This window comes from Bufo gargarizans, chromosome 2 (assembly GCF_014858855.1).
Source record: "Bufo gargarizans isolate SCDJY-AF-19 chromosome 2, ASM1485885v1, whole genome shotgun sequence".
NCBI classification, from domain to species: Eukaryota; Metazoa; Chordata; class Amphibia; order Anura; family Bufonidae; genus Bufo; species Bufo gargarizans.
In genome coordinates this window covers 568,317,652-568,389,740 of record NC_058081.1, presented here as the reverse complement: position 1 = coordinate 568,389,740, position 72,089 = coordinate 568,317,652, and the positions used below count along the sequence as shown (strand labels likewise).

The 72,089-nt window shown below is 43.5% G+C and overlaps 1 protein-coding gene across 1 annotated transcript; it reads right to left on the bottom strand.

Moving 5' to 3' along the window:
• Positions 1 to 15,160: 15,160 nt before the first annotated feature.
• SOCS3 (suppressor of cytokine signaling 3) lies at positions 15,161 to 57,034 on the bottom strand. The gene is made up of 2 exons (XM_044281683.1): positions 56,686 to 57,034; positions 15,161 to 16,393 (listed from the first exon to the last, which is right to left on the bottom strand). The coding sequence occupies exon 2, from the start codon at positions 16,294 to 16,296 to the stop codon at positions 15,643 to 15,645; it is 654 nt and encodes a 217-aa protein (XP_044137618.1). The 5' UTR covers positions 16,297 to 16,393; positions 56,686 to 57,034; the 3' UTR covers positions 15,161 to 15,642.
• Between the last annotated feature and the right edge of the window lie 15,055 nt (positions 57,035 to 72,089).

The following is a 72,089-nucleotide window of genomic DNA, read 5'->3' as shown; positions in this document are numbered from 1 at the left end:
CCCCCAAAGACACCACCACCTGTGTGCACCCCCAAAGACACCACCACCACCACCATAGCCCCTCCACTCAAGTCACAGGATTTTTTTCCCCATCTATTCCCAAGCCATTCTTGGCATCGGATGAGGAAGAGGAGGTAGCAACGGCCGCCACCCAGTGGTCTGACGACAGTACCCAGATCAGCCCAAGGAGGGTGGTCCCCACTGTTGCTGCCTACTCCGAGATCTCTAATGTCAGTGGTGGTGAAGGTGACGATGATGCACAGAACCAGGGCCGATCCTACACGGGGTGCAGTGGGTGCCCCGCACCCCAGCGTTGTCACCCGAAAGGCGCCGAGCGCAGGGCCGGACTGGCCTGCCGGGATAGCGGAAAATTTCCCGGTGGGCCGGCAAGCCTGAGTGCCGCAAGGCCGCGGCTCTGGTGACAAGTGGGGGCGGCCGCGGCCGGCGGCAGGGCAGAGCAGGAGATGAGCGCCTCCATTGCAGAAGCGCTCATCTCCATAGTCATCTGTATTGCCGCCCTCAGGACGGCAATACAGATGCCTGTGCTGCGGCAGAGGAGGGAGAGGTGTGTCCCCTCCTGTTCCTCTGATAGGCTGCCGGCTTAGTGCTGGCAGCCTATCAGAGCTCAGGCCGGTGCAGGCGGCGCGATGACGTCATCGCGACGCGTCGCCTGAGCCGTATAGCGAGGGACACAGACGGAAGAGGCGGCCTGCATCGCATCGCATTGCTGGAGGTAAGTATAAGTGTATTATTTTTTTTTATTTTTTTATATAGGTACAATACTGGGCTGGCACATGATAAGGGGGGCTACTGGGCTGGCACATAAGGGGGGCTACTGGGCTGGCACATAAGGGGGGACTACTGGGCTGGGCTGGCACATGATAAGGGGGGCTACTGGGCTGGCACATGATAAGGGGTGACTACTGGGCTGGCACATGATAAGGGGGGACTACTGGGCTGGCACATGATAAGGGGGGCTACTGGCACATGATATGGGGGGCTACTGGCACATGATATGGGGGCACTCTGGCTACTGGCACATGATATGGGGGCACTCTGGCTACTGGCACATGATATGGGGGCACTCTGGCTACTGGCACATGATAATGGGGGGCTCTGGCTACTGGCACATGATAAGGGGGGGGGGCTCTGGCTACTGGCACATGATATGGGGGGCTACTGGCACATGATAAGGGGGGCTACTGGCACATGATAAGGGGGCTACTGGCACATGATAAGGGGGGCTACTGGCACATGATATGGGGGGGCTCTGGCTACTGGCATATGATATGGGGGGCTCTGGCTACTGGCACATGATGGTGGGGGGGCTCTTATTTCTGGCACATGATTGGGGGCACTCTGGCTACTGGCACATGATATGGGGGGCTCTGGCTAATGACACATGATATGGGGGGGCTCTGGCTACTGACATGATATGGGGGGGCTTTGGCTACTGGCACATGATGGTGGGGGGGCTCTTATTACTGGCACATGATTGGGGGCATCTATGGGGGCACATCTTACTGCAGATTATTGGGGGGCACTATAGGGGCATCTACTGAGGCTAAAAAAGAAGATATTTTATATGGGGGCTCTGTATAGGGGCATTTTATACTGGGACACATTATGGTGGGTACTATGGGGAAGGGGGGCACTATGGGGGTCATCTACGGGGGCACTGAGAAGGGGTATTTTATATTGGCACATTATGGGAACATTAGCTCAACTGGGGGCATTACAAATGTTTTGCATATTATAAGGAGAATTATTACTACTGGGGGGGCATTATGGTGGGCTTTATTACTCCCCCATGGTATGACCCCCTAGTAGCAGCACCAGCCTCTCCCTGCTCTGCTATCCCTCTGCCCCTTCTCCAAATCCTTATTATGAAATCTTTCTCATTAGGTTAAAGCACAACATCAGCTCCGCCGAGCCCCCGGCCAAAGTGTTGAAGTGGCGTCCGAGATCCCCAAGGGCCAAGTCAAGTAACTGTAAGTTTTTATGGGGGTTCTACAAAAGAGCTATCGTGGGGCAAAGTTCATATTCGTGTTTACACACGTGTTTTAAAATGAATGCTTTCTCCTATTATAAACAAGTAAATAATGACGCAATGCTGTGGGGTTGGTGTGCAACTTTTTCCAGGGCTGGTTTTTATCCCCAGTCCGGCCCTGGCCGAGCGAGCCACCGGGACTTTTTTTTTTTTTTTTAAGCCGAGCCGCCGATTCGTGGGGCTGAATTTGGGGGCTGAAGTTGTTGCCATAGAAACATTGTAAAGGGGAGGAGTTAGTAAGATAACCACGCCCATGTGGGGGCGCCAGAAATATTTCTGCACCCAGGCGCCTGTGACCCTAGGATCGGCCCTGCACAGAACTCACAGTGCACAGGAGGCAAAAAGCAGACTGCAAATATATCTGGAGCGAGCCATCCACCATGCACGGTCACATCTTGCGCTCCCAGGACACTGGCAAATGGCTCCGCAGTGTGGGCTTTTTTTAATGTTACAGCTGCTGACAATAGTGTTGCCATCTGCAGCCTGTGCTGTCAATGCATAAGTTGCGGTAAGCCCAACACTCACCTAGGGACGACCGCCTTAAAAAGGCACCTGGCCTCCCATCACCGAGCCCAGTGGGAGCAACGCCGTCAGAACCCACAAAGCCACACTCCCGGTGCTCCACGTCCTGCCTCTTCTTCTTCTCTTTCTCTCTCCTCCCATTTGTCCTCCAGGCTTCCGTGGCCCAAATGTTTGAGTGTAAAAAAATGATGACGTCGGATAATCCTCTTGCCCAACAGCTGACAGCTGGCTTGTCAGAACTGCTAGCCCGGCAACTACTGCCATATAAATTGGTGGACTCAAAGGCCTTTAGAAAAATTTGTGGCCATTGGCACACTGCAATGGAAGGTCCCCGGAAGGAAATATTTCTCCCAGAAGGGCATCCCTGAACTACGTATATGGCCACGTTCAGCAGCAAGTTAATATATCTCTGGCACACAGCGTCGGTGCCAAGATACATCTGACCACAGACACGTGGTCTAGCAAACACGGGCAGGGAAGGTACATAACTTTTACTGCCCACTGGGTGAACCTGCTGATGGCCATTAAGCATGTAACCAGTGGCACCCGTGTGGATTTCGTGTTACCACCACGGATTGCATGCAGGCCGGCCTCTTCTTCCTCCTCCTACTCCATCCTCCGTCTCCTCCTCGGCTGACTCCTCCTTTCCCACTGCTACCGCCTCTTCCACTACACCCCCCAAGCTCCCCAGAACCTATTCTACATGCCAGGTGAGAGGTTGCCATGCTGTGCTGCAGCTGTTGTGCCTGGAAGCCAAGAGCCACAACGGTCCTGCACTGCTTTCAGCTCTGCGGTCACAGGCTGATCAGTAGCTAACCCCGCTCAATTTTACAGTTGGTAAATTGGTGTGCGACAATGGTGGCAATCTGCTTAGCGCGCTGAAACAGGGCAAAATTACACATGTGCCACCCTGAACTTAGCTGTGCAGCGATTCGTTGCCAAATACCACGAGGTTCAGGACGTCTTGCGGCAGGCCAGGGAAATCTCTGGCTATTTTAGAAGATCTTACACTGCCATGGCTTGCCTTGCTGACGTTCAGCAGCGACACCACTTGCCCGTCAGACGTCTGATTTGTGACTGCCCAAAGCACTGAAACGCCACCTTGTATATGCTTGATAAGCTGATCCAGCAGAAACGTGCCGTTAACGACTACCTGTACGAATTCTACATCAGGACAGGTTCTGGGGAGCTTGGTATCTTTTCACCGCGCCAGTGGCTGCACGTGCGCGACACATGCAGACTTCTGTGGCCATTTGATGAGATCACCAAACTAGTCAGTTGCAGCCAGTGACATCATACCTTACGCCTTCTTTCTGGAGCGTGCATTGCGTCGTGTCATTGATCAAGCTGTCGAGGAGCAGGAAGATGATGAAGTCGCAATGCTGAATGAATTCCTAGGGAATGTTACTCCATCTGAGAGAAGTCAGCAGAAGTCTGAAGAGGAGTCAGAGGAGGATGCTGGCGGGGGGGGGGGGGGGGGGGGGAGCAAGAAGAGCAGGCTTTAAACTTTTGGGGATCCCTGGTGTTGTCCGTGGCTGGGGGGAGGAGACCGAGGATGACATTCTCCTGGGCGATGAGCAGGAGCCAGGGCACTCCACTGCTTTCAATTTAGTGCAAATGGGGGCCTTCATGCTCCAGTGTTTGAAAAGGGGCCCAGTATAAAAAGCATAAAGGTCAAGGACCTGTACTTGGTGGCAACGTACTTAGACCCCTGGTACAAACACAAAATGGCAGACATGTTGCCAGCATCACAGAGGGCTGTCAAAATGCGGCATTTTCAGGCCTTGCTACAAGAGATGCTGCATTCTGCTGTTGCGGGCACTGGCAGAGGAATTTCCACCCATAGCGAAACAGGGTACCAATCCTACCGCGCCTGCAAAGAGAGGGTGGTTTGAAGATGTGCTGGTCACTTCGGATATGAGATCATTCTTGCAGCTAACCCATCAACAGCCGCCCCCCGGATCCAGCCTCAGGGAATGCCTAGACCGACAGGTGTCCGACTACATCGGGTTAATGGCCAATGTGGACACTCTGAGAAGCGAAGAAACCCTTGACTACTGGGTGTGCAGGCTTGACCTGTGGCTAGAACTGGCACAATTTGCTATGGAACTCTACGAGTGTCCTGTCCGAAAGGGCGTTCAGCGCAGCAGGGGGGATCGTGACCGATAAGCGCTCTCGCCTAGCTCACGACAGTGTGGACTACCTCAAATTTTTTAAAATGAATGAGGCATGGATCTCGGAGGAACTCAACACCTGTGATGACCATGTGTAATGGAATTTCCTCATGCCAGCCCACACATATCCGCCACAACTCAGAAGAATGGTCCTTGCCTTATGTATATACAGTGGCATAAAAGGCCTTTTATGTCAGGTGAATGCCAAATTTTTTGGCCTGTACTGGCCGACACTTACGTTTTTATCCCGTGGCCGCGTAATATACCTCCAGCCACAGAATCCAAAGTTCTTTGCTGTCATGTGAATGCCTATTGCCTAATTTTTGGGGCCTGTACTGGCCGACAGTTGCATATTTATCCTTTGACCGCCTAAAGTAAATGAAAAATATGCAAATTGCGGTGCTAAGGACCTTTGCTCCACAATCTGTGTCAGAAATACGCCTAACAAAGACGTATTTCTATATAATAAATGACCACCTAATTGTAATATTATTCGGGGTTAGGGCTAATATCTTTATATTATATAGATTCTAGTGTATTATACTGTGCCCTGTATTTCCCAGTAGAAAATGATCCTTGAAAAACTCAGTCCTCATCACTGACCACCAGGACCAGGTAGCGCTCTGTCAGTACATGGCGGCCTTCCCTCTTCACCATGCTGCGCCGCTGTGTACTGGTGCTTATTCTGACACTAGGGCTGGGTTCACATCCTATTTTTGCCTTCCATTTAATGCATACCAAAAATGTATGCGTTAACAGATGCCTCAGACTGACGCCGTACAGTGGCGTTCGTTCACCATACAGTTCCATGGTAGAAAAATAATTTACGTTAACGTATGCATTTTTTTAATAGACTCTGCAGGATACATAAACGTGGAGTGCTGCACATTTGCATACATCAAACTTATAAGAAATAATATTTTTCTAGGCTCTAACAGGGCACATTTTTGAGAGTTTCCCTTTAAGACGCATAAAAAATGGACCCTGATTAAAATACATATTTTTTGTGGGAATTTTGCCAATGATCCCCCGCTGGTATATCACTGTCCATGTTGTGGGACTATATGTGTACTTCTAGTAAGTGTTTGCTGGCTGCAAATATGGCCTTTTCAGGTTCGCCTGCCATTACAGTGAATGGGGCGCGCCGCGAACGCACAGTTCGTCCATCACTACCGGCCGTATGCGTTCCGCATTTTGCGGAACGCACATGGCTGACACTATATAGAAAATGCCTATTCTTGTCTGCTCGATATTTTTTGCGGGGCCACAGAATGGAACAACGGATGCAGACAGCACACGGTTAGGGCCCCAGTCTTTCACAAGTAACAAGGCACAATAGATTGACTGCCGAACATACAGATAAGCAGTGTACAGCATTTCAACCAGCCCGTGCATCTATTTAAAAACTGGGTAGATTATTTAACAAACTACCCATAAAGTGGCTGAGATGACTTCGAAACAGAACCAGGCCCGACAGTATCCAGGGACCCACCTTCTTGGAAACAATCATCTTGCGTGTCTTGCTGCTGACTGCCACTATATGGTAGTATTTGCATGTAGCTATACAGTCAGTGGTGTATCTTGGTTTTGTGCTGCCCTAGGCGAGACTAAACTCGGGCACCCCCCTAATATAAATTGACCCACCCCTTCCTGTCAAGGCCAAACCCCTTTCTCATAACCCCACCCCTTCCTATGTGCCATCCACAGATCCCTCTCCCCTAAACAGTGCCATCCACAGATCCCCCTCCCCTAAACAGTGCCATCCACAGATCCCCCTCCCCTAAACAGTGCCATACACAGATCCCCCTCCCCTAAACAGTGCCATCCACAAATCCCCCTCCGCGACGCTCACAGGAGTACATGTAAAAACGTATCAGTAACTTTAACTTTAATCATTGCTGATCTCTTTACTGGATACCTTAGGCTGGTTTCAGACGGGCGTTGTGGGAAAAGGTGCGGGTGCATTGCAGGAACAGGCGCAATTTTGAACAGGCTTGGGATCGGTGTTCTGTAGATTGTATTATTTTCACATGGTTATAAGGTAAAATAATAGCATTCTGAATACAGAATGCATAGTACAATAGCGCTGGAGGGGTTAAAAAAATAAATACAATAATTTAACTCGCATTAATCCACTTGCTCGCACAGCCGGCATCTTTTCTGTCTCTTTCTTTGCTGATTGCAGTCAAAGGACCTGTGGTGACATCACTCCGGTCATCACATGGTCCGTCACATGATCTTTTACCATGGTGATGGATCATGTGTTGACCAGAGTGACCACAGGTCCTTTGACTGTAATCAGCAAAGAAAGAGTCAGAAAAGATGCCGGCTGCGCGAGCAAGTGGATTAGGCGAGTTAAATATTTATTATTATTTTTTTAACCCCTCCAGCGCTATTGTACTATGCATTCTATATTCAGAATGCTATTATTTTCCCTTATAACCATGTTATAAGGGAAAATAATAAAATGATTGGGTCTCCATCCCAATTGTCTCCTAGCAACCGTGCAGTGAAAATCGCGCCGCATCCACACTTGCTTGCGGATGCTTGCAATTTTCACGCAGCCCCATTCACTTCTATGGGGCCTGCGTTGCGTGGAAAACGGACAATATAGAACATGCTGCGATTTTCACACAACGCACAAGTGATGCCTGAAAATCACCGCTCACGTGAACAGCCCCGTAGAAGTGAATGGGTCAGGATTCAGTGCGGGTGCAATGCGTTACAACTCACGCATTGCACCCGCACGGAATACTCGCCCATGTGAATGGGGCCTTACTCTGTCTTAGCTCCGGTAATAGCAGGCAGTGCGGGCGGCTCTTACTCACTGACGTCACGCGCCTGCGCCGCCTAGTGGGAGGAGCAGGCGCGTGACCGTCAGTGAGTGAGCGCCGCCCGCCCGCACTGCCTGCTGTTACCGGAGCTAAGACAGAGTAAGGTATCCAGTAAAGAGATCAGCAATGATTAAAGTTAAAGTTACTGATTAGTTTATAAATGTACTCCTGTGAGCGGCGTGGCCCTGTATATTCGAACCCCCAGGCAAGCGTCCCTGTCACCATGGGAACGCCTGGGGGTTAGAAAATACCAGTCCATCTGATCTTCTGAGTATACCAACATATAAGACGGATGGGACAAGGGGCAAACAAGGCATTTTGCTGCCCCATTGGCAAGTGCCGCCCTAGGCAAATGCCTTGTTTGCCTCGTGATAGATACGCCACTGTATACAGTGGGCCCCCAGAATAAAATTTACTGCTACCATTAGCCGTTTTCAAAATTTATCAAAACAGGTAAAAATGTACAAATGTCCTAATAATTAGAAGGCCACACAAGAAGCGATTCCAGGGGGGAAAGAGGTAGCAGTCACACCTACTGGTACTGGTATTATATATGTCAGATGGCAGCTGAGCTTCATGTTACAGGTTTGCAGTGGGGTGCGGTACACCTCTGACGACAGCTGATATTTCTAGGTACTTTTTGATTGTAGCGGGAAATACACCGTAGACAAATTACAAAATGACACCATTAATTTCAAATGAAAGAATATGCACAGATTTTAATGTGTGTCTTTATCCCATTTAGCCTATCAGTAGATTAAATATAATTTATTATGTGAGCAAAATTCATAACATTCCTGTAATATAAATGTTCAGAATTTATTGAGCTTCTAGATACTAGTGCATAAAACATATCTACAAATGATGTTAAATGGCTTGTTTTTTAAGTATTTGAATTAAAATATAGCCAGTGTGATCATCTGATGTACAATCCAGAGAGTGATAAATTACTTGTACCGAGACTGGCCACTTGTACAGATCCTGGGGCGATGTTATGTGGCATTGGGGTACCTGTGAGTACAGAATTACCCTATTACTTAGAGAGTCCTTTCTGTGCATGCAACAGGAATTTCATAATGTTTGCTATGCTGACTGTACCATCCTCTTACATAAATCCTAAAAATGAAAATTAGTATTGCACATCAATGAAAATGAAAGGGGTATTTCCATCTTAGACAGTTATGGCATATCAAGAGGAACCATTTTGACTTTGGGCTAGTCCTGAGGGCATTACCCTGGTGGTCCAATAGTCTTCATCTTTTAATCCTATACAAGGATCTGGCCTTCATTGCAGGGGAGACACCAGGCACCTCTTCAAAAAGCCCTGGGCGATTGGCTGTTAACCGACTGGGGTTAGGCAATACACGTAGTCAAGCCAAGGTCAAGGTGGGCAGAGTTTGTGCGAATCTGTGAAACAGTACAAAGGTCATGGCAGGCGGCAGAGGATCAGGATCCAGGAAACAGGCAGAAGTCAGTACACTGGCAGACAAATGGATTATAGCTCTTTACAAGATCTTGCAAGCTATAGAGACCTAGCAAGATCTGTATAGACCAATTGCTCAGGCAAGGAAGTGAGGTCAGCATCACAGCTATATAACAGAGTTGATAAGCTCATTAGACAAGCAGGTGAGCACAGGATGAGAAACGGCATTAACTCCTGCAGTGCTGCAGGAAAAAGTCTTCTAATACACAGAAACAGGCCTTGCATTCAGACTGCGGCCTGCAGAGTGGGACATAGGAATCTTGGTGAGTGATGCGACGCCCTTGCCCACCTCAGATAGTTGGATGGTACGGGGCTTGGAGCACCACCATGACATCCTGACATGTCCGTTTTAGTACATAGTATTCCACATTAAGGGTGCATTCAAAAGATTGTATGAATGGGTCTGTATCCATTCCGCAATTTTACGGAACGGGTGCGGACCCATTTATTTCAATGAGGCAGCAAAAGATGCTGACAGCTGTCCACATCTGTTTTTCCGTGGCTCCGCGAAAAATACAGAGCAGGTCCTATTCTTGTCCGCAATAGGCATTCTCTATATAGCGCCGGCCATGTGCAGTCCACAAAATGTGGGATGCACACGGCCGGTATATGTTTTGTGGATCCGCAATTTGTGGATCAAAAAACACTTGCGGTCGTGTGAATGCACCCTTAATGACATTTCTGGAGCATTTATTTTTTTGACTCTCTGTTGTATCATTAGGCTTTTATTGCTACTAGAAGTTTTTGAATAAATATACAATTCTGTGTTATCAGTGGGTGGTATCACCTTTAGTGAAATTCTTGGATCTGTGAAAAAAGGGGTATATGAATAGCACTACTGACTTGTAAAGGTCAGTGTGCTATCCCTTTTAAAAACAGATATCACCCTGACCAAAAACACTGTCCGATGCATGGGTCCTTAAAGCGGTTATCCAAGTAAAGATGATGATGACCTATTCTCAGGATAAATCATCATTATCACATTAGCGGGAGTCCGAGTCCTGGCACCCCCAACGATAAACAGTTTTAGGGAGCCGCCGTGCTCACCGCGGCTCTGCTTTTCAAGCACAGCTCTGTACATTGTATAGTGGCTGTGCTTGGTATTGCAGCTCAGCACCATTGTCTTGAATGGGGCTAAGCCGCAACTAGGCAATGTGCCCAATGTACAGTGATGTCACAGGCCTTGGAAGAGGCCATGGTGCTCATGGAGCGCAGGCTCTTCTTATATCTGATCGGCGAGGGTCCTGGCTGTCTGACCACTGCCAATCTACGATTAATGACTAAAGATGAGCGAATTTATGAAAATTTAGTTTCGGCTGATTCGCCGAATAAAAAAAAAAATTGCTTCGTGATTTGCGGGTGCAATGACAGGGAGCTGAGATAGCACCTCCCCCATCATTGTACCCCTCAGATGCCGCGTTCATACATGGTCGCTACATCTGAGTGTAAAAACAGTGTGAAATTAACATTAAACTAAAATATTTAATGAAACTTACTGCCTCCATTTGCTCATGACGGATCGGCCGCCGCCATGTTGCTTAAAGATCTGGAGCGAAATCTCGCCGAGATCTTCAATCAAGATGGCGGCTGGTAAGCATTATTTTTTATGTTTTTTACACTTTTTCGGGTTAAATCGATTTTCCAACACGAAGCACAAGGGAATTCGGCTTCAAGGCAAATTTAATTTATCCTGAAAATCGGATCGAATTTCACTTTGTGGGATTCGATTCGCTCATCTCTATTAATGACCCCTACAGAGAATAGGTCAGCAATATAAATTACCGAATAACCCCTTTAAGGAGGATATACACACTAAGATCAATCTTGCAAAAAGTTTGTAAAGCTGCCTCTAATCACCCTAATAGCAGGACTTGAACTCTTATTTTTGCATCTGAATAATATGTGGGTGCAGCCACACTTATGTATGTGGTATAGATGCACACCAAAAACAGCAGCTATGTGCAGTTCTATTGATTTTGACCAGGATGATGTGGCATTCTGGGTCGCTAAATATTTAGAAGGTAGATTTAAATTGGTACTGTACTGGGTCGTTATGTGACATTAACCCCTTCAGGAACTGGCAATTTTCCATATTTCTGCTTTTATTTTTAACTCCCAGCCTTACCAGAGCTACCACTTTTTTTTATTTTTCCATTCACCTAGCCATACGAGGGCTTGTTTTTTTCCAGGCAAGTTGTATTGGTACTGGCACCATTTACTGTTGCATACAATGTATTGGGAAGCTGGAATATTTTTTTTTTTATGGGGTAGAATTATAAAAGAAAATACAATTCTGCCACAATTCTAAGGGTTTTATTTTCACAATGTTTTCTTTGTGGTAAAACTGACCTGTTACCTTCATTCTTCTTTGCATTTTCATATTAAGACCCCCATAACTTTTTCAATTTTTGTGTGTACAGAGCTGTGCGAGCGCTCATTTTTTGTGGGACAATCTGTAGTTTTATTGATACTATTTTGGAGTGTGTATCACTTTTTTCAAATACGCTATACAAGCAGCAGAACACTACTTGCGATGATTGCCTTGTGAGAGTACTGTCTTTTTCCTGCTCCAGATTACATGGTACAATTATTATCTAATGATCTGTAGGGAAATTTACTAGGGTTATATTTGCAGCTGCCAGAAGGGGCAGTAGACTGACTGGGGAAATTACTGGGGACTTGGGGACTAAATGTACAGCTTCCGGGGGGGGGGGCGACTTACAGTGGAGCAGGGGGAGGGAAAGATATGTAGGGTGCATGCAAGGAACTTTGGAAATTGTAGGCAGAAAAAAGAGAAATGGGTCATGTGACACTGCACAGTAGTACTGATTAGAATTGGTGCTGAGTGGGGTACAGATAAGCGAAAAATAGATGGCAAATGTATAATTTTGAGTAGTGACAGTGCAAAGTAGTCTAAATAATGTTTAATAGTATCTTGGGACTTTGTTTGTGAGATAACAATTTTAATGTTTGGGAAAGTGTATGGCATTAAATAAAAAGGTCTGTATGGCATTACTGACACTAATGCTGAGACTCTATATGGTATAAAGTGACAGGATGGTACCCAGAGATACTGATTGGTACACTGTATTTAAATGAAGGGGCACTGAATAGCACATTTGGTCAATATATGCCATTATGGTGCATTGTGTGTCACCAAAGAGGCAATGTACAACTACAGTATAAAAGGACATTGTTTGTGGCACAAGGACAATGAATGCCACTTGTGTCACTGAATGGTGCTTTGAGGAACTTAATTGCACTAACATGGCACTATATGACCCTAAGAGACACTGTCTGGCAATAATAAGCTGTGAATGACACTATAGGAACATGGCACTAAGGGGCACTGTATGGCACAACTGGGCAATATTTGCCACCTAAGGACACTGAATGGCAACAAAGGAAAAACTGTATGGCTCAATGAGAAAAATTTGGAGCAATCTGTCTAAAAAAACAGGGCTCTGTGTCCTCTTAAAGGGAATGTTATCAGAAAATGACCTATTGTTTATCCAGTGTTCTTCAACTCCAGTCCCCAGGGCCCAACTGCCTGTATTGATTTGACAATATCCCACAGAATTAATACCTGTGGTAAGTCCTGATGCATTCACAATAACAATAGGACCTACTCAAAATAAAATAAAAATCCTGAAAACATGACATGCTGGGGGCCTTAAGGATTACAGTTGAGAAACACTGGTTTACACCAATTTTTATGCAAAACTTTTTTTAAAGAATTTTTATAATCCTGCAGTTTTTGCACTGGCGACTAAGCCTAATAATATGCAGAAATGCAATGACAGATATTACCTATATATAGATAACACAGGATCCACCATTCACAATAAATGATTGTCAAAGCTTAGCTATTCTTTCCTTGTACAATGACCTTTTTATGCCATTAATCTGTGCCCACCGGCATCTAACTCTGCTCTTGGTTGGCTTGGCGTTGGATTACTCAACATCCTGCTGTCTCTCCTTTGGTGGTTCATGCCCTACAAGGTCCTTCTATAGATGCCGGAGCACTGTTCCACCATAGACCAGGGACCCTGCTGGTCTTGTGTGGCCTGTTCCTTCTTCCTACAGCTTCTCTGCTCCTCAGGGCCTGGGCCCCTTAAAGGGCCAGTGTGCACACTCCAATAGCTGCTCCCAGCATATGGCAGCCTTCCATTGGGTAGATAAGGCAGGCAGTACTTTTTCACCAGTAAAAGAAAACTGAAATATTATGAAGAGGAGTCAAACTGAGCATAACTGATGCTAGTATTAAAACATGAAATGAACACACCTAGATCCTATTGACTGTAATGGGATCTGGTTTTCCATTAGAAAACTCTACATTTTATCTGACAAAAACCACCGCATGCTGCTCTATTTTGCTCCATATTTTTTTTTTTAACCAAATTTGAAAAAGATCTTTGATACAGATGTGAATGATCCCTCTTCTGCGGTCCTGTACAGATATACTGGGACAGGATTAGCTGCAATACACCTCCCCCCCAGTCCATGCAGCCTGGTTTTGTGTCCCTAAATATGCATCCCTCTTCTCCTCCACACTGGTCAGATGGTGGTGGTGTGGTGTGTGTGGGGGGGGCTACTTCAATCTGGAATGTTTCAGGCTGTATAGCACCTAGAAGAATCTAAGCTTTAAAACAAGACCAGGTTTGCTCTGAGATATAGCTCTTGGAAATTGGATCAGTGAGAGGTATTACACACAGATTTTACCCCAACCAGATTTCTGAAAGCTATGTGGCTAGCTTAGATTCTTAGCTTCAAAACCTGGCTTATATATCTATGTGCTATAGACCCTGAGTTATAGCCATTGTTAGCAAAATGACTGGTTACTGAAAATGACTGTGTTTTTTGTATGTGCCAGTAAAAATAGAATAAGGTACTGGCCTCATACTGGAAATACCAGCTTGACCAGTGGTTTACCGGTCAGGTGGAAAACCTAACAGGATTAGAAAATTCAGCTGATTTCTTCCAGGAACTGTGTGCATAGGGTCTGGTATTGCAGCTTAGATCTTTTCCAATGAGTGGGAATGAGCTGCACTACCACACACAACCTGTGGGCATGTGTTCGCACTGTGTTAGAAGGATAGGGTATATGTATGCATTAAGGCATTAGTCCCCAACTAGTCACCCAAGAACCACAAATGGCTCTATAGCCCACTGCATTTGTATAGTAGCACAATGGATAGTATGATATTTCTTGAACTATGATCTAGGGTCAAATCTATTTCATGTGCAATAAAAACTGAGAAATACTCATGTAACTGAGTAATATTGTAATTGGCTCAATATTACCATATTGATTGCCAATGTTGTACTGGATGTCCTATGGCTATACTCACCTTATGTAATAACTTTTTGATGCTATATGCTAGTTCTGGTCCCTATTGCCTGAAGACCCACAGACTTGTGAAAACCAGAGAGAAGTGAGAGTTTTGAAACCCAGTTTTGAAGACTCTAATTGGATGCTAGAGGTGCCACTCAAAGCCTAGGGAAGTGGTCAGTAAGCATTCAGTGCAGAGAGTCTAGGGAACTGAAAATGAAGTGACCACCTCCAGAATACTTGCGGGCAGTTGTGGCAATGGGAGAATTACAATTTCAACTTCTCGTTCATTCTACCGGCATGGTCATCATGTGAGGTAGGGCTTGCTCTCCCTGTCACCTATTAAGTGCTATTAGCAGTTTAGATGGGTTGAAACTGCTGATAATACAATTCACATTTGAACGTCATCAGGGTTTCGAACGGTAGAGCATGTAGCATTGTTTCAGACATTTGTCGTCCTTCTTAAGAGAATGGTAAAGTTTTGAGTAGCATGGTGTAGAAACCCTTGGATTTCTACTCTACAGCTTCTACATCATGCTGCTCCTAGGTTCACCATTAGCTATACCATCTGTAAACCTGATGATGTAAATATAAGCTCAGCTGTGAATTGTATTGTCTGGGGTGAGGTTCCTTATCTCTAGTTTTACAAGCTAGAAAAGGTTGGGGACCTCTGCATTAAGGCAATAGGATTAATTGCACCCAAAACATATTATACCTACTGTATACAGTACAAGCACAACGAATAACAACAATGGACAAGTTCAGAACTGTCAAGAGAATCATTACCTTTAATATCTGAAAGTATCAAGGGTATAGTTTCTCTGTTGCCTTTTAACTTGTTATTTTGTCTAATGTCACATATTGTTCCATTACAGACGTCATGCTCCTTATCTCACTGTGTCTGCAAGATGCTGATAAATTAATACAGTAAGGAAATAAATGTGAGAAACATAAAATGCAAGGCAGTTGAATAACAGCCAAGTGTTTCCTCTAGGTAAAAGCCAACTCTCTATATATAAAGAAATAATCTACTGTTCTCTGCACCAGGATTTTTTTCTTCTTTGGAAAGATATTTTCTGTGGTGTCTAAATAAGTTCAACTATTTTTCATTTTACTCTTCTGTATGACCTCATACTGGACATTACAAAACATGGAAACAAGGGTCCTTTAGGCATTTATTTAAGAGAGTGCCATGAGGTCGCTTTAATAGTTTCTCCTGAAATGTTTTCCAGCTTAACTATACATATCTAGTTTTGAAAGGCATTCCGAAGCATCTTAGACACAGGAAGTTCCTCCAGGTTCTCATCAGATCCAGACGCTTCTTCAGGCATGTTGGCCACCACTGTCCTTTTGCATAAATACTGTAGAGACACCACTTTGCAATTTAGTGGTTGTGTAAGCATAAGAGGGACTGGATGCTCTTTCCCTTCAATGTAGCACAGATTAGAGTCAGACTCTCCTGCTGCTGTCAAGCGCATATAATGTTCAACCAGCTTCACCACACAAGGAAATGTTGGAGCACTTTCTGCTCCTGCTACTGTCTCCAGGTAGAAAGAAGTTCCCTCCAGTTTAATACGTAGATTGGTAATGCCAGCAGATGTGCGAAGGCTAAGGGTAAACAGATGGTGATGATCTGAAGAGTCACGGATAAGAAAGGATCCAACAGGCTGATCAGATAATAGCTTTTTGGCTTCAGTGCCAGAGAGGGTGCTCCAGTAGTAGCCACTGGCCTCCAGCCTCTCGAGTGCAGTCTCCACCCTTTCATAGTCTCCACAGAAAGATTTGTAGTGGTAAGACAGTTGGGCAGCCTGTGAGCTCATGGCTGCAAGGATGGATGATGGACGGAAGCAGTGATGGAAGCAATTCCAGCGAAGTGTGACCATCGTCAAACTAATGAACATGGACTGTTGTATGTTTTGAGATGGAAGGTCCAGGCTGGTTGTGCTTAATTGTGTGCACCACTGTTAGTGCTCACCTGTGTCCTCCTTCCCAGTTCATCTGTAAGAAAAAACAAAAGTCATTATAAAGAATAACAAGGACTAGGTTCTGTGACTAAAAGAGTTTCTCCATTTTCATGACTAAACGAACATAGTATCTCAATCTAACACAGTTTAGGCAAGGACAGTAGAGTAATGGCATCACTTTACTGCTTTTATATTCTAGTATTCTCAAACCTTGAATAGTATTTAAGATATTTTCTATAAAGGAAAGACTTTTCATGCTGAATGGAAGTATAATATACACTGCTGTGCAAATGTTTTAGGCAGGTGATAGGAAAAATGCTGCAAAGTAAGGATGCTTTAAAAAATGTGTTAATAGTTTATTTTTGTGAATGAACCAGAGGAAAAACCTAAATCTAATCAATATTTGGTGTGACCATCCTTTGCCTTCAAAGCAGCATTAATTCTTCTAGGAAAACTTGCATACCGTTTTTGAAGGACCTCAGCAGGAAGATTGTTCCAAACATCTTGGAGAACTAACCACAGATCTGTGGATGTAGGCTTGCGCAGATAATTTTGTCTCTTCATGTAGTCCCAGACAGTCTCAATGATGTTGAGATCAGAGCTCTGTGGGGACCATATTATCACTTCCAAGACTCTTCTTTAGTTCTTACTGACGTTGACTGTATGTTTGGGGCATTGGGGATACACTGCAGAGCATCTGTCAGTGCTTGCTATTGACAGTAAGTATAGAAGGCAGAGAGAAACAGTTATACAATATATAGGGACAGATCTGTTGGTTAGTGCGCTGGGAATACGGAACACACATACAGTACAATGTCAAGTGCTGACCATTGACAGTGTAGCCTGACAGGGAGACGAGGAAGAAGTGTTTCTATAACATACAAGGTCAATTATGTTGATGTTTAGGAGGGAGACAGTAAGGGCAGCAGGACAACTCTGTAAGAGTGATTCATCTTCAGTGTTCATTACAGCACTGAGCACTGAACACCAATTAGAGACAACTTCAGAGTCCGTTTTTTTTTTAAATAGTCCAAAATTACTCAATAAAGTATATTGAAAAGGTAATCATTATCACTTCCCCTATAGTTCAAAAAAGTCAGTTACTCTTTAAATTTAAACGATTAACTCTTCTATATTTAAAAAAACCTTCTTACTTTGCAGCATTTTTTCACACTTGCCTAATGCTTTTGCATAGTACTGTATGTAGACTATTTATGGAGACTGTTAATTCAAAACAGTGTTCCCCAGTGTCTTGGGAGCCACATGCAACTCTTAGGCCCCTACACGTGACTCCACAGCTGTGGCAGCTCTAAAATGTACTATGAAGGTAAAATGCGCCCCATTGGCAATTAATGATAAGGTAACAACCATGTGTCCTACAGCCATTACTGACCTCCTGTGTTGCTCCTTGTGACTAGTAGCAAAGGAATGTACATTGAGTGCGGCTTATCACAGGGCTGAGCTGCCTCTGCCCTTTATTGGCTGGGGTATGCTCATTCACGCTTTCTAGCATTTGATACTGTTATGTTTTTTATTGGGTGACTCATGTACATGTTGTACCTAATATATTTAAGGTCAGTGATTCATTCTTTAATATTCCTTCTCAAAATATTCATCTTCATTCAAGGTTATAACTAACACATGACTTCTACGGTGCATTCGGGAAAGTCTTCAGACCCTTTCACTTTTTTCACATTTAGCTAAAAATCAAGTTTCCCCCCCATCACTCTGCACTTAATAACCCATAATGAAAAAGTAAATGCAGAGTTTTAGAAATGTTTGCAAATGTATTAAAAAGTTTTTCCTTTTTGCCTGGACATAAGTATTCAGACCCTTTGCTGTGACATTTGAAATTTAGCTCTCAAGGACTCCCATTACTCTTGTTCATCTTTGACATGTTTCTACACTTTGATTGGAGTCCATCTGTGGTAAATTAAATTGCTTTGAAATGATTTGGAAAGTCACAGCCTTGTCTACATATGGTCTTACAGCTGGCAATGCATATCAGAAAAACCAAACCATGAGAAGGAAAGCACTGCCTGCAGAGCTCCGAGACAGGATTGTGTGGAGGCACAGATCTGCAGAAGGGTACCAAAATTTTTTGCTGCACTGAAAGTTCTCATTAGTCACATGGCCTAGTTGCAGCTCAGCTTGACTTTAATGGGGCTGAGCTGCAATACCAAGCGCTGCCACTATACAATGTATGATACTGTCCTTGGAAAGCTGCTGGGAGCCTGCATTGTTTACCAAAGCTCGGGTGAGCACAGCGGCTCCCTGAAATAGCTTATCAGTGGTGATGCCAGGATTTGGACTTCCGCTGAAGGGATAATTGTTACCGATCCTGAGGGTAAGTCATTGTTATCATTTGCTGGATAATCCCTTTAAATAGAAGAAGTTTGGAGCAACCAAGACTATACATTGCGCTGGCTGCCCCTCCAAACAAAGTCATCAGGGGAAAAGGACTGGCTGAGCTCAAAAGACCCTGTGTGCAGATGGGAGAAACTTCCAGAAGTTCCTCTATCACTGCAGCATTCCTCCAATCTGGGCTTTATGGCAAAGAGGCCAGAAAGAAGCCTCTCCTCAGTAAAACACATATAAAAGCCCACCTAGGTTGATAAAAGCACCTCAAAGACTCTCAGACTGTGGGAAACAGGATTCTCTGGTCCGATGAAACGAGGATTGATCTTTTTGTCCTCAATTCCCATGTGAGGGAAACCAGGCACTGCCCAATATCCTCCCTACAATGAAGCACGATGGTGGCACCATCCGTCTGTTGGGGTGTTCTCAGTGGTTGGGACAGGGAAACTGATCAGAGGTAAAACTGAATGGAGCAAAGTACAGAGATATTTTTAATGAAAACCTTATCAGGTGTGCCCTGGACCTAAGAATGGGTTCACAACACAAGAGTGGCTTAGACACAACTCTATGAATGACTTTGAGGGGCCATCCAGAGCCCTGACTTGAACCCTGGAACAGCTCTGAGAGACCTGAAAATGACAATCCACTGATGGTCCCCATCTAACTGGACAGAGCTGGAGAGGATCTAGAGAAAAGAGTGGCAGAAAGTCCACAAATCCAGGTGTGATGGTGTGGCATTATACCCAAGAAGACTGGAGGCTGTAATCACTGCCAAAGGTGCTTAAACTATAAAGGGTTGGGATACTTATATCAATGAAAGATTTTAGTTTTTCCTTTTCAATAAGTTATCAAATGGGGCATTGAATGCGGAATGATGGTGAAAAATTAAAACTTTTTTCTTTTATTGTAGCATAAGGCTGCAACATAAGAAAATCTGAAAACGTTAGAAAGGGTCTGAAAACTTTCTGAATGTATTGTATATTCTCACTTTGGATAGATATTTTAAGGGTTCCCCAAAAAAGGACTGTCACTTTTATACTATAAGTGGCAAACTGATTTTTCTGAAAGCCTAGAAACTGGAAGCAGACTAAGTAGAATACAGAATTATACTATGCTTTATAAGCCTCTCTGAGGTTGTAATGGAAGGGAAGAGAAAAATATTTCAGGGATTCCTCTACAGTTATATGGTAGAAAATCACTTATCTTGAACTTGAGTTAGAAAATAGATGCTTGACTTAAATAAACTGAGACAAGGATGCAGAAGTGAACTGTTCTAGATCCAGACATAGACTGGCCATATCTACTACAGCACTTACTATTTTCCAGTATCTTTACATAATATTGTAAACTGTACATATACTATAACCCCTCAATGAGGACCTGTCCCACATGGAGCCCAAAATATGATTTCCCCTTACCAGTAGCCCACACTAGGGCAATGTCACGGTCCCTCAGGTACTGATGTCAGGAAATCAAGGATATTGGCTGAGTGTGGAGGAATCTAACAGCCTCCTTGATTTTTCTTGATTCAGTGTTGATAGGGTTAATGACCACTTCTCTTTTCTCAGCTGTTGCTCAGTGGTCATCACTTCTACCCTTTATAGTCTCACCCCACCCTTCTGACCTTGCGGTTGATAGCGTCATTTGGGTTTGGCTGAGCTGGTGTGAGATCCTCTCTGGTGTTCCTGTTCTTCCATCTCTACAGAAGTTACGTGTCGCGTTTGTTTGTATTTTTTATATTCCCTGTTGTTGTATCTGGGCCTGAGACAGAGATATCCATTCAGGGCCTTATAGGGAAATCAGGGCCTAGGTATCCTGCTTATGAATATTCCTATTCATATTGATAGGTAGTCAGGGCCTGGATTAGGGTTGTCTAGGAGGTGACCTGTTTCTTCCCTAGTTTCCAGGCCCAGTTACTGTTCCCCTTCCCTCATGTGTTCAGTGTGGGGTCCCCCCCCCCCACTGATCGTGACAGGCAAGGCCACTGTAGTACTCATCCTCCCTGCTGCTGCATGCTGTGTTCTGTTGCAGGCTGTCCCACCTGCCTCCTGCTGCTCCTTTAGAGAATACGTGGGCACTCTCCCTAGCTTGTAAAGGGCTAATCTGTCCCCAGCCAATAGTAGAGTTCCCAAGGTTATATAGGGTTCTTTCCCCATGGGAAGGTGCCTGATTGGACTATAGGCTGCCAGCTTGTCTAGTCTTGCGAAGATTCTCTATTATATTGTTCTGACCTCCCGTGCCAAACCTCAGTCTGTTTACTGGATTCACCCTGTGCTGCCTGTCCTGAGCCATGCCTGATCTCCGTATTGACCCTGTGCCACTCGCCCTGACCTGCTGCCTGACTAGTCTATTGCATGAATTCTACTTGTCCTAACCTCTGCTTTTCCCCTTAACATGATTTTGCCTATCACCTTGGTGCCACGCACCAGTATCTCTTGACCAGCCTGGGTCAGCAGCCTGTGAACAGAAACTGCTCTTTGATGTAGTGGTCTGGTGGCTCATGCAGCAAAGTCCAGTTCCCCATATGGAGGAGTGAAAACAGGTGTCCACCTTGGAAATGCCCTCACCACTAGAAGGGAGCAGCGTTCAATAGGTCAGTGCATTTTTTGTGCATTAGAACACTTTTTTTATCCTAATTTTTGGGGGGTTTGAACAACCCCTTTAAATTCTGCCCATTGACTAGTGTATATATGACTTTTAGTTGTCTTAGTAGTCTTTAGTAGTCATACTTTCTGACTAATTGGTTTCTATACTTTGAGATCCTCTGTCAAATGTGTCCTCCTCAGTTGCCCAGGAGAACAAAAGAATTAAAGAGGACCTTTCACTAGAATAAAAAATTTAAACTAACTATACAGACATGGAGAGCGGTGCCCAGGGATCTCCCTGCACTTACTGTTATACCTGGGTGCCGCTCCGTTCTCCCGGTATAGCCTCCGGTATCTTCATAGTTAGGCTCCACCCAGTGGAACCTGCCGGCGTCTCCTTCTCCCATGCTGTAGCGCTGGCCAAACGCAGCGCTCAGCTCATAGCCTGAGAGGCCTTTTTTTTCTCTCAGGCTATGAGCTGAGCGCTGCGATTGGCCAGCGCTACAGCATGGGAGAATGAGACGCTGGCAGGTTCAACTGGGTGGAGCCTAACATATGAAGATACCGGAGGCAATACTGGGAGAACGGAGCGGCACCCAGGTATAACAGTAAGTGCAGGGAGATCCCTGGGCGCCGCTCTACATGTCTGTATAGTTAGTTTAGATTTTTTATTCTAGTGAAAGGTCCTCTTTAAGGAAGCACTATTCTGCATTTCCAGGATTGTTGCAACTATTGAACAATCTAATTTGGAATGCAGCAGAAATGTACCCAAAATTGATATTACTTTCATCCATCATCCAGAAGCATCTGGATATGTCCATGAATGTCCCTCACCAATAAGTGATAGGTGTAGCACTTACAAAAGGAATGAATAAGTCAATCTGATATTGCAGGAATTCTGTAATTGAATAAGAGATAACTAATTTCATCCCCAAGTCAGACATGATATGATGTATTGTATCATAAAAGCAGAGTTAGAGATGCTTATTCCCAGAAAGTAACATTACTTATCTTTATTCTGATTTGTTACCGTCTTACTGGGAAGTGCTCTTCAATTAGCATGTAACAATCATCTACATTTTTAAATACCTGAGCTGCCCAGCCGTTTTTACAGCAGGAAGAGCAGAAATGCCAGATATTAATGATATTGGTGACATAGAAAAGAGCCTTTCCATTGATTCATGTTTATCGTCTCATTGTGTTCTAAGCGATTGCCGTTGTGCATTATTCATTCGTTGTAATACTGATGTAAACTTCACAGTGTGACTGTATATTCTAGGTGATTAATAGCTGCTAACACTTTAATGAGTGCCGGCCAACGCTGGAACCCCAGAGCAGCATATTACGAGCAGTTCAGCCTCGGCTCATTGCTTGCAAGGAAATGACTGTACCTTCCAAAAAAGAGAGATATTTCTTAACGTCTGACCAGAACACATAATTAAATGGGATTTCCCTGTTAAAATGATGACATATTGTGCCTATGGTCACTAATTTTGGTAATGGTGACTTCCAGCTATTTAAATACGTAACCGAGACTGGATCAGCATTAGTTACAAAGAGCTCTTGGCACCTTATGTTTTTTGCAGACTGGCTCATTAAAAAGGGTGTCCTCTTTAGACAAGTCCCACTTGTTAGACCGGCTCTTGAAAAATGAGAGAATATTAGGGATTTCTGCTGCTACAACCATCATCAACCACTTGTAACCTTCAGGGAAGCTGAGGCCAACACTTTTAATTTCTCTGCAGTGCCTCTCCAGAGAGGGAGGGACAGAAAGAGAGAGAAAGATAGACAAATACACACTGATCATAGCTATGGTCTATTTGAGCTAATTTATGGTAGTCCCAAAAGAGAGTCCCCCTCCATGAATTCTGAATCATTTATTTAGTATTTAAATGTTACGAAGTGGATTTGGATGTGTTGTGTCTATTGAACAGATTTAACTTGGGGCTGCTGCTCAGGGAGTTATCTGAGCAGCCACCTTCCTGGGCTTCCCCCTTTGACTACTATACAGAGATCTGCAACCCATTTCAGGGGAAACACCAGGCTGCTACCTCTTGGAGTAGTCTCTATTCAGTAGATTGCTGACCCATGGGGGGTCAAGAGACATCAATGAAAAACATCAAGGAATCAAAAACCGTAGTCAGAAACAAGCCGAGGTCGGGGCATACAGAGTTTGTACAATCCAAAGTCAGTCTGAGGGCAGGCAGTTCAGGGTAAGTATAAAGGTCATGCAGAGGTAAGGTCAGGTAGTGAGAGGTCAAATCTGGAGACAAACAAAAGTCGGTACATGGGAGGGCAAGCATCTTTGTAGGAGAATAGACGACTAGAACCTATTGCTCAGGCATCCTCCCACATGGAAAGGTGCCTTAGATACTGTGTGGTGGACAGCTAAAGGCTCAGGAAGAAGGCACAGAGGTTCCCCCTACAGGCAGAGAGAGGCAGATGTAGGTGGGAAGACCTCAGGCTGCATGGAGTGGATGGAAAATCACTACCAGGCAGCTGGGCCCACCAGGCAGAGAGACGCCAGACTGTTGGGGACCAGAACAACCCAGCAGAGAGAAGGTGATGACAACCTTTTCAACACAGGAATGTACAATGAAGATATTAGATATTAGTCATATTTTTTTAGTTGTATTTTGAGGTTACCTATAAGAGAACTTAATTTATATACATTTTTATTGTTGGGAAAAGCAGAAAATAGGCAATTGTGACACTCGTTTTTCGTACTGATCACCGTAAGTGATTTTAGAGGACTTGTCACCTCTCCTGACATATCAGTTTTAGTAACTACTTGCATCCCCATGTAATAACAATTCTGGGGCATCTGTTCTTGTGACTTTAGGATGTGCCATTACTTTGTTATTTCTACTAGAAGTTATGCATTAAGATTAGATAGGACAACCCCTCTAACTATTTCAATAAAGTCCTGGTGGCAAAATCCAATTTACCATATTTTTTAAAACATCTCTCTTAATAAAAGATTTTGTGTCTTTTTGATCTAATCACAGGAATAGGCTGATTTTCTTTCCAGATTTACCTTACTTCCTACAATTATACCTGTACAGAAAACACTTCCAGTCTTACCTAGGTGTCCCAGCTCTGTATGTAAAAACTTTTCCTAGAATTTGATGAGAGCTGTAACTTGAAGCTACTGGGCCCTGAAGCTGAATCTGTAACAGGGCTGTACTATTCCTTATTATATACCAGTGTCATCTTATATTGTAGATAGCCAACCTCTGCACCTCCTGTTATGCCCCTGAATGTTTCATCTTCTAAACGGAATAAAATGACTTTTTTCACAACATTTATTTTTTTAACAGGTTTTTATAATAAATATATATTTTTTCAATATTTTCTTTTTTGTCTATCTACATAAACAATTTGAAATATTCCAGTTTTCACCTTGGAAACTATATTAGGGTGACACTACCTCTTTGCTGAAACTCACTTTCCGGCTTTGCTGTATAGACCAGGACAATCTGAGCAGAATCATCTCATTGGAGGACGACAGCTCTCTTGTACTGCTGGAGACCTAGATAAGGCAGAATAGCAACACTATACTCTGTACACAGAAACTTCTGCATGTATGCATCTCCCCTAACACTCCCTGGTGTAGGAGGGGCTGTACTCCATCACTTCCAGAAGAGTTCATTGGTCTAGGACATATCTCTATCAAATAACTCATTCATTTTAGCAGTTTTAAAGCACAGAGACAAGGCTGTATTGTCCGTACAAACCTTAAAGGGCATCTGTCAGCAGATTTGTACCTATGAAACTGTCTGACCTGTTGCATGTGCGCTTGTTGGTCCCATGTTCATATGTGTCACATATATGTCTGTAAATGAGCCCTTAGTCTGTGCAGCTGAAGGGGTTAAGAATCCAGGCAGAGAGCAGACAGCAGTGAAGAGGGGCGTGGCCAGCATAGTGAAGTCTACAGACACACATCTGCTCTTTCAGGCTTGTGCAAGAATCATCATCAGAGCAGGGAGAGAAGCTGACATCACAGGTCATGTTACCCTCAGTGATGTCTGAGAAAGGAGCAGCTACAGATGCAGTAAGTGCATGGCAAAGCTGTTACATTTGATTAGTTAGAAACATACAAAGAACTAAAAAATAACTCGGACAACCCCTTTAAAGGGGTACTCTGACCATCTTACCTAATTAGCAGTTGTAACTGCCCTGTGGAGGGATGCTGTTTTACTGGATGTGGCCACTTCTTTTCCTGTTCTGCACTTACTACTAAGGAAAAGTGGCCATATCCGGTTGGGAACCAGGTGGAAGAGCCTGCATTGTGTGCGAGCACAGTGGAGACAGCAGCAAGGAATGGGTAAATACTATGTAAAAAGAACTTCCTTCCACAGGTTAGTTACAGCTACTAATTAGGTAAAATGGCTGCAGAAATTCTTTAAAGAATTGGTGCCTCCTGTATGGCTGTAAGGTAAGTAAAAAAAATATAAGCTACAACGTTCCTTTCTCTGCCAGTTCCAGTCCCCACTGAACCAAAAGTGTGACATGCTGTGTACAGGCACGTCCCCACTGACGGCAAATCAGTAGTCGAAGCAGTGATTTGAGCAGGCCTGGCACGATAACGAGCCAATTGACTGGCTGGCAGTGGTGATATGCATGTGGATGGCACATCACACTTCTGGTCCAGTGGGGACTGAATAGGCAGAGAAGGGAACTTGGTGCTGGACATGGAGCATTGTTGACAGGACAACTCTTGTACCCTGCCTGGTTATCTGAAAAGGAGTTCTCAGCACCTTTGATGTCAATGCTTTTACCTTTCACCAATTTATATTTGCCTATTTGGTTTCTATAATGCTCTCTTTGATTTGCACAGCTACATGCAGAATACTGGGGAGGGCGTTTGCTTTCAGAGCAGTTTAAAGATTTCATACACATATATCGTGTATCATGTTCATACACATATATTATTACAAGACGGCAGACTGTTTTGTAGACAGTTGTGGTTTTTAGCAGATTTATTTCCAACATCTTACGTGCTTTATCTAAATGTCCAGTTTATTTATTAGTCATCACAAATAGTTGTGTGTCCCTGCATACACAGATGTGTAATGTCCTGATAACCTAAATAGCCTTGAATTATATGCTACTGAAATTAGGAAACCTTACTCTTGAAAGTTTCTTCTCTCTACTCTTTACCAGCATTGGGCAGTGGCGTACATAGAGAAGTAGGGACCCCATAGCAAGGATCAAACCAGGCTCCCACACAGTACAGAAGGGTTTCTGCCTAAACCCATTTCAATGATCCTTGGGCCATTTTTTCCACTGCCTCATTTGCCAAAAGTTATTCCTTTAGAGGGTAGATTCCTGACCAAGTTTTCAACCACAGTAGAAGAGGGGATGATCCCAACTGGGCCCTCTTTTACCCAGGGCCCCATAGAAGTCTCATGGTCCGCCGCTATGGTAGTTACGCCCCTGCATTGGGCATGTACTGTATGTATACTATAGTGTGCAGTAGCTCTGTTATTATGCCAGTAGCCTGCCTATGTAACATCTATAGATAAAGGAATTGATGTGATTGTTCACATGATCCAAGTAACAGTTGTAGGAATTTGATCTGGTAGGCAGGGTAAGCGGACGCAATACAGAGGCAAGACCACAGTTGAAAAGCAAAAGTTCTGTGTTTACTCACACAAAAAGGCAGAAAAGAAAATATAAACAAAGTCACCTTGGTTTAAATCTTGGTGTTCCATTCACACCTTGCTGCAGGTACCGCAATAGAAGGACAAGTCCTGGTGTTCACTTCACACCATGCTGCGGGTACCGCATAAAGAGTTCCAGACCTGGATGTCGTGCCCTTGTCCTTCCAGACAAGTCGCAGGCATGCATCCAGCTACAAGCCTCACACACAGACACTGCCTCAGATCCCAATACAGAGATTCCACAGCTCCACTATCACCTGGAGCATAATTCCACACCCAGCTGAGCTGCTGGCTGGGTTTTTAAACCCCAGCCCAAAACCTGGCCTGAACGTAGGGAACAGCCACCCACCCTGCTCTTTGGCTGCTCCCAATAAGAACTGACCCGGATCGACTTTTCAGCCACACTAAGAAAAAAACTGTGTCAGCGAGCACTAGCTGCCGCTGACACACAAAATAACCGGTTCCTATCTCACCAAGGCCAGGAACCTCAGTGACACATACCTTCTGTCAATGACGGACCCTTGTGCCTTCCTACACAGTTCAGACTTGCAGAGTGAGTGTATGTGTTCTTATCGAGACATGATGTATTCAAATCTACTTTAGTTTTATGATCCAATTACTTAATATTTCTAGGTTCACTCATCTAGTACACATATATCCTGGGCTCAAATTCAAAATATGTAATAGAGCCACCACTTACCATGGGACTTTTACTATGTTGCAGAGGTGCTTTTGGGCATTAAAACCCAACTAGGTGCAACTGTTACCTCTAAACCTCCAATAGGTATGCCTATTGCTTTAATTCAGGAGCCTCAAATATGGAAACATAGAAGCAAATGCCAAAGCATATTTATCAGATATGACTACCTCCTTGGTACAATTTAGTATTGTCACGACGAGGTGTGGGGAGTAAATTCCACACCGACCACAAGAAAGAAGGGAAAAGGTGCTAGGCCTGGAAACTAGAGAAAGGGGAAAGGTCACCACCTAGTGAATCCCTAAACCAAGCCCTGACTACTATCAGTATGAACAGACCTCGATGGTAGGAATGTTCATACGCTGGAACCTAGAGCCCTATCTGATCCTAAAGTGCCCTGGAAATAGTGTCAGTACAAGAGATTACCTGCTTCTTCCCAGCTTACCTCCTTCTCAGGCCTAATACCAAAAGGTAGGGGAATACAACAAACAAGAATATAGGGAAAAGACACTTAATTCCAAAGTACACAGACGAGCAGGAACTCAGAGGAGAACTAAACACCAGAAAGGAGCTATCAACCGCATAGCATAATGGGTGAGACCAGACTAAATGACCACTTAATCTACACCTGAGACATGAGGTGTGGTCATACCCAGCAACAACACAGAAACTAGTTAAACTAACTAGGCTGTCAGATCACAACACGTGCAGCCAGTCTCTTAGATCTTCTGAGCCATGTCACAGGAGATACCGTGACGGTATTCCCCCTTATACGGGTGGCTTCCGGACACCCAGGGCCGACTTCATCCGGATGAGCTCTGTGAAAGGCTTTCACCAGACAACTAGCATTAACGTCTGCCGCTGGAACCCACATCCTCTCCTCTGGTCTGTAACCCCTCCAGTGAACAATATACTAGAGGGATCGATGGAGAATTCGGGAGTCAACTATCCTGGAGATCTGAAATTCCAGATTTCCATCCACCATGGCAGGAGGCAAGTAGGACAGTTCAACAGGTTTGACACATCTCTTCAACAATGACTTATGGAACACATTATGAATCTTCAAAGCCTGAGGAAGTTCAAGACGAAAGGCTACTGGGTTAATAATGGCAGTGATCTTATATGGACCAATAAACCTTGGACCCAACTTCCAAGAAGGTACTTTCAACTTAATGTTTCTTGTGGACAGCCACACAGAATCACCCACTCTCAGGTCCGGACCATTCATACGTCTCTTGTCAGCCATACGTTTATACTTGTTGCTCATTCTTTTCTGATTATTTTGAATTTTCCATCAAATCGAAGACAAAGAAGAGGAAAATCATTCCTTTTCAGGTATACCTGAAGTCTCTGTACCAGAAAATGTGCCAAATTGCGGGTGTAACCCATATGCCCCAAAAAATGGTGACTTATCAGTAGACTTCTGTCTACGGTTATTTATGGCAAACTCGGCCAAAACAAAAATGAAGACGACTCCTCCTGGTTCTCCGAGACATAACATCTCAAATAAGTTTCCAGATTCTGGTTAGTGCGTTCAGTCTGTCCGTTCGACTGAGGGTGAAAAGCCGAAGAGAAGGACAATTGTACCCCCAGACGAGTACAGAACGCCTTCCAGAATTTGGAAAGAAACTGAGTCCCCCTATCAGACACCACATCAGAAGGAATACCAATGTAATTTCATGATGTTATCGACAAACACTTGTGCCAGAGTTTTAGCATTAGGTAGACCTGGCAATGTTATAAAGTGCACCATTTTACTAAAGCGATAAACAACCACCAAAATCACAGTTTTTCCTGAAGAATTAGGTAAATCTGTGATAAAATCCATGGATAAATGAGTCCAAGGTTGGGACGAGATGGGCAACGGAAGTAAAGATCCGAATGGCCGAGTATGTGTCACCTTAGCACGTGCACAAGGACTGCAAGCAGACACATAGTCCTCAACACACTTACTCAACCCCGGCCACCAGAATCTACGAGAGATGAGATCGACAGTGGATCTGCTCCTAGGGTGTCCTGTGAGAACCGTAGAGGGATGTTCCTCAAACACCTTGTGGCGAAATTCAGAAGGAACAAACAATTTCCCCGGTGGACAAGAATACAGTGCATCTCCCTTGGCCTCCAACACCTCTGCCTCAAAGTCAGAATATAGGGCGGATATAACTACCCCTTCAGACAATATCGAACAAGGATCTTCTGAATAACCCCCCCCCCCCCCAGGAAAGCTACGCAACAAAGCATCAACCTTGACGTTCTCAACCCCAGGGCAATAGTTGACGATGAAATTAAAACTGGTGAAAAACAACAACCATCTGGCCTGTCTTGGGTTCCTGTTGTTTAGCGAATTCCAGGTAAGCCACATTTTTGTGATCAATAAGCACAGTAATAGGATACATTTCTCCTTCCAACCAATGACGCCACTGTTCAAAAGCCAACTTAATGGCCAGCAACTCTCTATTACCCACGTCATAATTCCTTTCTGCAGCCGAGAGTTTCTTAGAGAAGAATGCACATGGGCCATTTACTAGGTGAAAGACCCTGTGACAAAACTGCTCCTACCCCTACCTCGGATGCGTTAGCTTCCACAATGAATGGCTGTGACACATCCGGTTGCACCAGTATAGGAGCAGAAGCAAAACATTCCTTCACCGCAGAAAAGGCTTGTAATGCCGCATCAGACCAGACTGAGACATCCAAACTTTTCATAGTCATGTCCGTTAAAGGTTTAATCACAGTCGAGTAGTTCAAAATGAATTTACGGTAGTAGGTGGTGAAACCCAAAAACCCCATAAACGTTTTCAGATTTTCGGGTCGATCCCAGTCCAACACAGCACGAACCTCCTCTGGATCCATACGAAAACCTGAAGATGAGAGTAGGTAACCCAGGAATTGCACTTCCTGAACTGCAAACACACACTTCTCCATTTTAGCATACAATTTATTCTCTCTTAGGATCTGTAACATCTGTCTCACGTGATCCTGATGAGTCTCCATATCTGGAGAATAAATTAGTATGTAATCCAGATACACAACAACAAACCTCCCCACCAGGTGATGAAAGATATCATTAACAAAATGCTGTAAACCCGCAGGAGCATTAGTTAAACCAAATGGCATGACCAGACTCTCAAAATGACCCTCAGGGGTATTAAACGCCGTCTTCCATTCATCCCCTTTCTTGATCCTGACCAGATTATATGCCCCCCTTAGGTCCAACTTGGAGAACACCTTGGCACCAACAATCTGATTATACAAGTCAGGAATAAAAAGAAGGGGGTACAGATCATGGACCGTAATCCGATTGAGCTCACAGAAGTCCAAACATGGCCTAAGAGTTTCATCTTTCTGCTTTACAAAGAAAAACCCTGCTGCCACTGGGGACTTGGAAGGTCTAATGTGTCCCTTAGCCAAACTTTCAGCAATATACTCTCGCATGGCCGCTCTTTCGGGTTCAGAAAGATTATATAACCTAGATTTGGGCAACTTTGCTCCGGGAATGAGATTGATAGGACAATCATATTCCTGGTGTGGGGGTAAACCCTGGCAACCACTCAGAAAATACATCAGAAAAATCAGAAATGAAAGAGGGAACAGCTTTAGTGGTCAAGACAGAAAGAGATGTATTAAGACAGTTGTCCATGCAATAATCACTCCAATCGAGAATCTGTCTCGCTTGCCAGTCAATGGTAGGATTATGTTTGCTCAACCATGGTAAACCCAGAACCAACGGAGCAGACAGACCCTCCTGTACAAAACACAAAATGGATTCCTGATGAAAATCACCCACTCTTAAACGGGTGTCCTGCACCATCTGTAACAAACATCTATGAGTAAGTGGTGCGGAGTCTATTGCAAAAACCAAAATATTTTTCTCTAATGCACTTGTCGTCAATCCATGCAAACGGAGGAACTGACCATTAACTAGATTAATTCACTGTCAATAAACACCTCAATTCCCACAGTTTTGGACTCTAGCACCACCTTGGCAAACAGGAGAAATTGGGTCCTACCAGTAAATCACAAAAGTAAGTTCTCTGACTCTCCACCCAAGGTGATACAGTGGATATAAAAAGTCTACACACCCCTGTTAAAATGAGACAAAGATAAATCGTTTCAGAACTTTTTCCACCTTTAATGTGACCTATAAACTGTACAACTCAATTATAAACAAACTGAAATCTTTTAGGTAGAGGGAAGAAAAAATATAAAAAAAATAATAATATGGTTGCATAAGTGTGCACACCCTTAAACTAATACTTTGTTGAAGCATATTTTGCTTTTATTACAGCACTCAGTCTTTTTGGGTATGAGTCTATTAGCATGTTGCTTTTCTTTGCAAAAAGACTCCAAATCTGTCAGATTGCGAGCGCATCTCCTATGCACAGCCCTCTTCAGATCACCCTACAGATTTTCAATCAGATTCAGGTCTGGGCTCTGGCTGGGTCATTCCAAAACTTTTTTGAATCAGATCCTTTTTTTATTAACATCGCCAATAATCGCAATTATATAATCTTACAGCATAGTGTAGCAATGACATGTTTTCTTAATATCACATACAGACTTGATCTGAACTCAGACCTTAGCATATAGAATAATACAACTTATAACCCCTGCCCCCCCATCCCACCCCCATGGTGTTGGTGATCTTTACCAAATATTATTGTTCAAACGCCTAAACAAAAGCCAAGGGTCCCAAAGCTTTTCAAACTTTGTGGGACACCCCCTCTTCTGAAATATAGCCTTCTCGTAAACCAGCATTGTGTCAACTTTGCATATGAATTCTCTAAGGGTTGGAGGTTCCGCCTGTATCCAGTGCAAGGCTATCAGCTTTCTTGCCACATATAGTAGCCGACCCACTGCTACTTTATACAAATGCTCCGTTGCAATCTCTGACACATAACCCAGAATGCACACCTTGGGATCATACGGTATTTGCACCTTATATACATCATGTATGACCTTCAATACCTTCCTCCAGTATCTCCTCAGTTTCTCGCAGCTCCACAGCATATGTATAAGATCTGCAGAGTCCACCAAACACCGAGGACAATCAGCATTGGGTCTATACCCCAAACGATGCAAAAAGACTGGTGTCTTATAAACTCTGTGGACAATAAACAGCTGCGAAAGCTTAGCCCCTTCACTCAAGGAGGATAATGGTATAGCTTCAAGAATGTCTGACCACTGGTCGGTAGAGATAGTCCCTAATCCTGTTCCCACTTGCGCATTCTAGACAGAGGGTAAGACATCAAATAATTATCTAGGAGAAGTTTATAAGTCATGGATATCATCCCTCTCCTTACCCCTTTGGATATAATGTGGTGCAAAGCCACATCCCTCTTTGAATCTTGTGTTATACACGTGGAGTATTTGGAGATATTTATAAAATTGGCTTCTAGGTATACCATACAGTTCCTGCATCGTAGTAAAAGATGCAAAGGCTTCCCCCTCAAGCTGATGGCCTATTCTTAGAATCCCCTTCCGTCTCCAACCCCCAAATCCCTCCAAAGAGACAAATCCCAGGATTTCCCCATATAGGCGTATATTCCGTAGTTCCTTCAACTTTTCTTAACTGTTTTATCTCACTCCAGGTTTTATACATAGTGTAGCCTAATGTACCCATTGGACCTCCCTGACGAACTTCTGCCCCTTTCAGTAGCAACAAAAGGTCCCGGTTTTTCAATTGATATTGAAATATCTGACTGGTCACATCTCTAGCCTCGGGGTCTAACCATCCCTTGAAGTGTTGACTCTGCGCAGCCAAAAAATATAAACAGGGATTCGGCACCGCCAGTCCCCCCTCTGACTTAGCGTATTGCATCGTTTCTAGTTTGATCCTAGGTTGGCCCTTGCGCCAAATGAGCTCCCGAAAAATGGAGTTGATTTTGTCAAATCTATTCTTTGGAAGCCACAACGGGGAGTTTTGCAAAATATATAGCAACTGAAGCATTAGTACCATCTTGAGAAGATTCGTCCTTCCCGCCACTGATAGATATACTGTAGTTTACACCATGCCTTAATTTTGTTCCGAAACTTAAGTAACAGAGGCTCAAGATTAAGTCGCTCAAATTCCTTAATCTTGGGAGACATATAAATTCCCAAGTATTTAAACGATTCCACGCAGGGGATACTCCTGTCTGTTATCACACGTGACCATCAATGAGCATCAGCGCAGATTTATGCCAATTTATGGTCAAACCAGACAGTTTGCCATATTGGTCAATGAATGACATAACTGCAACCAAAGAGGATTCACATTCCAAAACTTTAATCTTCTTCTGGTGAAGCCATTCCTTTGTTGATTTGGATGTATGCTTTGTGTTGTTTTCATGCTGAAAGATGAAGTTCCTCTTCATGTTCAGCTTTCTAGCAGAAGCCTGAAGGTTTTGTTTCAATATTGACTGGTATTTGGAACTGTTCATAATTCCCTCTAACCTTAACTAAGGCCCCAGTTCCAGCTGAAGAAAGACAGCCCCAAAGCATGATGCTGCCACCACCATGCTTCACTGTGGGTATGGTATTCTTATGGTGATGTGCAGTGTTGTTTTTGCACCAAACATATCTTTTGGAATTATGGCCAAAAAGTTCAACCTTGGTTTCATCAGACCATAACACCTTTTCCCACATACTTTTACGAGACTTCAGATGTGTTTCTGCAACATGTAGCCTGGCTTGGATGTTTTTCTTCGTAAGAAAAGGCTTTCGTCTTGCCACTCTACCTCATAGCCCAGACATATGAAGAATACGGGAGATTGTTGTCACATGTACCACACAGCCAGTACTTGCCATATATTCCTGCAGCTCCTATAATGTTGCTGTAGGCCTCTTGGTAGCCTCCCAGACCAGTTTTCTTCTCGTCTTTTCATCAATTCTGGAGGGACTTCCAGTTCTTGGTAATGTACCTGTTGTGCTATATTTTCTCTACCTGATGATGACTGTCTTCACTATGTTCCATGGTATATCTAATGCCTTGGAAATTCTTTTGTACCCTTCTCCTGACTGATACCTTTTAACAATGAGATCCCTCTAATGCTTTGGAAGCTCTCTGTGGACCATGGCTTTTGCTATGGAATGTGACTAAGAAAATTTCAGGAAAGACCAACTAGAGCAGCTGAACTTTATTTGAGGTTAATCAGAGGCACTTTAAATGATGGCAGGTGTATGCTGACTCCTATTTAACATGATTTTGAATGTGATTGCTTAATTCTGAACACAGCTACATCCCCAGTTTTTTTTTTGTTTTCTTCCCCCCACCTAAAAGATTTCAGTTTGTTTTTCAATTGAGTGGTACAGTTTATAGGTCACATTAGAGGCGGAAAAAGTTCTAAAATGATTTATCTTTGTCTCATTTTTTTACATTACAGAAACCTGACATTTTAACAGGGGTGTGTAGACTTTTTATTTCCACTGCATATGATAGTTCGTCCTAAGAGTGAGGCACCTTACATCTCTCTCTCAGGCATCTATCCATACGTACAGCAAGGGACATAGCTGCTTCGAATGACTCAGGATTTTCGTGAAAGGCCAACGCTTCCTTTAGCCTCTCAGATAATCCCTGACAGAATTGGATATGGAGAGCTGGATCATTCCACTCCATATCCATAGACCATCTCCTAAATTCAGAGCAATAGATCTCCGCAGAGCGCTCTTCCTGCCGTAAACCCCATAACTTGGTCTCTGCCAGGTAGATACGATCCCGGTCATCGTAGATAAGACCTAGTGCTCTGAAAATTTCATCTACCGACCGGAGGGACTGTGATCCGGTCGGTAGAGAAAAAAACCAAGACTGAGCGTCCCCTGTAAGCAATGACATGATAATACCCACTCTTTGACTCTCATCCCCAGATGTGAGTGGACGTAAATTAAAGTACAATTTACACGACTCTCTGAACCGAATGAAATTATTGCCTCCGCCCAAAAATCTGTCCAGAATTGCAACCTTAGGTTCAGGACAGGCCTGGTAACTACTACAGGTCCCAGCAGCCTGTGATCCCTGGATCTGCGTGCGGAGGTCAGCTACCTCTATAGACAGACCCTGCAATTGTCCAACCAGTGCAGCGATTGTATCCATAGCCTCACTGACACAAACAAAAAATTACGGTTTGCGGTGGTTGATAATGTCACGGCGCAGTGTGGGGAGTAAACTCCACACCGACCACTAGAGTGAAGAGAAAAGGTACTAGGCCTGGAAACTAGGGAAAGGGGAAAGGTCACCACCTAGTGAATCCCTAAACTGAGCCCTGACTTTTAGCAGTATGAACAGACCTCGATGGTAGGAATGTTCATATGCTGGAACCCAGAGCCCTATCTTACCCTAAAGGGCCCTGGAAATTGTGTCAAATACAAACAAGAAATAGGGAAAAGACACTCCAAAGTACGTGGACTAGCAGGAACTCAGAGGAGAACCAGACACCAGCACTTCAACACCAGAAAGGAACTATCAACCGCATAGCATGATGGGTGAGACCAGACTAAATAGAGGAGTTGGAATGACCACTTAAGCTACACTTGAGACAAGAGGTGTGGTCATACCCAGCAACAACACAGAAACTAGTGAATCCAACGAGGCTGTCAGATCACATTATGTTCAGCCAGTCTCTTAGATCTTCTGAGCCCTGTCACAGAAGAGACCGTAACAAGTATCCTGAACACACAAATCCTTGTAATCTCAAGACAATACTCTGTTTCCAGACCTAGAAATGCCAATAATACCCATGTATTGTTCCAAATGTAGGTCAAATGTAGTATCAGTACAACAACATCAGCCATCATTTCCCATACTACTGTGTGCATCACACAGCTATACCCCAAAAATGTGCCAGCCATACAGAGATGACCATATAATGATTACTACAGCAGTAAGCCTATTCTTATGGAACTGATGGGATATAGGTAACTGGTCCAGCAAACTGTGCATCGACTGCCAGACTTGGTGCTAGGAATTAGCCCTACAACAACCCTATAACTACAGTTGCCCTTCCTACAGTGGATTAGCCACCCCAATAAAGGTGATCCCACTCAGGAACTTAACTAGTTATCTCTGAGTGGTCCTTGTGGGCGGTATGGAATTCCATCTTGCAGGCAGGAGAATGGTCCCTAAACAGTCTGAGGTCAGACACAATATTAAACAATACTCACAAAATGTGCAGATCTCAGATGTCAGTGATTGGCTTACAACCCAAGCCTCCTTTTGCCTCTCTGCTTCAGAACAGGTGAACAGGCTGCACACTCTCCTACTTCTTTGCCTGGCTTCTGGAGCAGAGACTTTTACACCTATACATCTCTCTCAAGTTTCTAAACTGTTCTCAATTAATAGGAATTCAATCAACCAGTTAGAAGAAACTCTAATGTAGGTATCTCTTCCTGTGCCAATCGATACAATAAGTAATCAGCCCTGGCAAACTCCCTCAGGCAGAAACGATTTATTACTGATCACTTTTTTCCAGTCAGACATGTGGCATTTCAGTGGATATTTAAGATTAGATGCAACCACACCAGATGTTTCAGATTTTGAGTGGGGTTAGACTGAATAAAAGTTTCCCTATGGCACTCACTTACTGTATGATTACTTTTATGCTTTTGTTCCAGAATAACAATGTATGCCACATAAAACTAAGGAAACGACAAGCATATTTACTTTGGAAGCTGAATAATTTTAGTTTGACTTTTAGAACTTGTGAAGGAAACATGAGAAGTTCACTGGGAATCACAGGCATATCAGTTATAGTAATTGTAATTATGGGCCATACCAAAAACGTGGTTTCCATATGCTATGCCAATTGACATTATCCAGGATCGCACAACTCCGTAACAGACAAGTTACAATCTATTTTAATAGAAATCACCATAAGGCATTTAGATAATGTCTTGCATATAGGTGGAATAAACACCAAGCAGCTATTACCCATTTCCCTCCTGCCTGACCACCAATAAGATTTTTTGAGGATTTCAAGTTGGTCTATAAACTGGGAGTAAAAGGCTGCTATGTACAAAACTATGTAGAAGCTACTGCACAATTGGACCATTAGACAATGCACATTTCCTTTCATCAGACTTCAGATCCCCACCCTTAAAAGCATATATATTTTGCCTAAGACTAAGAATTACTGTACGTGCTTGGCCAATCTATGCATATTTATTCAGAGGCCTGGAGAGGTAGCTGTTTAAAGTTTTACTTATAGTATACCCCTACCAACCTATGCTCATCCTCTAGTTCCTGACCTTCTTAACAAGTGTACGCTTGCTTACTTTTAGAAAAATCTAGAACACATTAGGCCACATTCATTCTATTGCCCCTAATTTCATAGTAGACCACTACCATTATAATTTCTAGATTATTTTGGTTACAGAGAACCTTTGTGGGCACGTCACTACCCAACTTTTACTACAAGCCCAAACTTGATTTTGTAAATCTAGAGATGTTTGGGATCTTCAATTGAAAATGTTCTCACTTTAGTGTGGATTTTACAAACGCCTTATTATCTGTGTGGAGTGGACGGGGAAGACAGGTGACTTTCATTACGTCTACCCACTACAAGACAGCAGTAAAACAGTAATTGCATGCTTCTCTTACAACAAGCTCGTTAAATAGCACTCTACACTAGCGCTCTTTCATTGCTTTTGGGAAATGCTTACATTACATCAACTAGGAAGATTTTTTTACTGGACATATAAAAGGAACAGGGCTTTTGCCAAAGGGTTAACCCCCCCCCCCCCCCCATTTCACATTTACAGCAGTTAGCGAAAGGGTTAAAGGTTTCCATTCATCCATTCTGTTAGCTGCTCTCCTTGCAAGTTGTTAAATAGAGCTCTTTATCTGGAGTTCACAATCAGCAGTAACAGGTTACTAGAGTGCTTCACTTCTGGGAAATGATCGGGAGAGCGAGGCGGAGAGTATTTGGTGCCCAGGCAGGGGGTTCTACTGGTGTCACGGCAAATGTTTAAAGGAGAAAGAGAGGCAGTAACAGGATGGATTTCAAAACCGCAAGCCAGCTCGTTATTTCAGTGCTGTGCAAAACATTTACACTGCAAACACACTGCTACACAACAAAGATTTACTTTATATCATAGACATCGGCCTCATAAGAGGCCTATTTAATCCAAATTTAAAGGGAGACCTTTTCCTGTAAAGTTCCAACATTAAAAGGGTTAATTAAAGCACAAAATATGTAAGCATCCCATTTATTAACCACAGAATACCCTGTTTTTTCCATAGGAGATGTTAGAACCTGTGCTTTACTGAACAGAAAACTAACTAAGCGGCATTCCAGAATCATTTTTACACAGAAAAAAATGTTAGCTACTAAATTTGACAGATTGGCATCTGAATGCTGCAACTTCCAGGCCTAAACTACTTAGGAAAACTACATTAGTAATTTCCATTTAGGTAATCTACCTAAATTAGACCCTTAAATTGAGACTTGAGGTAATAACCTCACTTTACCTCTTCGGACTATATATGAGTGACAGCTTCGCATAATTGAATGACTTCTGCCATCAAGTATCTGCAGAATGTAGATTTAAAGGGGTTGTCCCGCAAAAAAACTTTCTACAGTTTTCAAACCAGCACCTGAATTGGAATAGCTTTAAATTACACACAATTACAAAAGTAAGTATAGCCACTGAGTTATTCAACAAATCCTATCTGTATTGCACCACTTGCTATTTGCTCTTTTTCTAATTTATCTGTCCACCTAACTGAGGTGGACACACATGCTCAGTTCCAAAGTGCACCAGTGGCAGCTGGCAAGACATGTGCCCTGAGTAAGGACATGCCCATGAGCTGCCAGCTTGAAATAAATCTAGCAATAAATAAATCAAGCAATTGGAGCTGTGAATGGGGAAATCTCTTCCGAGGTGCAGGGCTGGTTCTGGATTTGTTAGAAAGAGAGTGTCATGTACTACCATATTTTCCGCTTTATAAGACGCACTTTTTTCCACCAAAAGTGGGGGGAAAGTGGCATTGCATCTTATAAAGCAATTACTACTGAGCGGTTCCATTATGGAAGTGCTTACTAGTATGCAGTAGTTACGGGGAGTAAAGCACTGTGAGCGCTTCCTGTACTCACTTACCCTGGTCTTTTTCACTAAGGCTGCGCTACACAATTCTGACCGCGTACAGCATTACTATGACCTGATGTTGCACGCAGTCAGGTGACAGAGCAGCGTGGCCTGGAGAAGACAACTGCTGCAGAGACCGCTTACCTGGACAGGAGCGGCGCAGCAGGAGAGGTAAGTGAAGTTATTTATTTTAAGGTCTGATCTGAGGTCTGATGTGAGGTCCTGATATGGGGGTCTAATGTGAGGTCCTGATATGGGGGCTGATGTGAGGTCCTGATATGGGGGCTGATGTGAGGTCCTGATATGGGGGTCTGATGTGAGGTCCTGATATGGGGGTCTGATGTGAGGTCCTGATATGGGGGCTGATGTGAGGTCCTGATATGGGGGTCTGATGTGAGGTCCTGATATGGAGGCTGATGTGAGGTCCTGATATGGGGGCTGATGTGAGGTCCTGATATGGGGGTCTGATGTGAGGTCCTGATATGGGGGCTGATGTGAGGTCCTGATATGGGGGCTGATCTGATGTCCTGATATGGGCGTCTTATGGGAGGTCCTGATATGGTGGTCTGATCTGAGTTCCTGATATGGTGTTCTGATGTGAGGATCTGATATGGTGGCCTGATATGGGGTCCTGATATGGGGTCTTATCTGGGTATCTGATATGGGGGTCTGATCTGAGGATTTGATATGGGAATCTGATCTGATGAAAAATATTTTTTTCTTATTTTCCTCCTTTAAAGAGGACCTTTCATCTGGCAAAAAATTCTGAACTAAGTGTCATGATCTGTACAGCGGCGCCCACGGATCTCACTGCACTTACTATTATCCCAGGACGCGGCTCCGTTCTCCCGCTATGCCCTCCTGTATGTTCGGTCACTGGGATATAGTAGGCGGAGACTTAGGGGACTTGGTTACAGTAGGAGGAGACTGCCCTTGTTCTCCTGGGCGTCTTCTTCTCCCAGGCTGTAGCGCTGGCCAATCGCAGCGCAGAGCTCACAGCTTGGGAGGTTTTTTTTCTCCCAGGCTGTTAGCTCTGCGCTGCGATTGGCCAGCGCTACAGCCTAGGAGAAGAAGACACCCAGGAGAACAAGGGCAGTCTGCTCCTATAACCAAGTGACCGAATATACCGGAGGGCATAGCAGGAGAACTGAGCGGCGCCCAGGGATAATAGTAAGTGCAGTGAGATCCCTGTGCGCCACTGTATATATCATGATACTTAGTTCACATTTTTTTGCCAGATGAAAGGTCCTCTTTAAAACCTGGGGTGCATCTTATCATCAGGTGTGTCTTAAAAAGCAAAAAATATGGTATATGTATGTATGATTTTCATTTTTTTATATTAATCATGGGATAATCCTTTTAAATGAATAATGGCTACAATGCAGTGGAGTCCACCCAAAAAGAAGATGGACAGTAATAATAGCGTATGATAGACCTAATAAATAATCTGTCAAAAATATTTGGTCTAAATTAAGGTCTTCTCAAAGTGTTGGAATTGGTCTGTTGGAAGCTTTTGTTGTATTTGGTTGTAGTACCAAATCTTACTTTTTTGTTAAAAGAGGTGGACCATTCCAAAATTTCCTTTGGTTGACTTGCATTATATGCTTAGCATCATTATCATGCTGAGTTAAATTCATGTTCAGCTTTCTGCTAGAGTCCTGCAAGTTACATTCCAAATCTTGATGGTTATAGCTACTGTTATCTTTTGTTGATCAGAGTCTGTGTGTCAACTGGAGAGAAGTATGCCCAAAGTATTGTGTTGCCACAAACATACCTTATAGTATGTATGGTGTTCTTCTCTAATGTTAGCAGACAGTAGTGCCTTATGGAAGCTTATACAGGGTGGCACACAAAAAAGTAGCCCCACTTTATCCACCTCAGCTCCCCTAGCTTAAACTCTCTTAACCACTACAGGACCGCCGTACGCAGGATTGCGTCTTTGCGGCGGCCCTGTTATTCCGAGTGGACGCGCCAGGGCGTCATCTTGCGAGACGCGAGATTTCCTGTGAACGCGCGCGCCTGTGTGCGGATCCAATCCATGGATCCGCAAAACACATACGGACGTCTGAATGGAGCCTTACAGGGGGTGATCAATGACAGGAGGGTGATCAGGGAGTCTATATGGGGTGATCACCCCCCTGTCATTGATCACCCCCCTGTAAGGCTCCATTCAGACGTCCGTATGTGTTTTGCGGATCTGCGGATCCATGGATCGGATCCGCAAAACACATACGGACATCTGAATGGAGCCTTACAGGGGGGTGATCAATGACAGGGGGGTGATCAGGGAGTCTAATATGGGGTGATCAGGGGTTAATAAGGGGTTAATAAGTGACAGGGGGGGGGTGTAGTGTAGTGGTGTTTGCTGCTACTTTTTACAGAGCTGCCTGTGTCCTCTGGTGGTCGATCCAAACAAAAGGGACCACCAGAGGAGCAGGTAGCAGGTATATTAGACGCTGTTATCAAAACAGCGTCTAATATACCTTTTAGGGGTTAAAAAAATCACATCTACAGCCTGCAAGCGAACGATCGCAGCTGGCAGGTTGTAGATCCATTCGCCTACCTGCAGTTCCTGTGAACACGCGCGTTCACAGGAAATCTCGCGTCTCGCGAGATGACGCGCCGGCGCGTGATTGTGCCTGAATCAGCCGCCTCCGGACCGCAATCTTGCGTTAGGCGATCCGGAGGCGGTTAATATCTCCAAATCGAATTGCCCAATAGTAAATCTGTCTTAGTTGTCCATAGCAACCAATCATAGCTCAGTTTTTTATCTTTTCAGAGCTCTGTAGGAACTGAAAGCTCACCTCTGATTGGTTGCTATGAGCATAGATTTATTGTTCAGTTTGGTCAAAGTGGCCTATTGTGTCAGAAAGATGGTGTTCTCCCTGGAATAGTGATTGATTGTGGAAGGCTATGTGCGAAGCAGATTAATTAAGGAAATGCAAGAGACCTTTGCCAACAAGTACCCATGAACAAAACCACTAGCTACACAAGTCTGGTTTGGAAATGGCATCAAACTAGCTGTGTGTCAAACATGAAGAAACCGAGGCCTCTATCGATCAAGACGGCTAAAGTTGTGCATGTAATTCAGCAGCGGATTGCAAGTAGCCCCAAAAAATCTACTTGGAGACCGTCTCAGCAAGTTGGTGTATCACGAACGATGTGTCAGCAAGTGATGAAATCTCTGAACCGGAAACCGTACCGAACAACGTGTGTGCAGGAACTGAAAGAGTCTGACAAAGCTAAATGCGAAAATTACTGGACTTGGTTGCTGACTATGATTTGTGACAGAAATTTGGACCCATTGCTGCACATCATGACGGACGAAGCTTGGTTTTCATTTATCAGGTCATGTAAATTCCCAGAATAAGAGGTACTGGTCCGCTGGAAATCCCCATATGACTCACGAAACACCATTTCAAAACCAGAAAATTGGCGTTTGGTTGTGCACAGCGTCAGGAACACAAATAATGGGCCCAATTTTCTTCAAATCAACTATGAATACCTCAATTTACCAGGACATCTTTGAACACTGTAAGGCTACTTTCACACTCGTGTTTGGTGCAGATCCGTCATGGATGGATCCGTTCAGATAATACACCCGTCTGCTTCAGTTCAGAATGGATCCGTTTGTATTATCTTTAACATAGCCAAAACGGATCCGTCTTGAACACCATTGAAAGTCAATAGAGGACGGATCAGTTTTCTGTTGTGCCAGATTGTGTCATAGAAAACGGAAACGCCCCCATTGACTTACATTGTGTGTCAGAACGGATCCGTTTGGCTCAGTTTTGTCAGACGGACAGCCAAATGCTGCAAGCAGTGTTTTAGTGTCCACCTCCAGAGCGGAATGGAGACTGAGGCAAACTGATGCATTCTGAGCGGATCATTTTCCATTCAGAATGCATTAGGGCAAAACTGATCCGTTTTGGACCACACGTGAGAGCCCTGAAAGAATCTCACAAATGGAAAGCCAAAACACTAGTGTGAAAGTAGCCTTACAAACAACTACTGCCAGAAGAAAAATGTCCTGCTTTTTCCAACAAAATGGGGCAGCATGCCCCACTTCATGGAACTCACTTGTACGAGTTCATAAACTCTTTACAGAGGAGAGAATTGTGAGCAAGGGGTTATGGCCACCACTTTCCCCAGACTTTTCCACATGACATTTTTATCTGTGGGAAACTTTAAAACAGAATGTGTATGCTAACAATCCACATCCCCTGGATTAACTCAAGGAAAACATCAAAAACACTATTCACAGCATCAAATAGTCATACTCTACCCGATCTCCTCACTGGTTTGTGCTTCCTATTCCCTCCTGTCACACAGAAAATGACCACTCAATCAGTCAATGCCAGAAACGGGACACCACTATGATCAGTCATTGACTGTCATTTGTTGTGTATGGAGAGCGATCAGGAAGCAGAGACCTGTGGAAAACCTAAAAGTGTTGGAATGGGAGGGACAGAAAATTTGTAATTTAAAGGGGTTATCTGCAAAACAATGTTCGCTTAAAGGGGTTCTGTAGCTTTTTCTTACCGATGTATCTTCTGGATAGATCATCAACATCTGATTGGCGGGGGTCCACCGATCAGCTGTTTGAGAAGGTAGTGGCACCGGTAATAGCACTGTGGCCTTCTTGCTGTTTCCTGCAGGTCCAGTGATGCCACGACTAGTATAACTGGACTGGGAGCAGCTAAGCCCTATTGAAGTGAATAGGTGTCAGACCCCCGCCAATCAGATGCTGATGATCTATCCAGATGATAGATCATCAGTAAGAAAAAGCTACATAACCCCCTTTAAAGGCTGGGAGTGCATTAAAATAACAAAATAACAAATATTTATTTTAAGCCATTACCATTCCAGTTGTGTCATCGCTGTGTTCTCCATGGTTCTTCATTTCTTTTAGGGGATTAACACTGAGTCCATTCATTGGCTGCATCGGTCATGTGCTTAGATGACTGCTGCCAGGGCTATATTTAAGTCTAAATACTGTCTATCATTGCCAGGATGAGGGGGAGTGGTAGACGGAGTACCGGCTGTCTAGGGTGGGCATAGGGGCAGATTGGGAATTTAAAGTGACCTTATGTGGTAGGTGGGCCCATACTGACAGAAGGTGGGGCCAACACAAGTAGGTGGTGTCAACTCCAGTAGGTAGGGCTATCACATGTAGATGTGTCCATCAATACCATAGAGAGTCAGTATTTTGTGCTACACTTTGGTATTTGGTTCTGCAGCAGAACCAAATACCCAACTGAAGCACAGTATACTGCCCCAACAGAACCAAATACCAAAATGCAACACAATATACTGCCCTAGCGGAACCAAATAACAGAGTGCGGTACAATATACTGCCCCAGCAGAACCAAATAACAGAGTGCGGTACAATATACAGCCCCAGCAGAACCAAATACCACAGTGCCACACAAAATACTGCCCCAGCAGAACTTCTTGTTTAACTGTGGTATTTGGTGGTGCTGGGGCAGTATATTGTGCTGCCCCTCTTTGGTGGCCAGCTCCAGCTGTCATGTTCCGGCCTCCTTCTCCTCCAGCTGACTCTAATTTAAATATGGAGGAGGGGGCTGGGGAGGTAAGATCTGGGACACAACACAGAGCCAGCCCTACTTTCAGCATGCTGTCTGGTCATATAGGCAAACACAGTACCACATACCTCTTACAGCCAATGATGTCTCCTCTGATGTAGATGTTCTCTTTCTTCATTCTTCTCCATTCAGACCAAACTACCAGCTTTTTTCAGTTACGTGTCCTCTGATTTAGATGTTCTCTTTCCGACCACCATGATGACTTCTTCAAGCACACATTTTCTCTATGCAGAGTTGTCCACACAGCCATCTTAGGTTCCTCACTTTTCCATCATCCTCCCCAACTTTTCAGCATAAACTCCCCATCCTGGTGCCCCAACAGTATCATCCTAGTGCTACTCCAATACTGTGCCCACTGTGCTCCCCAATGCCCCCAAATACTGGACAAACTGCCCCCGGTCATAATAATAATAATACCCCCTCCATTGTACTCCTGGCAATTATACCTGTATAGTGCCCCCCAGTAATAATGTCCCCTAAAGTGTCTAGTAACGAAAATGCTTATACAGTTCCTCTAGCAATTAATCCCACCATTATATCCCCATTAAAATGTCCAAATAGTGCCCCCAGTATTAAATGTGTACCTTATAGTGCCTCCAGCAGTAATAATGACCCCTATTGTGACCCTTGTTATAATAGAGCCCCAGTACTTAAAACTCCCCTACAGTGCCCCAGTATTAAAATGCCTCCCGTTCATCCATTAATGCCCCCTATAGTGCTCTTAGTATTAAAAATTTCCCATTGATGTCCCCTATATTGTCCCAGTGATTGTCCTATAGTGTCAAAGTATTAAAAATGCCTCCAATTATGCCAAACAATAGTGTTCCAGTATTAAAAGTACCCAGTAATGTGCCCTATTCTGTTCTCAATATAAAAAATGAGTGCCCCCAGTAATGCCCCCCATAGTGCTACCAGTAATATCCCCAACAGTAATGTTCCCCAACAGTAATGTCCCCCACAGTAATACCCCCACAATACCCCCAACAGTACTGTCCCCCATGGTAACATCTCCCCACAATGCCCCCAACAGTAATGTCCATGAACAATAATGCTCCCCAACAGTAATTTCCCCCCAGTAATGTCCCCAGAAATGTCCAAAAGGGGCCAAAAAATGAATAAAACTCCCCACCATCCAAGATGCAGACCACAGGCCTCTTCCCACCTATGGCCTGAGATGAGATTCAGGTGGCCACTTGCAATGATGACACCACCCTGTGTCCCAACGCAAGCATGTGCGATGTCATTGCACCTGCCTGCAATGCCTCCGCCTTGCATAAGCCTGCGGCTTATGAGGGTGAATAGTGGGACAGGGAACCATCGGCTCCCATGCCCTGCCATGCTATACAACTATGCATGGTACTACATTACAGTGATTGCAGCCAATTGAACTTTTTTTTATCATCTGCTTTAATTAAAGTGGGAAGACAAGGCAAGGTTGTATTTATTTTTCCAGAAGATCTTCTGGATGTCCAAAGTCTCTGGCCTAGCCATAATGGGGTTTATAAGAGTTCAGTGCTGGAGATTCCTTGACTTGGTCACCACTGTTTGGGTGAAGCACTGTTTTGGGGTTATTTCACAAGTAACTATGTACTGGTTAATGATATGGCGTGTGTGTGCATCAATAGAAGCAGGACACATATACAAGCTGCGTAAAGGTGGAGAGGGGATGGGGTGGAATCTCAGAATAATTTCCTCTGGTATCTTTGCCTGATGCTGGAGGGCAGCAATCATAAGCATGTTAGTCATTTCCCAATGCTGTGTTTGACTTGTGTATTGCCTTGAATAGCACGGCACATAATTTCATTTCATCACAAAGTGCAACTTCATTTTAGATCAGATGCTCTTGTAATAATTATAATTTTCCAGAAAGGGATATTGGTAGCGAACATTTACCCTATATAACTAATTAGGCCACAATTACACCAAATCAATTAACTGCCCATGAACATTATTGAGTATGTGATAGATTTGTTTGAAAATATTTAGAAAATGGAAACAATCTTAATTAGAAATTCATCCATTGACCTAGTCATTGTTAAACTAATTCCTCAACCAGTATTACATTATACAATATATGCAATATATTAGTTGAATCTCATTGCTATCTCATATGCCTTTTTTTTTAGTTATTTAGACATTTTGTGACTTCTTGTCACCACCAGTTCCCCATTTTGATAATTCTGTAGAAATGTAACATCCTGTTCTTATCGAAACACTCATTAACAAATTATAGGAAGTTTCTCTCTTCCTTTTTTATGTATACAAGGTAGGAGGCATTTGTATATACCCTCAATAGTAGATCAGGGCAGCTCTTGAAGTTGATAGAGTTCTCATCATGCTCATGATGCCAGTGCATTTTCTTACAATAAGTTCTGCATTACCAGTCAACAAGTCTGTGATCATTCACCAATGGAAAATTGGAATAAAAGGTGCCATGTGTAGGCTTCTACAGCTTATCTATGGCCTTGGATCTTAAAAAAAAGTAGCACAAAAAAATCTAAACTAACAATGTCAGGTCAGGTCAGGTCAAGCCATCAAAACCACAAATTTACTATATTCTTCTATAAGGAGTCACTGAATCCTGGTTCTGCTGTACTACTGCTGAGTTTTAGATTTGAACACCTTCCCATTAAACGGAAAATAGATTAAATGGGTATAAAAGTAAATACAGTGTAATGTTATGTCTACTTACTGTAAAGCCGTTCATAAATGCTCATCATCGTAAGGATTAAAGGACAATTGGGTTGTGTAGGAGGAAGATAATGAGCACTTCCCATGGATGGATACTTGTTTTTACATGCAGGCATTTTCAATCATACTGGGAAACCTCCTCAAAAGGAACAACGCTAGTTTAGCCTTCATTGCTCATAAATATTTGGTAACATTTATGAGACCATGTGTGGACATTCAGAAATTCTAAAGTTAATAGTCATGCACATGACCATATTTTCCTTCAGTTTACTATAGTTTTTTTTTTTTAAAACAATAGCATATTGACCTATTAAAGTCAATAGGGCCTTCAGTCATTTGTGTTTTTCATAGATCTGTTTGTCTGATCCGAGAATCTCACTGTAAGGCCCCATGCACACGGCCGTTGTTCACAGCCGTGTGCGGGCCGTGGAACCGCGGCCTGGATCCCTCCTGAGAGCAGGAGCGCACGGCGTCACTGGTTGCTAGATCGTACCAGTGTATTACTGTACTGTGCCGGCAGCAGGGAGCGCACGGCGTCATAGCAACCAGTGACGCCGTGCGCTCCTGCTCTCAGGAGGGATCCAGGCCGCGGTTCCACGGCCCGCACACGGCTGTGAACAACGGCCGTGTGCATGGGGCCTAAGGCTACATTCACACGTCAGTATTTTTCTATAATCCGAATTTCGGTCAGTTTTTTGCGGATCCGTTGTTCCTGAAAATGTTTCCGTATGTCATCCGTATGTCATCCGTTTTTTGCGGATCCGCAAAAAACGGAAACATGTATACATTTCAATAATCAAATAAAGTTGTTTGGATTTCTTTGAAAAATAAAAAATAAAAAAAATGTATTTGCTATGTGTTTCCAGGAACGGATTCCGCAAAAAACGGAAGACATACGGAATGACATCCGAATGTCTTCCGTTTTTTGCAGATCCATTGACTTTGTATTGTACCAGGATCCGAATTTTGCGGAAAAGAATAGGACATGTTTTATATTTAAACGGACATGCGGAACGGAACAACGGAAACGGACAGCACACATTTTTCCAGGACCCATTGAAAATGAATGGGTCCAGATCTGGTCCTGATCTGTTCCGCAAAAAAACGGAACAGATCAGGAAAGAAAAAACGGACGTGTGAATGGACCCTAAGTCCTATTCTTGTCCATTTTTGAGTTTGAGAGTAGCACTTTCTATTGATGGGATTTAGAAAAAAAGTGGAATGTACACTGAGGCTATCCATTTTTCATTGATACATTTTTTTGCAGATGGAAAATCATGCATGGCCATGTACTTGAGGCCTTAGGCCCCTTTCACACGGGCGAGTTTTCCGTGCGGGTGCGATCCGTGCGGCGAACGTATGGCACCCGCACTAAATCCTGACCCATTCATTTCTATGGGGCTGTGCACATGAGCGATGTTTTTAACGCATCACTTGTGCGTTCAGTTGAAATCGCAGCATGCTCTATATTTTCCGATTTTGACGTGACGCAGGCCCCATAGAAGTGAATGGGGTGTGTGAAAATCGGATGGCATCCGCAAGCAAGTACGGATGCCGTGCCATTTGCACGCATGGTTGCTAGGAGACCATCGGGATGGAGACCCGATCATTATTATTTTCCCTTATAACATGGTTATAAGGGAAAATAATAGCATTCTGAATACAGAATGCATAGTAAACCAGCGCTAGAGGGGTTAAAAAAATAATAATTTTTTTTTAACTCACCTTAGTCCACTTGCTCGCGAAGCTGGCATCTCCTTGTGTCTCCGCTGCTGATGAACAGGACCTGGGGTGAGCTACTCCATTAAATAGAGCTTAAGGACCTTCGATGACGTCACTCCGGTCATCACATGATCTTTTACCATGGTGAATCACCATGGTAAAAGATCATGTGACGTACCATGTGATGACCGGAGTGACGTCATCGAAGGTCCTTAACCTGTATTTAATGGAGCAGCTCACCCCAGGTCCTGTTCATCAGCAGCGGAGACACAAGGAGATGCCGGGCTTCGCGATCAAGTGGACTAAGGTGAGTTAAATTATTTTTTATTTTTTTTTAACCCCTCTAGCGCTGGTTTACTATGCGTTCTGTATTCAGAATGCTATTATTTTCCCTTATAACCATGTTATAAGGGAAAATAATACAATCTTCAGAACATCAATCCCAAGCCCGAACTTCTATGAAGAAGTTCGGGTTTGGGTACCAAACATGCGCGATTTTTCTCACGCGAGTGCAACGCATGACAATGTTTTGCACTTGCGCAGAAAAAATGGCGCATTTTCCCGCAACGCACCCGGCTCTTATCCGGGCAAAAAAACTCACGCCCGTGTGAAAGAGGCCTTAGGAAGATGCCCCACCTATCATCAGTATCAGTTAGTTATCTTGACTAATAGGGCTACTTTTCATCTGGTATTTGCCAACCAAAAGATCCTTTTTGCTTTAAAATATACGTGCATTCCTGTATGACTTGCATTCATGTTCTTGTCACGTCTTTAGTCCATACTCATCAGTAACTCAACAGTAAACAGATTTCATAACTTTAAGAGATTTCATAACTTTAAACCTGACTGCTGTCTTCCAGGCACAACACCATTCTTGTGAATGGGCTGAGTGTAGTAATGCGGCTCAAACCCATTCAAGTGAATATAGCGAAATAAAACCATATCAATGGACAAGAGTTTTGTTTTTGAAAAATATCAACCATGTTTTTTTAATCTCATACAACTTCTTTAACACCTCCTCAAATAATCAAAACTAAGTATTGCAAAAGAAATGTATGGTTATGGCAGTGGGTGTGGAACCACTATGACAACGGTTTGACTTTGGGATTAACCTAAGGGTGTTATCCTGGTGGTCCCCTGATATTCACCCTTTAACTGTTATACAGAAATCTGGAATTTACTGCAGGGAACCACCAGACCATTAGCTTCGGGATTAGACCTTTTGTGGTTGGCAGCTGACCCATGGTGGATCAGGCAAAACCGAAGTTAGTAGCAGGCTGAGGTCAGGGCAGGCAGAGTTTGTGCGAATACCGTAAACAGAACCAAGTCAGGGCAGGCAGCACAGGGTCAGTACCATAAATCAGGCACATGTCAGGTGAGACAGGAAATCGGTAGAGGTTGATACCTGGCAAACAACAAAGCAGCACACTTTTGCAAAGAACTAGCTCAGCTAAAAACCTGATTGCTCAGCGTGGTAGCTGTCTAAAGTATACACAGGTTGCTAGCCATTCGCTGGTGAAGTTTGGGACGATGGTCCTTTAAGAGCTGAAGGGAGTGCAGCCTAGCAGGCCTCAGCCTGTGAGCAGGAGCAGAGTTGTCCTGGTGGCTGGCCCTGAAATGAGCAGTGGATCATGGGTTCAGGCTACTGACAGGACATAACCCAGGAGTGGAGGACCGGCTGCCGCTGTAACAGTTTGACTTTTTAGTAGCGCTTGAAATTTTGACATGGTTGTGCCATGAAAAATATTCAACATTTTTCAAACCAGCACAAAGATCTTAATACTTTTGTAATTGCATGCAGTTAAAAATTATTACTATTGAGTTATTCAATAAAGTGTATCTGTATGGCACCACATTTTGTATGTCCTTTCCTCATTTATCTGTTTACCTTGCTGAGGTGGACGCACATGCTCAGTTCAACTGCCACCGGCCATAAATGCTATTAGAAACTGATAGTTACAGGACACAACCTCTCAGAAAGGACACTCCCCCTAAGCTGCCAGCTGAGAATAAATCTAGAAGAGTAATTGGAACAACGAATGGGTAGATGTCTGGATCCATCTGAGGTACAGGGTTGGTTAGATATAGAGATATAGAGATTGTCATGTAGTATATGATGTCTGATTTTCATTTTTACATTAACAATGGGATAATCTCTTTAATTGAATTGGACTGGGTTTTAAAGCAGGGACCAGCACTAACCCCTAAGATACACATTCATCACATATGAAATACAGTAGAACTCCTTTATTTTGTCTTATACTAACTGTAAGCTGGGTATACAGGTGAGTTTTACTCTCTAGTTGTATGAGGCATTAGTAATTTACAGGACAGGTGCATGTTAAACAAAGACCATAGATATGCATTTGTGATAGGCAATGGTCTAGTATTTCCATCTCTCAGCAAAACTCATGGTCAGCAATGCATTGTACTGCTCATTATTCTAAAGAAATTGCATGATACACCTAAGCCTTTGCTTTTTCACCAGTGTTTTCATGGAATAAAGAGTATAAATTTCACCAAATAGTCACACTATTTTTATCCTTGGGTATTGCGCAATGCAATTAGATGGCCCTTTTGTCCCTTATCAAACCCTAAAAGTAAAATTATTAGCAAATATGGATATTTTGTTTGCTTTTTATTCAGATATTAGTTGATTCGTCAACCAGTGAATTTATTATGACTGTATTTTCCAATTGCTTTTATGGTGGATGTATGGTTCCATAGCAAAAATAGGAAAATTGCAGGTCTGTGAATTGGTGGACTGTTGAACGTGCTCATCACTAACTGTATGGAAAAGGTAATGTAAGGCTCCATGTCCTAGTACAAAATGTGTAACAAGTATCAACCCTTTGTTTGTAGAACTAGCCTTCTCATATGGGACAAAGAGACCTTTGGTGGCTCTTAAGCTTCCAGGGATCAGGTGAGAACTTCATCTCCATACCACCTAGAGCTATGTTCCTGCACCAAAATAGCCTACAGTGCATCAAGCTGGTCAACAAAGATAAAAAAAATAAAAAAAAATATTGGAAAAGGTAAAGCTAATAGCCAGATATGCTTTTGAAATACTGTATTTTGAAAGAAAGTTTGGTAAGCAGTGATATTTTCACATTTCTTTAGTTTGACTCCATTAATAGAGCACAGGTGGTATGCACACTTCCTATTATGCATGGTATTAAAATTCAGTCCGAAGAGCCAATATTGGGGGCCACTGCTGTAGTGTGGATTGTTTATTTAAATGCAACTCTTTAATACAGATGGCATTTTGGGCCAAGATATAGCCAAAGTTCTGCTTTGCTATAGCCCACAAATCCCATCCATAGCAAATGCCTATATTTATGAGAAATGCATAAAAACAGTCCTCTACCCCCTCAATCTGCAAGGTTAATCCTAAGATCAGCTCTTCGGACTGAGTTTATATTAATGTGTGCTCTTTTACTTGAGACCGATTTGTGAGAGGCCAAAGAATCCTTTAAGTAAATATTAAAAGGATCAGTTCATGGTCCTATACAAGAACATAAAAAAAAGCAAAACTATAATATGTTCGAAGGCATGTTTTTTTTTCACCCTATGCAGATTTTAATATCCAGGAACCGAGACACACAAAACGCAACTTGCCCATAAAAAAGTGACTTGCCCAAATTGAGCTTTTATGGACTTTAAAAGCTCCTCAAAGAAAGGAAGCAATCAAGAAGATTTTATATGTTGTTACAGTCAATGGAACTAAAGAGAAGAGCGCTGTCATAAAGCTACTCAGTGACAAAAAGAAACATTTAAGGGGAGCTGGCTTCCAGAATGCTGGGACGTCTCCAGCCCTGATTACAGTATAACCTTCTCACTTCACCATTCACTTGGAAATAACCGAGAGAAATGTCAATGTTTTCCATATAGTGAAAGAGCAAATGACTTGGAAATGATGCAGTGGAAATTATGTATTATACATTTTTAAAGGTGGATGACTATTAATCCTGGATTGGCCCAGGTGTGATCCAAGGAATATAGTCATACTGTAATCTAATAAATCAATTAAGCAAGTCATTTAATTAAACTAATGACTACAAACAATCACATAAAATGTGTAATTTAATAAGTCTATGGTCTTACAAAACAATTTGTACTAGACTTCCACTGCCATCGGAGGCTGTCATGGGTCTTTATATAGTAGAGATCCTTGTCTTTTGCAGGATATTATGGTCAATCTTGGTGGAGTTTTCCTTAACCCTATGTTTACTAACCTTTCTGAAGATAGGTAGCTCTTATGTGAGATGTTATACGTTGTAGAGAACCTCATCCGCAAATTGTTGGATGTAGATTTAAACATGAATTCCCAACCCTCTTACCATAAATGTGGGCATCATTCTCAGCATTTGGCAGCATTTTTGCTTGGGGAGTTGCCTATTTAAATTGGGCCATCCTTAACCTGCACAGAAGAGCATGTTCCCCTTCAGGCCTCCTTATGGCATTTGAAGGTATCATCACTTTGACTGGTTCTTTGAGACGTAACGATGTTAGCAGGCAAAAATCTACCAAAGTTTAGTTAGGGGCAGAATTGTAATGAGTTTTAATGCGTGGTGTTTACTAATTTAGCTGTACTTAGTGAAGGCCCAATTTCATCACTGCCCTATCCAGTCTAAGTAAAGGTGGCCAAGATGGTGGCACCAACTTGTCCACTGCAAATTACCGACGTCAGTATCTGTTTTATGAAACTGAATTGGTAAAACGTTACTATTTCACATGCCTTGCCTAGACATTTGTTAGATATTATGCACCTTACTAATGCCCATTTATACCGGGCCTTGTTTTATTATGGCAATTTATAGGAGACGTAGCGCATGCCAATTGCTGTACCTTAAATGACCCACATTTTTTTTTTTTCTTGCATTAAAAATATAGTGTACTTGTACTTCTTTAAAGGAGTTTTCACATCTGGAGAATTTATTGCATATCTATAGGATGTGCCATGAATGCCTGTTAGGCGAGGGTTCCATCTTTCCTACTGAAATCAATATGAATATAACATAAATGACAAAAATGGGAAAACCCGTTCAATGAAAAGTAACTTATGTGTACATGTATGTGTTACTGTAATCAATAGGAGATATTTAGTTGCACCTAAAATGTTACATATTATGACAACCAGTCAACCAGACATCGTCAAAATTTTCAGGTCACTAAGGTTCTGGAACTACAGAATATAGAGGATCTCTTCTATGCTATCCATTGAAGTTATGGAATCCTATACATAGAAGTGGTTGCACATGCGCAGGTGCCTCACCATTTAAATTTATGTTATGGAAACCTATGGTTGCTAAAGTTTATATATCTACCATTGATTTTAGTCGAATGTTGATATGACAACTGAGTACAGTTCCCAGCAGGTTCTCCAGTTGCACCCCTGCTACTCGGACTTTGAGGATGTTCATGTCTGATTTATGAACCCCTTTTACATAGAAACAATGACTACATGGTTGTTTGGGTTTCCAGTTGTTATCCTTAGGGACCCAGGGTGCAGGACATTTCTGTTTACAGTACTGCTCTATGGGTGAGTGACGGGTACATGGATCCCTATGGAATCCTTCTGTCTCTATGGAAAATACAACACTATCACCTATTGTTATGCATTCACAGTGACATTTTCCAGTTTATTGTGATCGCCTCCTCATATGCGCACTGGGGTATTTATGTATTGTAGTACTGGTAACAAAAGGAAAGTGTGGGAAGTCTCCTGAGACACAGAAACATTGTGTGGATCACAGTCCAAGCATCTATTTTAAGCCTTCAGTAAGTATTTTGCAGGCTGGTGTCTGATCCTCACTACTCCTTCCCAAACTTTCCATTCATCCCAACACAGCAAGAAAGAATTACCACCTGGTGCCATGCTGGACCCATGCCAGGCGCCCTCTGCTAGTTTATAACGGACGTCCTAGTACATAACAGTAAAATTGCCAAATTGCATAATACATGAAGCCTCTCCAAAATATGGCTGTACTGCAATACCTGTATTATCTATCTATCTATCTATCTATCTATCTATCTATCTATCTATATATATATATATAAAATGAAACAAACTAGGAAGAAAATTATGACTAGATTGTTAGCTCTGCAGGCAAATGGTGACCAAAGAAAGCTGCACATTTTCAATGATGTATTTATACTACACAGTCATACACATTTTAGTATCAAGTATTAGGCACATATGACTGTATGTATCACTCAAGTACAGATACAGCAGAGCTGAGTCTGTCAGTGTAGGAAAGAGTAGTTTGTCATGTGCACAGCTCATTGTGGAATACAATGAGTTATCTGTGGATTTCCATAGGGTACTCAAAAGACATATTTGAAGTAGAATTGCGGCACCGTGTATGGATTGCAAGTTTCTGTGGCAAGTGCTATATCCGTATAAAACGAGTCCTATGTGTGGGTGACAGACTGGGACTTCTGTGATAAATGTATCATTTGCATTATCCCACGAACATAATGTATTGTTTGTCTGATAGGCAATTCATTTGCAAATGTGAGCGACTAAGTGCAATTGATTTATGATTTGAGGACGCCGGCGCTTTTTAATTACGGTAAAATGCAGTAATGTATTCTGTTTCTTTAATGCCAGATCCTTGCAATGGTAGAACGTGATGCTGGGCTGGAATCAATAGCTTTCTCCAGAACTTAATATTTATGAATAATCATATCAATATTTATGGAGGGTTACAATGTTTGTTCCTGGAACAGGCGAGGACGTGGGATCACTTATAGGGTCTAACAAGAATAACATCTGCATATATGCATGCATAATTATATAAAAAAATGTAAACTGAGTGACCCCCTACTAGACAGGCACTAAAACTTTTCAAACATACCTGGAGCCAGAAGAAGTACACGGGGAGGAGGGAAAGGGGTTACGGATAGTTGGATACAGACATCAAACAGATGCACCTTACCTTCTCGTATAGAGTGTCGCTTGCAGCCAACTTGCATGGACTACCTGGAAAATCAGATGGAAGATGATGCATGGTGGTCAATAATAGGCTAATACATAGTTATGTACTGCCAAAAGTATAGCTAGAAGGACGGGTTCTTAGGATTTTAATAGAAGTGAATGCAAATATTAATCCATAAATAATGCTGGAGGGGGGTATGTGCTTGTCTGCAAAAGTCTCCTTGCTTCTGCATTCTTCATGCAATTTTCCCATTGGAGTTAGACTCCACTCCACCACATTCAAAGCTTTACTTTTTGAAGGGGAGGGGGTTGTTTTTCCGTGGTGTGTGTGTTTTTTCTCCGTTGCAGGCTTGCTATTTGTCAGAGTAAGGTTTGGGTTGTGTTTGCTTGGCTGATGCCTGGCCGAGTCCCTCCTCCCCAAGTCCCCACTCAGCCCTCCCTCCCTGAGTATTCCTGGAAGTGCTGAGGGTGATGTTGGTAAAGGGGTGGACTTGTAATGCTCTATCTCTTTTTTATTCTCTTTCCCTGCAATGCAAATGTCATTACAAACAGAAGCTGAAATGATAACAGGAAGTCACCCCCTACCACCAGACTTTTGTAAAAAAAAATATATATATCTATGTCTCTCCTAATAATCTTTTTAGCACCATAACTATTGGAACTGGGTGATAGATAGCAAACAACTGGGAAAGCGAGCAGCGTCAGGGGGGGCTGCTGTAGTACAATCACACTCAAATAAATAATAAGTCCCATATTTCTGAAAAAAGAAGAAAATCTGGCACTTTGTAAATCACCCTGGTTATCATTATGAAGGCAGAATGTTTGCACGTAGTGTGAATTAACCCTTTCAACTCACTCTGTAGTTTTGCACAATGTACAGATGTGTCCGTACGGCTACTGCTCTGGTGCTCATGGGGTTAAAGGAACAGTAACACCAGTGCTGGCGGCTTCTAGAAATGAAGCTGTTAGAAAGAGCTGCTAGTAGCAGTCACACATATGGATGCAAATGTTCCTGGAGGTTCTCAGCACCGGAGATGAATTACGTCTTTATTTTTTTCAGACTTCCTGTCAGTCATCCCATTGAAGATTACTACAGTCAGCCCCCACCCCAAACAGACTGCACAACTAATGCAGATCAACGTTAGGGTTACTGTCCCTTTAAGAAAAGTTATGCTATATTTCCTGCATTGCATAAGATAACCCCCTTTGTCAGCCCTTCATGGCAGCGTACCAATTCTGGCAAATGTGGTTAGCATTTTTGTCTTATTCAGCAGTATTTCTTGCCATTGGATGCATTATTTTTTTTTAACCCCATGCGATTCTATTTTCATTCATCGATTTTAACGTCCCGATTGTCTCAAAATTTGTCAGTGAGTGATGTCACTTTGTGAATGAAGTGTACTCAGGCATAACACTGCTGTGCTAATAATTGACAGATTGCAATACAGTTCCCAGGATACTCTAAGAAAAAAAAATCAATTTACCGTATGTTACTAATGTGCACTTCTGCTTTCGTCAAACCCTGCTTCTGTATACAGCCGTTTCAAGGCTCTTTGGAAACCATGAAATCAAACTTGCAACAGTTCAGGAGATATATTATCAGCCATATAGCTACAGCTGTAGTGAGTACAGATAAAGAAACCCCAGCAGTGGTTCACTTAAAGGGGTTGTCCAGGTTCAGAGCTGAAACCAGACATAAGCTCCCATTCACTCATTTACCATGTCTAAGCAGAGCATCTGAGCATTTCATGTTCAGATGCTCCACCTTGCCGTGCTTTACCTCGCACAGGGCAAGGGCTTTTGATTTGCTACCGGTGATGTACCACGCTTCTCATGGGCATGCTAGACGGAGACTTCCACCTAACAGTGAGCCCACAAATGGGTGGTCTTTAGCTCTGCCCTAGGCTCTTTTACAAGCTAGGACAGCACTAAAGACTGTCCATTTGTGCCAATGACATCCCCTGGATCACTGCTAGGCAGACTCCGCCTAGCATGCTGAGAAAAAGCCAGATACATCAACAAACAGCCCTTGAGCATCGGAGCTAGAAGTGCTCCAATGCTCCACTCATTCATGGTAATAGCCATGTCTGGGTTCAGCTCCGGACCCGGACAACTGGGCTGGATCAGCCATTTTAGATCCTCACTATCAATGACAGACAAATAGACTGCTGAAGAAGGTCTGTGAGGACCGAAACGTCCGGTCAACGTCATTACCAAAGAGTGATTTATTTTATTACTTATGTTGACTTATATAACTGGATCATGAACTTTGTAGCAATAAGTCACCTATAATTGCAAATTAACATTCTGAGTGGCGCAATTTCATATTGCAGTTGAAAGTTGTGGACAACGCAGATTCTAGCTTTCTGCTGCCTCAAGTGGTGCAACCCCCGTGCCAAATTCTCAATCCAACCCCCCCACCCCAGCCATACTGCTAAAGGCATACATGAATTGGACGTTACATACAACACTACATATCTCGTACATTCAGTTAAGTCTCCTCTGATGCAAAAGTTCTCTTTTCTCATCTTCTCCATTCAGACCAGACCACTATGATGAATTATTTTAGTCATGTTTCATCTTTGTAGAGTTTACCACACAGACATCTTAGCATCCTCACCTTTCTATCATCCAACCCCACCTGGTGCCCCAACAGTACTACATACTTCTGCTACTCCCACTCCGCTGTGCTTCCCAATATCCCCAAATACTATACTTATGAAATAACTGCAATACAGATAGCCCCCAAAGTGCTCCCAAAAGTCCCACCAATAGTAATAATTCTCTTCTAAAGTGCTCTCATACTAAAAGTGCCTCCTACAGAGATAATGCTCCTCAAGAGTTCCCCTATTAGTAGTTGTGCCCTCCATATTGTGCCCAATAATAATACTTCCCCCACAGAACTCCCAGTAATAATACAGTTATAATGCCCCTCTTTTTGTGCCCCCAGTATTTATAATGGCTGCCAGTATTTAAAGTTGCCAATATTTATAATTGCCTCCTGTAGTGGCCCTAGTATTCATTAGGGCCCCCTGTAGTGGCCCCAGTATTTATAATGGTCCCTTGTAGTTCCCTTGGTATGCTTAATGGCCCCTCCAGTGGTGCCCCCAGTCTTAATAATCCACTCTGTAATGCCCTCAGTATGTTTAATGCTCCTCATTAGTGCCCACAGTAGTTCCCCCAGTATTTATAATGGTCCCCTGTAGTACTCCAAGTATTTATAATGCCCCAGTAGTGCCACCACTACTTAAAACCCCCAATATTTATAATGGTCCCCTGTAGTGCCCCTAGTATATTTAATCTCCCCCAGTACTGCCCCTAGTATATTTAATCTCCCCCAGTAGTGCCCCTAATATTTAGTGCTCCCATTATTTATATGCCCCAGTAGTGGCCCTAGTATTTAATGACCCCAGTATTTCTAATTGCCCCTCCTGTAGTGCCACCAGTATTTATAATGGCCCCAGTATATTTAATGCCCCTCATGTAGTGTCCCCAGCATTTATAATGCTCCAGATACCTGGTACTATCCACATTAGTTTTGGGAAATAAAAAAGTACTCACCTTACTCCCTCTTCATAATGCGGGCCAGCGCAGGCATCACGATGCCAACATGACTTCCTATGCCTGGTCTCAGCAGGATGACGACGTTGTCATGTCCGCTCGTGCGTTAATTCCAGTATTTTCCCTACAAAAGTGACAACTTTAACCATTTTTGTAAAAGAGATATTAAATTGAATTTCAAAGCATTTAAAGGGAACCTGTCATGTGGATATTTGATTATAATCTAACTAATTATATACAATCATTAACTACTAAAAAGTACCTTAGATGTATTCGCTTACTGGTGTGACAGATGGTTACCTCATAATATACACACAAAGATGCCGCATGCTGCATGCTAATGAGCTTATTCGAGTCCGGCATGATGTCATTGAGTCCAGCGTATATTTAATTCAGAGCTATAGCCACTCCCCCGCCCACCTGCTGCTGATTCCTATGGAAACAAACTGTCATTCAGCAGCAGGTGGGCGGGGAGAGTCAGGAGCTCATGAATATTCATGACTCATCATTATCAGCTGGAGCTTTTCAATACAAGATGTTGGAAGATTTACTGGGTCAATTAAAGAAAGTGACCCAGCATTTTGCTAAGCGAATCAGTCACTTATTTATGTTGCCCTTAGTTAGGACACCATAAAACTGGTGACAGGTTCCCTTTAAATTCTACCTGAGAAATTATCAGCTATTTTTTGAAAAATTAGGCGCTCATCTCTATTTATGTGATTACCTAATGTATTGAATAATCAATACATTAGGTAATTACATAAATAGAGATGAGCGCCTAATTTTTTTTAAAAATAGCTGAATTAATTTGCCACGAAGCGCATTATAACAGGTCTATCCTGACCTTCAGTTAAACTTTAGGGAGAATGTATCCTGGTGTACACCACTGTGCAGTGCAGCAGACATGCATAGCTAGTCCACTAACTTTAGGAGAAACAAAATAAGGACATGAAGGCAGCGCTAATAAAGTAGTGAACAAAAAAAAAAAGGTTCTTTTAATCCATGTTATGGCAGTTAAAAAAAAATGCGTTTGAATCCCGTATGTGTGCATCACTATTAGGCTTAGGGCTCTTTCACACTTGCGTTGTCCGGATCCGGCGTGTACTCCATTTGCCGGAATTACACGCTGGATCCGGAAAAACGCAAGTGAACTGAAAGCATTTGAAGACGGATCTGTCTTCAAAATGCGTTCAATGTTACTATGGCAGCCAGGACGCTATTAAAGTCCTGGTTGCCATAGTAGTAGTGGGGAGCGGGGGAGCGGTATACTTACAGTTCGTGCGGCTCCCGGGGCGCTCCAGAATGACGTCAGAGCGCCCCATGCGCATGGATGACGTGCCACTATGTGGAGTAGTGGCCACTATGCAAGCAACTCATCATGAATCTGGCCATTTGCACAAGGGACGTGGTCTGTCAGGGTCATCTGCGTCATATTTGATGTCGCCCTCTAGCTCCTCATGCTATTTTCCTGCTGTTTGAGCAGATAAACCACCTAGGTCTGTATTGAATTCCTGTGCGTTTATGTTCTCCTCCTCCTGTGCCAGTTTAGTCTCCACAGGGCTCAGGTGGCCGTGAGATGTAGGCGCCACATTTTCTGTTCCTTCATCAGTCAGATTTGTCAGCATCCCCTCCAGGACATGAAGGAGGGGAATTATATAATTCATCCCGTAGTCCTGGCCACTGACAAATAAAGTGGCCTCAGCAAATGGCAGGTGTCACACATGAGCTGCCACTGTCTAATGTCTAAGTTTCACTGGGGAGTAGTTCTGTCTATCTGCATCATCAAGAAATTGGTTATGGGTTTCCTCTGCTCCTACAGTTGGCCCAACATGTGGAAAATGGAGTACCAACATGTGGAAAGGTTGCATATGAAGCGATGTAGGGTAACACCATTCTGCCTTTGCAGCTCAAATAGGCTGTGTTTTGCATGGTAAAAGTGGCTGAAGTGCATGCACAGTTTCCTTGACATTTTGCAGTTGGGTGGAAGACTTTAGGATCCAGGTGAAAACCAGATTGAAGACTGCACCATGCAGGGCGCATGGGTCAGGCCTCTCTAATGCTGCACAGACAGAATGTTCTTCCTGTTATCGCTGACAATTGTTCCTATCTCCAGTTGGAGAGGAGACAGCCAGGATTCGATTTCTTGGTTGATGACTCAGAGCAGTTCCTCCCCCTAGTATGACTCCCTTTGCCCAGGCTGACTAGGTACAGAACCGCGTGCTTTGCATAGGTAGTATGCTGGAGGACCATTCTGAACTGAGCCTATAGTGGAGGCTGGGGACAAGGTGGAGGATGAGGAGGCAGAGGAAGACATTTGCGCAGAAATCCCATGATTACAGCCAGGACGGCATTTCCATCTCCTGGCCAAGTTGCTGATGTGCCTGGGTTGGAACCAGCGGGCTGAAAAAGACATGTATTGTTCTTGGCCATAGTTGCAGCTCCACACATCACTGCTGTCATGAACTGTACCAAACACCGACAGGCTCAAGGACTGGCCCACCTTATGCTCAACATACTTGTGCAGAGCTGATACAGCTTTTTTAGAGAGGTAAAGACAGCTTGGGACTCTCCACCTTGGTTGGCCACAAGCCATCAGTCCTCTTAAATATTCATAGTCCACGTTATGGAAAGGGAGGGACTCTAGTACCAGCAACTTGGCTAGATGCAAGTACAGCTTCTGTGCCGTTGGATGAGTGCACGCATACTGTTGTCTCTTTGCAATAGCCTAGGTGACCATTTGCTGACTAAACAGTGGGAGGAGGAGGACCATCAGGAGCAATAGGCGAAGGGAAGAAATTAGATCTTCCTTCTGCTGAGGTTGAGGAGCCCTGACTGCTGTAGAAGGCATGCGGACCACTGGGAGATGAAGCAGTTGCTCCATTACGCTGTATCACTAGATTAGTGCCACGGTTTTCCCAGGCCACTTTATGGTGACGCTCCATGTGTTGATGCAGGGCTGTGATGCCAACATTAGCACCCTGACAGTGCTTCACCTTTTTCTCCACATATCCTTCATACCACCATGCTAATGTCCTTCACCGACTTGATAACAAATTAGCACATTGCTGAGTATGGCATTTTACCCCCAACACTTCATGCTGACTTCCTGCCGCTGCCTTTATGACACTGCTAGTTGTTTCCTGACAGGTAGGCTCCTGAGTAGCTGACGATCTACCGTTTGGGTCCAGCTCTCCCACTGCTTCCACCCTGCTGATTCATAGGCACTTTGCCACCCTGCTGTGGTCTCACAGGCCCGCTGCCACCCTCAGCCACTGATGATGATGCCCCCTCTTCACCCAGCTCCCATGTGCGATCGGCTACTTCATCATCCACTAATGTCTGTTTGTCACTTATATGACCTTCAGCAGTCTCATGGGCATGTCCCTGTCTGCAGGCAACATGTGCTCCCATCCGACTGTCATCAGCGCTAGTTGCATGCCTAAGGGAAGATGCAGCGGACCTCTCCTCCAAGTCTGTGCTGGCCTGTAGCTGCTGACTGTCCTCACAGTCCTCTATGAAAAGTGGAGCAGAGCTGGCAGCATGCATTACTTCCTGAGCAGAAGGACCAGCAAACTAAAGAGACAGTTGCATGACAGGTGAGTGCACATAGGTTGGCCATGCCAACTAAGTGTGGTGTGAGAGGAACCCACTGATTCCTGGCGGTGTGTATCTGTTGTCAGCGGAGATGATGTTAAAGAGCGAGTCAACAATTCCAGAACAGCTGTATTGTTTGTCAAAACATGACCGCTGGAGGACAGTCGCAGCTCTGGCCTGTTGCTGCAGCTGCTACTGTGCCAGCTACAGCAACATTTTTTCTGCTGGCTGTTCCTTTTGAGGACCCAGGCAACTGTCTGTTGGCCAGAGTGTACAGTAGCTGAATCAGTAATGTAACAGATGAAGTATAAATGGCGCAGCAGATAGACTAGAAAAACATACCTACAGGGAGTGCAGAATTATTAGGCAAATGAGTATTTTGACCACATCATCCTCTTTATGCATGTTGTCTTACTCCAAGCTGTATAGGCTCGAAAGCCTACTACCAATTAAGCATATTAGGTGATGTGCATCTCTGTAATGAGAAGGGGTGTGGTCTAATGACATCAACACCCTATATCAGGTGTGCATAATTATTAGGCAACTTCCTTTCCTTTTCCAAAATGGGTCAAAAGAAGGACTTGACAGGCTCAGAAAAGTCAAAAATAGTGAGATATCTTGCAGAGGGATGCAGCACTCTTAAAATTGCAAAGCTTCTGAAGCGTGATCATCGAACAATCAAGCGTTTCATTCAAAATAGTCAACAGGGTCGCAAGAAGCGTGTGGAAAAACCAAGGCGCAAAATAACTGCCCATGAACTGAGAAAAGTCAAGCGTGCAGCTGCCAAGATGCCACTTGCCACCAGTTTGGCCATATTTCAGAGCTGCAACATCACTGGAGTGCCCAAAAGCACAAGGTGTGCAATACTCAGAGACATGGCCAAGGTAAGAAAGGCTGAAAGACGACCACCACTGAACAAGACACACAAGCTGAAACATCAAGACTGGGCCAAGAAATATCTCAAGATAAGGTTTTATGGACTGATGAAATGAGAGTGAGTCTTGATGGGCCAGATGGATGGGCCCGTGGATGGATTGGTAAAGGGCAGAGAGCTCCAGTCCGACGCCAGCAAGGTGGAGGTGGAGTACTGGTTTGGGCTGGTATCATCAAAGATGAGCTTGTGGGGCCTTTTCGGGTTGAGGATGGAGTCAAGCTCAACTCCCAGTCCTACTGCCAGTTTCTGGAAGACACCTTCTTCAAGCAGTGGTACAGGAAGAAGTCTGCATCCTTCAAGAAAAACATGATTTTCATGCAGGACAATGCTCCATCACACGCGTCCAAGTACTCCACAGCGTGGCTGGCAAGAAAGGGTATAAAAGAAGAAAATCTAATGACATGGCCTCCTTGTTCACCTGATCTGAACCCCATTGAGAACCTGTGGTCCATCATCAAATGTGAGATTTACAAGGAGGGAAAACAGTACACCTCTCTGAACAGTGTCTGGGAGGCTGTGGTTGCTGCTGCACGCAATGTTGATGGTGAACAGATCAAAACACTGACAGAATCCATGGATGGCAGGCTTTTGAGTGTCCTTGCAAAGAAAGGTGGCTATATTGGTCACTGATTTGTTTTTGTTTTGTTTTTGAATGTCAGAAATGTATATTTGTGAATGTTGAGATGTTATATTGGTTTCACTGGTAAAAATAAATAATTGAAATGGGTATATATTTGTTTTTTGTTAAAGTTGCCTAATAATTATGCACAGTAATAGTCACCTGCACACACAGATATCCCCCTAAAATAGCTAAAACTAAAAACAAACTAAAAACTACTTCCAAAAATATTCAGCTTTGATATTAATGAGTTTTTTGGGTTCATTGAGAACATGGTTGTTGTTCAATAATAAAATTAATCCTCAAAAATACAACTTGCCTAATAATTCTGCACTCCCTGTATATATTACAAACCGGATTCCCAAAAAGTTGGGACACTATACAAATCGTGAATAAAAACTGAATGCAATGATGTGGAGGTGCCAACTTCTAATATTTTATTCAGAATATAACATAAATCACGGAACAAACGTTTAAACTGAGAAAATGTACCATTTTAAGGGAAAAATATGTTGAATCTGAATTTCATGGTGTCAACAAATCCCCAAAAAGTTGGGACAAGGCCATTTTCACCACTGTGTTGCATCTCCCCTTCTTCTTACAACACTCAACAGACGTCTGGGGACCAAGGAGACCAGTTTCTCAAGTTTAGAAATAGGAATGCTCTCCCATTCTTGTCTAATACAGGCCTCTAACTGTTCAATCGTCTTGGGCCTTCTTTGTTGCACCTTCCTCTTTATGATGCGCCAAATGTTCTCTATACGTGAAAGATCTGGACTGCAGACTGGCCATTTCAGTACCCGGATCCTTCTCCTACGCAGCCATGATGTTGTGATTGATGCAGAATGTGGTCTGGCATTATTTTGTTGAAAAATGCAGGGTTTTCCCTGAAAGAGATGACGTCTGGATGGGAGCATATGTTGTTCTAGAACCTGAATATATTTGTCTGCATTGATGGTGCCTTTCCAGACATGCAAGCTGCCCATGCCACACGCACTTATGCAACTCCATACCATCAGAGATGCAGGCTTCTGAACTGAGCGTTGATAACAACTTGGGTTGTCCTTGTCCTCTTTGGTCCGGATGACATGGCGTCCCAGATTTCCAAAAAGAACTTCGAATCGTGACTCGTCTGACCACAGAACAGTCTTCCATTTTGTCATACTCCATTTTAAATGATCCCTGGCCCAGTGAAAACGCCTGAGCTTGTGGATCTTGCTTAGGCTAGTTTCACACTTGCGGCAGGACGGATCCGACATGCTGTTCACCATGTCGGATCCGTCCTGCGGCTATTTCGCCGTGCCCGCGGACCGCCGCTCCGTCCCCATTGACTATAATGGGGACGGGGGCGGAGCTCCGGCGCAGCACGGCGGTGCACGGAGAAAGCCGCCGGACTAAAAAGCCTGACATGCAGTAATTTTAGTCCGGCGGCCTTTCTCCGTGCACCGCCGTGCTGCGCCGGAGCTCCGCCCCCGTCCCCATTATAGTCAATGGGGACGGAGCGGCGGTCCGCGGGCACGGCGAAATAGCCGCAGGACGGATCCGACATGGTGAACAGCCTGTCGGATCCGTCCTGCCGCAAGTGTGAAAGTACCCTTAGAAATGGCTTCTTCTTTGCACTGTAGAGTTTCAGCTGGCAACGGCGGATGGCACGGTGGATTGTGTTCATTGACAATGGTTTCTGGAAGTATTCCTGAGCCCATTCTGTGATTTCCTTTACAGTAGCATTCCTGTTTGTGGTGCAGTGTCGTTTAAGGGCCCGGAGATCACGGGCATCCAGTATGGTTTTACGGCCTTGACCCTTACGCACAGAGATTGTTCCAGATTCTCTGAATCTTCGGATTATGTTATGCACAGTTGATGATGATAGATGCAAAGTCTTTGCAATTTTTCGCTGGGTAACACCTTTCTGATATTGCTCCACTATCTTTCTGCGCAACATTGTGGGAATTAACACCGTGAAAATTTGAATCAACGTATTTTTCCTTTAAAATTATACATTTACTCGGATTAAACGTTTGATCTGTCATCTACATTTGCCATCTCCACATCATTGCATTCAGTTTTTATTCACAATTTGTTTAGTGTCCCAACTTTTTGGGAATCCGGTTTGTACACCGCCTGTTGACAATGAGTCCGATGCACTGTGCGTCTATGTATAACTGAAAAAAAAAAATTATTACTGGGGTAGCAGATTAACTATCTACACGCGCCTATATATTAGACAGGCTAAAAAGACTAAATCTGATGCACAGCCAGTCTATGTATAGCAGAACAGATTAAGAATGAATGGCACAACAGTGTAACAAGATGCACAGGGCGATTACACAGAGCCTGCCCAAACCCTGCCCTGTCCCTGCAGTCTCCCTATGCTCTCATACGCTCTCCCTACACTGTCCCTATCCAATTTTCTACAATTAAAAGATTTCTAAAACACTGTCCGTAGTACTTGCCATATCTCTCTATGCTCAGTTTACAGTAAAATGGCAGAGACCAGATGGGATTAGGCTTTTTGTAGGACTGATTGGCTGCATGGCATTATGGGTCATATCACGGTCCCAAACTTCTTACTTTCACTTTGTAACATGTGTAGCCAATTTAGGGGAAAAAAATATTGACTATGAAGCGAGGAGAAATTCGGATTCATGGCGCATCAAAGTTTTCCTTAAAGGGAACCTGTCCCGGGATTTTGTGTATAGAGCTGAGGACATGGGTTGCTAGATGGCCGCTAGCACATCCGCAATACCCAGTCCCCATAGCTCTCTGTGCTTTTATTATGGAAAATAACCGATTTTATACATATGCAAATTACCCTGAGATGAGTCCTGTCCCTGACTTTTCTCACATACAGGACTCATCTTAGGTTAATTTGCATATGTATCCAATCGGTTTTTTACACAATAAAAGCACACAGAGCTATGGTGACTGGGTATTGCGGATGTGCTAGCGGCCATCTAGCAACCCATGTCCTCAGCTCTATACACAAAATCCCGGTGACAGGATCCCTTTAAATTTGTATCTAAGTCAATTTGTTTCACTTTGATTCGTTCAATACTGCACATAAATAACAATTCCTAGGATCGGTCACCAAATATCATTTTGGTATGGGTCTGACAAGCCGCACCCTCACCTTTCAGCTGTTTAACATTTCTGGGCCCCCAAGCAAAGTTATGTCTGGGAGTCCTAATCAAGACAGCCAGGAGGAATTGTTGGTCCACAACTGTATGTGTGTCCTTAGAACGCAAATACGGTTGAAAGTTGTGGCTAGGGCAGTTTCGAGCTTTCTGCTGTCTGATTTCAAAATCTAAATGGTGCCCCCCAATGCCAAATTCTTAATCCAACCCATGCCCCCTAGCCCAAGCGATATTTGAATTGGACATTACATACCACTTACATGCAATGATTTGACGTCAAAGTTCTTTGATGCCGAAGTTCTCCTTCCTCATGCTCTTCATTTGTACCACACTGCTATGACAGTTACCTCCCCATCATGGTGCCCCAACAGTGTCATTCTGCTACTATCCCTAATACTGTTCCGGCTGTCCTCCCCAATACCCCCATATACTATACATATGAAATAAAAGTGCCATACAGATAGTTCCCAAAGTGCCCCCTAAAAGTCCCACCAGTAGTAATTAGAGATGAGCGAATTTTTCTAATTTTTAGGAAAAAATCAGGTTCGATCTGAATATATGTGCGGCGAATTACGTTAAAAAACTGCTATTTCCTGGCTGCTGAGAGACTTTAGAGTGGTGTAGAACACTGTGCCTTGCAGTAACACGCATAGGGAGCCTGCTTTGGTAGTGAAATAATACTGTGAGTCCGTATGACATGCAGATGACAGGCGTCACTCTTAGAATCATTGCACACTTCACTTAGGCTGAGTTCACACGAGCGTGACAGATTTGGTCCGGATGCGTTCAGGGTGCGTTCAGTTAAACTCGCACCATTTTGCAAGCAAGTTCAGTTAGTTTTGGCTGCAATTGCGTTTAGTTGTTCAGTTTTTTCCGCGCGGATGCAATGCGTTTTGATGCATTTTTCACACGCGTGATAAAAAACTGAATGTTTACAAACAACATCTCCTAGCAACCATCAGTGAAAAACGCATTGCATCCGCACTTGCTTGCAGATGCAATGCGTTATTAACGCAGCCCCATTCACTTCTATGGAGCCAGGGCTGCGTTAAAAACGCAGAATATAGAACATGCTGCGATTTTAAAGCATTGCAGAAGTGATGCATGAAAAAAAATGCTCATGTGCACAGCCCCATTGAAATGAATGGGTCAGGATTCAGTGCAGGTGCAATGCGTTCACCTACTGCATTGCACCCGCGCGGAAATCTCGCCCGTGTGAACTCAGCCTTATTTGGGCAGTCACGGGGCCAAAACTAACCAAATAACTCAAGTATGAACTCAGCCTTACAGGTTGATGTTAGCGCCAAGAAGAAGCGCATTCCTATTACACCGTCGTCAGCTGATTCCACATAGATGTCTGCAGAACCTGTTCTATTAAACACATATACAAGTACAGCCTCCATACAGAGTGGAGAGGGTGTCAGCAGTAAGTTTGTGTTGATGTCACTGATTAATTTGCCATTCCTCTGATCCGTCAGAACAATAATCCACAAAAAACTGCTCCTGCCTGTGGAGCATCCGCCTTCACTCGGTCAGCATCTGCTCAATAATCCATCAGTATTGCTGATGCAAAAAACAACAACAAATAACTGCAACAGTGAAGAGCGTATATATTTTTCTTTCTGTACTGAAATATGCCACTAAACGCTTTCAACACATATAACTGCAGAAGTGAAATGAGTATATATTATTCTTTCTGTACTGAAATAGGCCACTAAACGCTTTTACCACATATAACTGCAGAAGTGAAATGTATATATATTTTTCTTTCTGTACTGAAATACGCCACTAAACGCTTTCAACACATAAACGCATTTCACTTCTGCAGTTATATATTATTCTTTCTGTACTGAAATAGGCCACTAAACTCTTTCACCACAAATAACTGCAACAGTGAAGTGCGTATATATTTTTCTTTTTGTACTAAAATAGGCCACTAAAGGCTTTTCAACATAGCACTTGCACCTCAATAACAAGAATACATTTCTGAAATGACAGAGCTGTATAATGGCTATTTGGATCCCAAAATAATCTTTCCCTGCACTTGTAAATCGCTTTTCTAGCACTGTCCCTAGCGCCTTCTGACGTCTCTCCCTGCACTAAGATGCTGTGAAATGATTACTCCCTATCCTTTCCCTGCACTTATAAATCATTTTTTCAGTTTTTCACGTCTGTCCCTGCACTCAGAATGCTGAAAACTCTAAGATGGCTATCGTATTTATAGGGCTGTGACATCACAGGGCTGCCTGGCTGCTGATTGGCTTCATCATGCATGTAAGTCTGGGTGATCCTGTTTTCCCATACTTCCTTTCTCCATATCCTCACACGTGCAGCAGCCATTTTAGGAAAATTGCGATTCGTTACCACGAAGCGCGAGGAAATTCGCATTTGTTCTGAATCGAATTTTTCCTGAAATTCATATCGAATTCCACTTAGGCCTCTTTCACACTTGCGTTGTCCGGATCCGGCCTGTACTCCACTTGCCGGAATTACACGCCGGATCCGGAAAAACGCAAGTGTACTGAAAGCATTTGAAGACGGATCCGTCTTCAAAATGCGTTCAGTGTTACTATGGCATCCAGGACGCTATTAAAGTCCTGGTTGCCACAGTAGGAGCGGGGAGCGGGGGAGCGGTATACTTACAGTCCGCGTGGCTCCCAGGGCGCTCCAGAGTGATGTCAGAGCGCCCCATGCGCATGGATGACGTGCCATGCGATCACGTGATCCATGCGCTTGGGGCGCCCTGACGTCACTCTGGAGCGCCCCGGGAGCCGCACAGACGGTAAGTATGCTGCTCCCCCGCTCCCCACTACACTTTACCATGGCTGCCTGGACTTTAGCGTCCCGGCAGCCATGGTAACCATTCAGAAAAAGCTAAACGTCGGATCCAGCAATGCGCCGAAACAACGTTTAGCTTAAGGCCGGATCCGGATCAATGCCTTTCAATGGGCATTCATTCCGGATCCGGCCTTGCAGCAAGACTTCAGGATTTTTGGCCGGAGCTAAAAAGCGCAGCATGCTGCGGTATTTTCTCTGGCCAAAAAACGTTCCGTTCCGGAACTGAAGACACCCTGATGCATCCTGAACGGATTTCACTCCATTCAGAATGCATTAGGATAAAACTGATCAGGATTCTTCCGGCATAGAGCCCCGACGACGGAACTCTATGCCGGAAGAAAAGAACGCAAGTTTGAAAGAGCCCTTAGTCAGCTTCGATTCGCTCATCTCTAGTAGTAATAATTCTCTACCAGAGTGCCCTCACTAGAAATAGTGTTCCCTATAGTGATAATGCTACTCGATCGCCACTAATAACATAGTGCCCTCCATATTGTTCCTGGTAGTAATGCCTTCACAGAAACCCCAGTAGTAATAATCAGTGTTGAGCACGAATATTCGAAAAGCTAATTTTTATCTCGAATATCACCACTTGGAGAATATATTGAATATAGTGCTATATATTAGTTTTTTTAGAATATTCGTCTTTTTTTTCTATCTGAAGTCATAATTCCTCCCTGCTTAAGTTGTTTGTGGGCCAATAACTCATGTTCAGATGGAAAAAATGA

Coding starts and splice junctions, on each gene's coding strand:
- SOCS3 (XM_044281683.1), bottom strand. CDS start 16,296: ATGTTCATTAGTTTGACGATGGTCACACTTCGCTGGAATTGCTTCCAT.